The 72,089-nt window shown below is 38.8% G+C and overlaps 3 protein-coding genes, 1 long non-coding RNA gene and 1 other non-coding gene across 5 annotated transcripts; 4 read left to right on the forward strand and 1 right to left on the reverse strand.

Annotated features, from left to right (window-relative positions):
• Nucleotides 1–20,670: 20,670 nt before the first annotated feature.
• On the forward strand, nucleotides 20,671–22,458 carry LOC141627968 (polygalacturonase-like). The gene is made up of 3 exons (XM_074441162.1): nucleotides 20,671–20,868; nucleotides 21,466–21,735; nucleotides 22,225–22,458. Exons 1-3 carry the CDS (start codon nucleotides 20,725–20,727, stop codon nucleotides 22,456–22,458), a joined length of 648 nt encoding a protein of 215 aa, XP_074297263.1. The 5' UTR covers nucleotides 20,671–20,724.
• A 22,739-nt stretch (nucleotides 22,459–45,197) lies between these two features.
• On the forward strand, nucleotides 45,198–47,317 carry LOC141626778 (uncharacterized). Its single transcript, XR_012536358.1, has 3 exons — nucleotides 45,198–45,439; nucleotides 45,752–45,819; nucleotides 45,959–47,317. It is a non-coding gene; the product is annotated as an uncharacterized LOC141626778 (long non-coding RNA).
• A 6,824-nt stretch (nucleotides 47,318–54,141) lies between these two features.
• LOC141627969 (uncharacterized) lies at nucleotides 54,142–55,311 on the forward strand. Its single transcript, XM_074441163.1, has one exon. The coding sequence runs from the start codon at nucleotides 54,142–54,144 to the stop codon at nucleotides 55,309–55,311; it is 1,170 nt and encodes a 389-aa protein (XP_074297264.1).
• Nucleotides 54,712–54,818, reverse strand: LOC141635877 (small nucleolar RNA R71). Its single transcript, XR_012540532.1, has one exon. It is a non-coding gene; the product is annotated as a small nucleolar RNA R71 (small nucleolar RNA).
• Nucleotides 55,312–55,674: 363 nt separating the features above from the next.
• Nucleotides 55,675–65,246, forward strand: LOC141627970 (uncharacterized). Its single transcript, XM_074441165.1, has 2 exons — nucleotides 55,675–55,953; nucleotides 64,800–65,246. The coding sequence occupies exons 1-2, from the start codon at nucleotides 55,675–55,677 to the stop codon at nucleotides 65,244–65,246; spliced, it is 726 nt and encodes a 241-aa protein (XP_074297266.1).
• The last annotated feature ends 6,843 nt before the right edge of the window (nucleotides 65,247–72,089 follow it).

Consider the following 72,089-nt stretch of genomic DNA (forward strand, 5'->3'; position numbering starts at 1 on the left):
CTCGTGATTATGATGGACTAAAGATAGAATTTACAGAAATTTATCGACCAGGAATTCTAACGGTAGAATTAGCTAACAGGTTAGCTAATCAATTTACAGAGAATTGAGTCTTGGGGTCATTTATATAATTCTTGAGGGAGGTCAATTGTATAAATGTTTTTGAGTCTTCGCGTTATGACATTAGTTCATTAGACTTAAAATAAAAACGATGCATGCTTATTATTTTATTCTTCTTTCGCAGTGTAGAACACGCTTATTATAAATAATCTTTACACAACAAATGGTGGAAATAACGCAATCCCAATGCCTAGTGCCACACTAGATCGTTCGTCCTGGCTTAAAATGTTCATGGACCAAATGAACCGGACCACTCGATCAAGAATGATGGGTCCAATTTTGCGGATCGGGAGGCGGCACTACGGAATGTTTGCTATGCACGACGGTAAGCTCGGGTATTTAATGAACCAATACCGGTCAACCCAGGCCCAAATGCAGGAGTCAACGAGTCACTCGCTTATAGTGATTTCGTTATGGAAGCGGGTGCGATAAAGAACGTACTCATCTTTGTAATGGAAACCAATTTGCAGAGACGCTTCATTGCCCAAGGTGCAAACAAGATTTTCACCACGCTCACTAATGAGTTCTCAAAGGCACCGAGAATCATCACATATGAGCATACCTGTCGCTTCTTTGATGCGAAACTCCAGAAGGGCCAACCGGTTAGCCCACACATTCTTCACATGATTGAGAATGTCGAGAAGCTGGAGGCACTGAATTGTAAAATCAGTGAGAGCATTGTCATTGACCGAATGCTTCATTCTCTTCACGATGGTTTTGCCCTCTTCAAGGTGAACTACTACATGAATGACTTGAAAAAGAGTCCTCATGAGCTACACTCCCTTCTCGTACAGACCGAGAAGGATATGAAATTGAGTGGGAGCATGAAGCAGGATGTTCTCATGATTTACAACAAAGGTAAAGGTAAGGGCAAGGCTCATGGCGACCTAGATGTAGGTAAGCCAAAGTTTAAGAAGCCAGGAAACGGTAAGAGTGCGCCTGGTGAGACTAGTGGCTCACAGGGCAAGACAAAGAGCAAGGGCGGTGACATAGAATGCCACCATTGTCACAAGACTGGATATTGGAGGAGGAACTGTCCCGTCTACCGTGAGGACTTCAAGGCAGGCCGCGTCGTTCCTGTTGGTATGTCATCTTATATTCATATGATTGAGATTAACCATGCAAGTTTCGGAACTTGGGTACTAGATACTGGTTGTGGTTCTCATCTGTGTAATCATTTGCGGGGCCTAAAGAACATCATACCTCTCGAAAAGGTGATGTGGACTGCGAGTCGGGAATGGAGCACGAGTAGTCGCCTCGAAGGAACATATGTAATCCAACTCCCTAGTGGTTTTGAGTTATCTTTAAATAATCACATTACTATGTACCCAGTTTATCTAAGAACATTATTTCTGTTTCCGTACTTGCTAAAGACGGTTTTACATTTTCAATAAAGGATAATAGTTGTATTTTCTCTTTTAATGAAATGATTTATGGCAATGCGATTTCCATGAATGGAATTTATATCTTAGATCAAACCACGGAAGTATTACACATGAATAATAAGAAATTAAAGGTTGGTGACAAAGATCAAACCTATCTATGGCATTGTCGAATGGGACACATAAATGAGAAACGCGCAAAGAAACTCGTCGATAATGGGACTATTCCCTCATTCGGATTTTCCGCATATGGCACGTGTGAATCATGTCTCATTGGCAAGATGACTCGAATTTCCTTCAAAGGTGTTGGAATGCGCGCTAGTGACCTATTAGGACTCATACATACGGACGTATGTGGACCTATGTCAATTACCGCTAGAGATGGCTATAGATATTTTATCACTTTCACGGACGATTTGAGTAGATACGGATATGTCTACTTAATGAAGCATAAAAGTGAGTCCTTTGAGAAATTCAAGGAATACCGAATAGGTGTAGAACCAACTGGGTAGAAAGATTAAAGCACTCCGTTCGGATCGGGGTGGCGAATATCTTTCAAATGAGTTTGATCAACACCGAAAGACTCGTGGAATCGCTCTACGCTTAACTCCACCTAGAACACCTCAATTAAATGGTGTGTCCGAACGGAGAAATCGAACCTTACTTGATATGGTTCGATCCATGATGAGTCACACCGTAGTGCCCGATTCATTATGGGGTTATGCTCTTTTGTCACCGCTCTAATACTTAACCAAGTCCGTCTAAAGTCGTGACAAGACTCCATATGAAATGTGGAAGGGAACGGTACCTAACTTGTCCTTTATTCGGGTTTGGGGCTGCGAGGCTTATGTCAAGTGGAGACACGAGGATAAGCTCGGCCCGCGATCGGTCAAGACATACTTTATAGGTTATCCAAAAGGAACATTTGGTCATTACTTCTATTCGACTACCGAACATCGAGTATTTGTTGCGGCTAGTGCGACGTTCTTAGAGAAAGAATTTCTCGAGAACAAGTCGAGTAATAGAACCTTCGAGCTGTCGGAGATTCCAACCAACAACAAGAGAACAGATGGAGGAAGTCAGACCTCAAACGATGATACGGTTAATATTCTTGAGGAACCTAGGAGGTCGGGTAGAGACTCTCATCCTCCGGACAGATACATTGGTATGGTCGAGGAGAATGATGTTTTACTTCTAGAAAGTAATGAACCCGCAACCTATAAAGGTGCTATGGCCTGTTCCGACTCAAAGCTATGGCTCGAAGCCATGCAATCCGAGATGGACTCCATGTATGAGAATAACGTATGGGATCTAGTTGATTTACCTAATAAGGTAAAACCTCTACAGTGCAAATGACTTTACAAAATAAAGCGTTCTGTAGAAGCGCAACCAGATATCTATAAGGCACGACTTGTGGCAAAAGGTTTTACTCAAGTGCAAGGATTGCATTATGATGAGATTTTTGCACCTGTAGTCATGCTACGTTCCATTTGGATAATCTTAGTGATTGCCGCATTTCATGATTATGAGATTTGGCAAATGGATGTGAAAACCGCCTTCTTAAACGGTTATTTGGAGGAAGAGTTGTACATGTTGCAACCCGAAGGTTTCATAGATCCTAAACATCCTAAGAAAGTATGCAAGATTAAGCGTTCCATTTATGGACTTAAGCAAGCTTCTCGGAGTTGGAATCATCGTTTCGACCAAGTGATAAAAGAGTATGGTTTCACTCGATCGGTCGAAGAACCATGCTTATTTATCAAGTCGAGTGGGAGCAAGATTGTATTCTTGATATTGTATGTCGATGATATACTCTTGATTGGGAATGACATTCCTCTCCTTTCTTCGGTTAAAGAATGGTTGAAGAACCATTCCAGATGAAAGATCTGGGTGAGGCACAGCGCATTTTGGGAATCCGTATCTACAGAGATAGATCACTACGGACGTTATCACTTAGTCAGGAGTCTTATCTAGATAAGGTTCTTGAGAGGTTCAGCATGACCAACTCCAAGAAGGGGAACCTTCCTATGACGACTGGGATGCAGTTGAGCAAGTCTCAATCACCCACGACGCCTGAAGGTATTGAGCGCATGAATCGTGTTCCTTATGCTTCTGCAATAGGATCGATCATGTATGCCATGATATGCACACGTCCAGACGTGGCATATGCATTGAGTATGATGAGTCGGTACCAAAAGACTCCGGTGAAACACGCTGGATAGGCAGTCAAAAATATCCTCAAGTACCTACGGAGGACTAAGGATTGGGTATTGACTTATGGAGGCGATACTAAGCTATGCGCAACCCAAGCATTCTGCAGATGCTAGCTTCCAAACGGATCGAGATGATTCAAAATCTCAGTCCGGGTTCGTCTTCACTCTTAATGGTGCTGCGGTCAGCTGGAAGAGTTCCAAACAGAGTGTTGTAGCAGATTCTACTACTGAATCCGAGTACTATGCCGCTTCGGAGGCAGCAAAGGAAGCGATATGGATGCGTCAATTCTTACAAGGCTTTCGGTAGTTCCTAATTCGAATAACCCGATCACCATCTATTGTGACAATAGAGGTGCCATCTTCCAGGCTAAGGAGCCAAAGTCTAGCAACAAATCTAGACATGTACTTCGGAAGGCTCACCTGATCCGTGATTACGTGGAGCAAGAAGAGATAGTGATTGACAAGATTGCGACGGATGATAACATCGCAGATCCTCTCACCAAACCGTTGAATTATGATAAGCATGTAGGGCATGTTAATTCCATGGGAATTAAACATGTTCCTAAGTTGTAGTACTTGATTATGGATTTGATACATTATCTTTTTCATATATTATTTATAACTTCATCGTTTTATATATATAATATTTTGTTTTTCATGTGGATTGTACTGACAACATTGAACGCCACAAAATGAACTGAATTACATTATATTTGCTTTGGTCCGTAATCGCCAATGTGAGCTGATAACTCCGGCTATTATATTGTGCAGTCGATTGATGGCGGGTTTAATGAGCCATAAGTTAAACGGTTGACTAATCGATCACAGATACGAGATTATGACGATGCCTCGTAGGACAACTTTTTGTGACAACGTAATGGAGTCCTAAATGTTTTATAACATTCGGTGCCAGGTCGTGGATAGGACATCCATTGTGTACCTAGAGTCGATTCTTTTGACTATCAACTGTCTCTTGAGATTAAGGCAGTTTTTGGGTGACTTTGGTTTCTTTCTCACGGTCTACCGTAACTGGGCTAAGTAGATTTTTTCTGGGTCATTTCATACTGTGCTTATAATCTGCAAGATTTGAGTTGAGGAAAATATCCAACCTTTATCAGGTATAGTTATTTCTCAGGGCCATTCGAGGAGTTGTAACTGAAATGCATGGCCATGCTCGAATGTTGATTCGTTTATCAGTTAAGTTACTCTCTAGTCGGGAAAACCACTCTTGATACTGATCGCTTGTAATACGACCTTTGTGAATTCGGATTTGCAAATTGTTTTACATTGAGTGGGAGAACATTTATAGGATATGAGAATCGGTTATCGCACATACACTTGTGAGGAAAAGTGGGAGTTTGTTGGAGCTGGTGTCCTCCACAAATTAGTGTGATAACATTTGTAAATCTCTTACAGGTTCACAAGGGTATATTTCGTATATTTAATCAGTTGATCAACGTTTACCTAATAACGGTTGGCTTGCTAGAAAGTTTGATGTTATTATCATACAGATGGCGGTGATCAACTGGTCCCTAAAGGTCACACCTATAGGACGTATTTGAGAAATGTGGTTATAGAAATATAATCACATTGATGCCCAAAATGACTAAAAAGTTAGTCAATGTGTTGATGAAATAATTATTTAATGAAAATTAAATAATATTAAGTTGAGACGAATTAACTGTCAATTCGTAAATTAAATATAATAAGTTATATTTAAATTAAATATATATAAGGTTAGTTTGGACGAATTAATCTGTTAATTCGTAGTTAAATATAATCAGTTGTATTTAATATCAACAAGTTGAATGTGTCATAGTGGTAATAATGAGGGTACACATACCAAGAGGTCATGGGTTTGATCCTCACTAGATGACAATTTAACACACTTTATATATTTTTGGAAAGACCAAAAATAAGGAAATTTTTATTCATTATTTCGGTCATCAATAAAATTTTACAGAAAATTTTAGATTGATTTCTAGCATAATCAAAGGGCATATCTCAGATCGTCTTGGGTGCAACTAATAGGCGAATATCAATTTTGATATTGTTCTTAGGCCATATTTGCTAGGACCAAAGGTTATTTCTGAATCCTTTACTTTTGTTTATGTATTTTATTTTATGACCATTGATCATCTGCATTAAATCGTTATAATCCTTCTAGTTTAAGGGAAGTATACAGACTTATTTCCCACATGTATAACGCGTGATATTTATGTATCAAACATATAGAGTTCAAACTCAACTTATTCAAATGTTTTGATTGTGTCTTACATGTGTTATGTGTCAAACATATCTATAAGAATTTCACCTTTTGTATTTTTAAACAACTATATATAAATGATATTTAAGAGTTTACTTGTAAATAAAATAGGTTAAATTTTTTTAGTTGAAGATATTAAAGAACAATGTAACGTTTTTTCTAATTTTTCATGTCCTTTATAATACTATATTATTTAATAATCATTACTTTTTGATGGGGCATATTCTGCACCCGCTGACCGAGTCAACATATTGAGCAAGGTCAAAGATATCCACAGCAAGTCAACGTCTTAGACAGCCTAACCGACGCAACCTGTCGGCCTGTCACTTGGGTCTCGGCCAGGCAACTAGCCAGCCGGGATACACATCCGCGTACTCACATCCAAGACCCCTCGGCATGGAGTCAACAGGGCCCGCCGGCCTGCCATGGGTCCCTCGGCCGAGGGTAGAACAGTCTTTCCACCTGCTCTGCCACTTGGCCACTTGGCCACTACGTGATAAAAGGTGAAAGTCTATAAATACTCCTCAAACCTCATTGAGGAAAGGATCCGAAAATAATCAGTTAAACACACTAATCTGGTATAAACTCCCTTATCTCTCTACAATATACTTTGTGCCAAGTAACACACAACTTAATCCCTTTTAAGTTTACTGACTTGAGCGTCGGAGTGAGTTCGCTCGGTGCCAAGCCGAGCCCTCAGTTTGTTCATTATTTCAGGAGAGGCCGAAAGGAAGAGTCGAGCAAAGTCACCATTCTACAAGCTTACGTGGTAACAAATCTGCTCCGTAATCACACCCGGAACAATTGGCGCCGTCTGTGGGGATACAATACTAAAAGCTAGTCAAATCCCTTACAAAAAAAAAACACAAAACAAAACCCACCCAACAAGCTAAGAGAATGTCAAAACAGCCAGAATTTGTGAGTGTAGAAACTGAATTCTACCAAGATGACACAGTCCCTAATTAAAATCGGGCCCCCCCACCTACCGAAATCATCCAACCGGCGTATGGGATGCCCATACTACCGTAAACACCGCGTCACGCTGCCAAGTCACTTGTCATGGGACATGTGGTCGATGCAGCCAAACTGAAACTATTCCTGAACCTGATGGGTAATACGCCGATCACCCCCGCCGCAACGACGGTGACGGCAGCACACCCGCAGGTGACCAGGGCCCATAAAGTGACTCTGATCAACTTGACCGGAGCAATACAAGGAGCTGGACATGCGAAGACGCCGGCGGTGCCCGTGGTGTCAGTGGCAGACCAAAGTCTTTCCCCACCTCGCGGGAGGACAGCGTCGCCGCGGCGCCAACGAGGCCACCACCGGAGAAGTGCAGAAAGAAGCCTGACTCTCCAAAGTCGGACAACAAGAAGCCCTTCCCGCCACGGAGAGAGAAGCCGGACTAGGAATGCGAGGAGCCGATCGCCACGTGTCATTCGGCACGTGGTCAGACAGCCCCTCAGTGCCTACGTCCTCGGAGTCTCCGTGCCGACCAAACTGAAGCTGCCGTCCCTATCATACAAAGGGGATAGTGACCCAACCTGACCACGCCGAGGCTTTCGAGTCTTACATGTCGGTATGGGAGCAGCCTGACGAGGTATGGTGCCGAGTCTTCCCAATAACCCTGCATGGGATGGCCCAGAGTTGGTACAAGGGGCTGCCTAATGGTTCGGTATACTGCTACGCCGACCTAAGGGATAACTTCATAGCCCAGTACGCCTGCAACAGGAGAAGGGCCGTGGAGACGTCGGATCTCCTCACTATCCGACAAGGGGAGGACGAGTCTCTACGAAGCTATGTGAAGAGGTTCAACGCAAAAGCTCAGCAGATCCGTGAGCTGAACACCGAACTGGAGGCCTTCGCACTGATGAAAGGCCTCCTGAAAGGAGACCTCAAAAATGAGCTGATCAAGTGCGAGGTCCTCAACCTGGACTCCGCCAGAAGGATGGCGGACCAAGCCGTAAAGGTGAAGGATTACCACAAGACCTGAGTAGGCCACAGTGAAGCTGGGCACCAAGAAAGGAGGAGCCGCCGGGAGAACACTGACGAAGGTCGCCGTGACAGTGATCGGTCACGGCCTGAAAAATCTAACAGAAATGAGCTCGGCGGGCGCCGGGGGGAGTTCGGGACCATACACCCAGAAGAGGTATCACGGTCTCACCCCCCTGGTCAAATCACCGGCCGAGGTCTATGCCCTGAGCAAGAATGAAGGGCAGAAGTGGGCAAGACCCCCCAAGACGAGGGCGGAGGGCGACGCAAACCAATTTTGCGATTACCACGGCCAGCCCGGCCATAAGACCGACGATCGTCGATCCGAAGAACGCCATCGAGGAGCGATCCGGAAGGGAGCCCTCAGCAAGTACGTAGCTGGGGCCCCGGAATTGAGCTCCGACGGGGCGAATAGGAAATCAGTATTCCAGAGGATGGGAGTGATCCAGGTGGTTACCGGAGGAAACGAGAACGGAGGATCGGCTAATGGGCACAAACGGCACCTAAATGAGCTTTACCAAGCCATCAACTTTGTGCCCACCATAGCAATCCCCGCTTCCACCGTCCCCGATATAACCATCGGAAAGAAAGACTACGAAGGAGTCGTAGCCCCTCACAGCGACCCGCTGGTAGTCCACCTGGACATATCCAACCACTTGGTTAAGAGGTGCCTAATTGATACAAGGCGCCTACACAAACATCATGTTCAGGGAATGCTTCCTCAACCTCGGTCTGAAGATTGAGGACCTGAGTCCCTTCACCAACCCACTGTACAACTTCTCTGGGGCCGGCCTGGTACCCCTGGGGTCAATCAGGTTGCCGGTGATGTTCGGCCAAGACGATGCGGCCAAGAATGTTTGGTCCGAGTTCGTGGTCATTGATGGTACGTCTGCCTACAATGTTCTAATAGGCCGGGTTACTTTGAGCGAGGCCGATGTTGTAATGTCCATCCGGGCCCTAACATTGATGTATGTCTCGGACCGGGGGGAGGCACAAAAGCTCGTCTCAAACGACGAGAGGGACGAAATTGTCAATATCCAAATATCTGCCAGAGGGTGTAACATGCAATCCCTCAAAGTGGCGAAGAAATCAGAGAAGGGGAAGAGCCCATCCTTACGACAGGAGGGTGATCCGATGAGCACCAACAACGTCAGCATGGTCGAGGGGGCCGAGACCGAACAAATAGAAATTGACCCAGGACGCAGCGTAACTGTCGGTGTCGGCCTGGAGCCAAAGTTCAGAGCCGGCCTCTTGGACCTGCTGAGAAAGAACAAAGACGTCTTCGCGTACTCAGCCGCCGAGATGCCAGGCGTGAGTCGAGAGGTGATCGTTCACAAGCTGAACGTACTCTCCAACGCCGCCCACAAGCGAAGATGAGGAACTCCTCGACCGAGAAAGATGAGGCCATCAAGGCCGAGGTAGACAAACTATTAGAGGCGGGCTTTATCATGCCTTGTACTTACCCTGAGTGGCTAGCAAACGTTGTAATGGTGAAGAAGTCATCAGGGGGGTGGAGGATGTGTGTTGATTTTACAAATCTTAATAAAGCATGCCCTAAAGATTGTTATCCCTTACCTCGAATAGATAGCTTAATAGACGCAACGGCAGGCTACACTATGCTGAGCCTGCTCGACGCCTTTTCAGGGTACCATCAGGTATTCATGGCCGAAGAAGACATGCCTAAGTGCGCATTCATCACCATACACGGCACATACATGTATAAAATGATGCCGTTCGGTTTGAAAAACGCTGGCGCAACTTACACTAGGCTGGTGGACAAAGTGTTTCAAGATCAAAAAGGGCGAAACATCGAGGCTTACATCGACGATGCTATTGTAAAAAGCAAGTCTGACAGCGAGCACTTGGCCGACTTGAGCGAAACATTTTGTTCACTAAGGAAATACAAGATGAAACTTAACCCAATGAAATGCAACTTCGGTGTCCGGGCAGGTAAGTTCCTCGGCGTGCTTGTCGGTGCCGGGGAATTGATGCCAATCCGGAAAAAGTCCAAGCAATACTGGACCTACCGGAGCCGAGGAATCGAAAAGAGGTTATGATGTTGACCGGGAGGATGGCGGCTCTCGCCCGTTTCATCTCTCGGTCAGCCGACAAGACCACCCCATTCTTCAAAGTGTTGAAGGGGAATAAAGACTTCAGCTGGGGGGAGGAACAGAGCACAACTTTCAAGCAACTGAAAGCTCATCTTCAAACTCTCCCGACCCTGTCCAGGCCGATGCTGGGGGAGACGTTATATCTATACATCAGAGAAGAAGACAAGCAGCAACACCCAATCTACTTTGTCAGCCATACACTGCTACCCGCCGAGAGAAATTACCCACTGATTGAAAAAGCAGCCTTTGCTGTCGTCGTTGCCGCAAGGAAACTGAAAACTTACTTCGACGCACATCCCGTGATGGTCTTAACCGACCAACCCTTGGAGAAAGCATTGGAAAAATTTGAACAATCCGGCAGACTCATCAAATGGGCTGTAGAGCTATCCGGCTTCGGCATTCAATACAAGTCGAGGCCCTCGATAAAGGGGCAGGCACTTGCAGACTTCCTGGCCGAGTACACATATCAAGAAGAACCAAACCCCAGAGTTTGGGAAGTATACACCGACGGGTCCTCCACGGCGAACAGCTCAGGAGCCGGCATCCTTATCATCAGCCCAAACGGGGACGAATTTGAGTATGCCTTGAAGTTTACCTTCTCGGCCTCAAACAACGAATCCGAATACGAGGCGATGATAACTGGAGTCGAGCTAGCTAGAGCTGCCGGAGCAGAGCACATTGTGTTGAAGACAGACTCACTATTGGTTACTAACCAAATCAGAGGAGAGTATGAAGCTCGAGATGACGGGATGGTAAGATACCTGGAAAGGGTAAAAGCTGACACCGCTAAATTGAAATATTTCCAAATCCAATGCATTCCCAGGTCTGAGAACAACCGAGCCGACGCTCTCTCAAAACTTGCCAGTTCAAGCATCAAGAATGTCAGTCGAACCGTGCTGGTAGATATCAGGAATGCTAAAAGCATCACTGAAACCGTCGGCATGGTGGGCGACATCGAAGCCGAGACGACGTGGATGACTCTGATAATGAAATTCAAACTTACAAATGAGTTACCGGAGGACCGCAGTCTCTCCCAGAAGATAAGAAGGATCGCCGCAAGGTACTCGGTGTTCGAAGGAGAACTATACATAAGGTCCGTGATAAGACCACTTTTGAAATGTGTCGGCCCAGCCGACGCAGAGCTCATACTGACAGAAATTCACGAAGGCATCTGTGGACATCACATGGGGGCAAGAACACTAGCCCACAAAGCTCTTCGAGCCGGCTACTTCTGGCCTACCATGCTTGAGGATTCCAGAGCTAAGACCAAGAAGTGTAAAAATTGTCAGATGCATGCTCCGGTGATACATGCTCCTTCCCGAGACCTGCAACCGCTGCTTAGTCCCCTTCCTTTTGCCCAGTGGGGGATGCATTTATTAGGGCCATTTCCGACGGCCTCCGGGGGAAGAAAGTACCTCATCGTCGCCGTTGACTACTTCATCAAATGGGTCGAAGCTGTCGCGGTACCTGCCAAGACCACGGCGGCCGTGAGAAAGGTAATCTGGGAGAACGTCATAACTCATTTTGGGTTACCCCAAGTCATGGTATTTGACCACGGCTGAGAGTTTTGGAGTGACACAGTGATGAACTGGCTAGAAGAACTCGGTATCAAGTTTGCATACTCCTCCGTCTGCCACCCTCAGAGCAACGGGCAAAGGAGGCGCGACTAAAAAACAATCCTAAACGGGCTAAAAAAGAAGGTTGAAGATCTAAAGGGAAGGTGGGCTGATGAACTACCCGGCGTCATGTGGTCCCTTAGAACCACGGAGAAAGAAGCAACGGGATACAGTCCATTCCACCTTGTCTATGGGTCTGAAGCCGTCCTACCAATTGAAGCATCGGTGCCGACGTTCAGAACGCAAACCTTTAACCCAGTCGAAAATGAGGAAGGCCTGAAAGCCTCCCTAGACCTGGTCGAAGAAAGTCGAGACACGGCACGGCTCAACTTAGCCGTTTATCAAAACCGAATGAGAAGAGCATACAACCGTAGGGTCCACAAAAGAGACTTAAGAGTAGGAGATCTAGTCCTAAGAAAGTCAGCCGCCACCAACAAAGGAAACATCCATGGCAAAATGACGGCCAACTAGGAAGGACCCTACAAAGTAGTTGAAGAAATGAGGTCGGGAACATACCGGCTGACAGACATGGAGGGAGTGCCTCTAATGAGCCACTGGAACACCGACAATCTTAGAAAATACTTCGTATAGCGGCGGAGGTGTCCAAGACCGTTGTGGGCACCCCAACGCTTGATTATATCTAATGAAGAATGTTCTAAGTTTTCGATCAAAATGAAGTGTCCCTCCCATAGTCATACCAAGATGTTTACAACAGCAGTCAAAACGTAAACTCGATCACCTCGGCCAAAGCCAGGGATGACGAGGGAAACGCGACTTGCCCCACAGCAGTTGATCCAACATGCTTAGGAACGTATAAGCACGGTTTAGAAACGCAAATCGGACGCCTCGGCCAGGCCGAGAGTGAAAGAGGAAGCGATCAACACGTCTACAGATACGAACGCTGTCGCACCGTAACCCCAATTGCCTCGGCCAGACCGAGAGTGACGGGGACACAACGACCGATACGCTAACATGTTCACAACAGCGGTTGGGAAACGCAAATCTGACAGCCTCGGGCGGTGGAGGAAGCGACCGACACGCCAACATGTTTAAAAACGTCAAGTACAGTTGAGATACGCATTCTAACTGCCTCGGCCAAAGCCGAAGGTAGAAAGGAATAAAAAAAAGCGCTCAATTAATAACGAAAGAAGACAACTCAGACAAAAATGAGAAAAAGACCTCGGCCAAGCCAGAGGCAAAATAAACAAACTCTTATTAAAAATGTTTACAGGTAATACAAGAAAGAAGTCGACGGCCGTCCCCATAAGGATAGCCTAAACACTACCTACCAAGGTTTACAAAAAAAAGAAGGAACGGCAAAAGGGTACAGACATAAGACATGAAGTGCCAAAAGATGGCAGGGAGGAAAGGCTTAATAATTGGCCCCCGAACAGCTGAAGCTATCCGAGATGCCGGGTGAACCTGGTGATGACCGCCCGTCTCCCTATGCTCTGTTCTTTGCTCGCCACCGGCGACATCGCAAGATCGTCTTCGATGGGCGAGCCGAAGCCGACTTGGCGGCTTCAGCTTCAGCTGCCTTTGCCCTCTCAGCTTCCTCCCTGGCCGCCTTCACCTTTTCAGCATGGGCCGTCTTCTCCGCAGCCTCCTCAGTGGCCCTCTTCGCCTCTGCCTCCTTTGCAGCCTCTGCCTCCGCAGCAGCCACCTTATCATCAAGCATGTAATAGTCCTAATATTTTGGTTATTTTCTTTAAGCTTGTTTTATTATTTTAAGTAATTTATTTATTTATTCTATTTTACTGCTTTATTTGGAAAAGTAATTGGAGTCCTATAACATTTGATCAAACCGGAACCTATCTTATCCTTCCTTATTAATAATAATAAGTTGTACCAACCCTAACAAATATTCACTTAAACCCTTATTCCTATTCTCCTGTCTTCTCTGCCTCGCCTACCTCTCATTAAAATAAGGAAGGATAAAGCCAGAACACAATCCAAACAATTGGTCTCCCTTGTGACGGGTTACCATTTGTGGCGGATATTTTGTGAGTTAAAATGATAACAAAATGGGTTAGTGGAGAAAGGGGACCACATGAATAGTGTTGCAGAGAGAGAAAAAGTGGGTACTTTGTGAGGTAAAATGGTATCCGTCACTCAAGAGTGACGGATATGTGCCGTCACAAACAAGAATTTGTGCAATCCAAATTGATATAGCTTGCTTCAATCGTTATCAAATCAAACCACAATTCTATTTGTGAATCATCATCAGCCATTCATCTTTGTAATTTACTATTGCTACTATAAAATATTATAGCCAACCTCCCTTCATTGTGTTCATATAATTTGACGTCTTTGACCAAATTGTTGTCCATTCTTTACCAACGATCATCGATTTGCTATATTATTTTTAGTACGCCAGTTCGTCCTCCTTGGGTTATTGGTTTTTCGGAATATCTTGTGAATGATTTTCGGTTGATTTTACAGTTTAAAGTAACACGATTCTACCGATCCTATTATAATTATTATTGTTTGGGTTTATATGTTTATTTGTTATTTATTTGTGTTATATGTGCTTAATTGATTATTGAGTATGGCCAGCGATAATTGTTACTCGATTATTTATAATACCAATATCATATTTTCTATAATATTAGCGGTAAGATGGCGTAGAACTGATGACTTTGATGGCCTAAGATTATGAGAGTTTAGTTAAGTTGATGGAGGATGGTCAATTTTACCGTAAAAGTGTGTTTGTCGAAGGGTAGTGGTATTATTCAAATGGGAGTAATCTTCGGTGCCAAGAATTTAGCTAGTGCATTAGTGATATTAAGAGAACTTGGGTAAATTTGCTGCTGATGGTGAAGGAGTACTTATATTTTTAAAGGAGCAATGTATGAGGTTGTTAAGATGATGTGGATTGTTATAAATATTGACGTTCGAGCAATTCTATAGTTACTCCGATATATGTTTGGTTGTATTGTGTTTAAATTGTCGTTCCTCCGACCTTGACCCGTAGGTGAGTAGCTTAGAGTCTTGTACTCTAAGTGTTGAGCACGGTTCTTTGAACCTTGACGATATTGAAATTGAGATTGAGATTGGTTACTGGTATTGAGTTATGAGGCCGTTGTGCCATATTGTGTTTATGGTCCAGGGTGACCCTGGTTATTGAGATATAGTATGAGATTGGGATTGACATTGAAATTGATATATTGTTTCGCGGTCTTACCCGTCAGTTCACTCACCCCTTGTCACTGGTCTTAGGGTCGACGATGAGAATACGATATCTGGTTACTATGGAGTATTATATTATGAGGCGGAGTAATGAGTTAGACGGAGTAGTGAGTTGAGTTGAGCATATGTTAATTATTGGGTCGAACTGGGGAACGGGCCTGGTGATTGTCGTGGTGGTTCAGGCGGCGCGTGAGGGGTTTGGGCGAGTGTGAAGGCACGGGTTGTGGGAGTCGGGTTGTTAGGTTGTTCAATGTTTGATTCGTTTTTCTTAATCGTATAATTCGTTTAATCTTTTATTTATCGTATTAGTTATTTAATTTAGTTCCCGAGTCTTTTAAATAATTATAGACGGGTTTTGAGTCGGGTTGATTAAAATGGAAAACTGCTATATCGGGGAAGTTTCCATTTAAGGAAACTTTCCATTTTTAGGAAGTTTCTATTTTAGTAACCTTCTATTTTGGGAACGGGAATAGTTAAGTAATCCCTTATCATTTATTTATCTTTCAGAGGGCGAATTTGCTGTGGAATATTATTGAGCATCTCATCCATTTGACTCAAAGATCTTGAGGTAGGGAAATACACTTGACTTATTATCGTTGATGTTGAATTGTGTTGACTTGTTTGTGTTTCATATGACCAAACTGTGAACGTTGACTTGATTCGTGCTTGTTGATTTATGTTATGATTCATATTCTGGAAGGTGATTGACTGAATTGATCGTATTGAGTATGTTATCACAACATTTGGTAACCGGCATGATTTTATGATTGATCAGTTCAATGATATGTATATTGTGTTGCATTAATTTCTTTTGAGCATTCATATGCATTGGAGATGGAGGATGTTGTGGTGATGTGGTGTGGTGAAGATGATGTTGTGATAAGGCCCGGCGGGTTCTGCAGACTTGCCCTGGTGTCCTCAACAAGGAAATGTGCAGATCGGCTACGGTCGATATATAGTCTCAATGGATCGGTATGGCTGGGTGTTCAGGTTATGAGATATGAGTTGAGGTGGAGATGGAGGTGACGGAGGAGCATGCATATCATATTTTGTTGTTTCATTGTATTCCCTACTCAACCTCGTGGTTGACCCTGTGTATTCGTGAACACCGTGATGATCCAAATATTGGGGAGCGATTTGAGTTTTATGAGATAGGATGGGAGCTTGATGGGCGTGAGACACTGGAGCAGAAGACTTAGTAGCTAGATCATCATTTAGAAGACTTTCACTTTTAATTATGTTAGTTCTTTGTAATTTGATGTAAAAGAGGTTTTGTAATAATTAAGTTAAAGTAATTATATAATTTGCCTTGGAGTTTAATTTGTTATTCACTACCTCGGGAAACCGAGATGGTAACAGTCCGGTTTATTAGGGAATGTCTGGCTAAAGGCTCCTTCATAAATCGGGGTGTTACAAAGCAGCTGTTCAAATTTTTGCCACGGGAAAGAGCCGTCAGAAAAGAGCTCTCTGATTACTTCCCTGGCAGCTTCTTCGGCCTGGTCCCGGTATTGGGCGCACATGTTAGGGATGACGTCGGTTTGGAGCGTCTCAATGTCCTTCTCCCTCCGTCGAGGATGGCCCTCGTGTTCCGATGCGCCTTCGATCGAGCCGATCTGAGACTTCCATTCCTCCCTCTTCTTAACAGTAAAGTCGAAAGCAGGCTGAAACTTGGCCAGCTCCTCCCGCAGCTTAGCGGCGTCAGCCTCCGCAGCCTCAACCTTGGCCCTCTCGGCTAGGACCGCCTTCTCGATCCTCCCCAGCTTTCGCTCAGCGAGGAAATCATTTTCGGCGGCCTGGAAGTCCTTCTTCGCCTTCTCGGCCTCTTGCTTAGAAGCATCAAGCTCAAGCCTAAGTCGTTCAAGTGCAGGAGCCGCCTCAGCCATGACCTTCTCTTACTCCATAAAGTGAGCACCGGCCACGTCAGCCCACTTCGCCAAACATCTTCCTAATCAAGGGCGGGGAAGGCTTCGGGAGGAGGAGACGACGGCATTCTTATCACCCGTCCGCACAGCCGCTTCTCTAATAGCCATTCAGAGGGACCGGTAGACGGCGGCGGTTGATCTACAAAAAAATCGGACAAAGCATCCATGTCAACATTTACGACATACCGGAGAGCTGTCATCGGAACGCCTAATGAACCAAGCTAAATCGAGCCACAGGTTAGATCTGTACCAGGCTTGGCCTTCTTGGCTGGAGGACCCATTCCTTTGCCGGCCTCGGTAGCAGTAGCAGCGGCAGCAGCGGCAGCAGCAGACGTTGTCTCTTTTCTCTTACGTAAGAGATGAGATTCCTCTGCCACGGTGACCTCCTCATCGGTAATATCGACGACCACCACCTTCTCCTTTTGGACTGCAGGGATTGAAGGTTGAACTGAAGTTGACGCCGTCGCCGCCGAAGACGTTGCTTTTGGCTTTCGGCGCGGCACGTTACCGGCGATCTTCCTCTGAGCCGCCCCCGCATCCAAAACCTTCAACTCGCGATCCATAAGGTCGTTTGGGGCCGGTCTGCGATCACGTGTCTCGGCCTTAAGATGCAACTCGACAACTTTCCCGTCCTTGTCAAGTCCTAACCTCTTGAGGGTCTCGGCAGACAGTTCCTGGCCAAAGTAGTCTGCAAAGGAAACGAAGCAAGAGTTAAGTAAAATAAATAAATCAAAGTTCAAAAACAGAAACATTAAAACCAGAGATGGGCCTCACACCGACCCCACTCACCCTGTTCGAGGGCCGGTATGAGGCCGACGTGGCAGAGCAGCTCATCCTGAAGAATGATCTGCGTCGGGGGCATCCATACCTTCGGCGTCCCATCCTTCTCAGCCTCAAACAGCTTCACTGCCCGCCTTTCGTCCTCATTGAGATGGACCCTAAAGGCGTCCATCTTAAGCTTATTCCGGGAGACATATTTCTCACGCTCCCCCCGACTCTCACACCGCAAATTGACGCGGCTTTGGAAGGATCGGGGCAGTGGATAATCCCCTGGAACCTCAACATATACCCACCGCGCCTTCCAGTCCTTGCAGGAAGTAAGCTTAGAGACGGTGATATAACCCGGCTCGGTCTGTATGCTATACCACCCCTTGCCACCTTGGACAATCAGTCGAAGGTGATGAAGCCGGCGGAATAGGTTCACCGTTGGGGCCTCCTTCTTAAAGAGACAGAGCCACACGAAGCCAACTATAGTCCTAATGGCCAACGGATGCAACTGTGCCACAGCGACGTTCATTGCTTTAATTATGGCAGCAACGTATGCATTCAGAGGAAACCGGAGCCCATACTCCAGGTGTCTGATGTATACGCCGATACAACCCGGGGGAGGGCAACAGACGGCCTGACCCTCTTTAGGAATAACAATCCTATACTCCCTGCCGAAGGAGAAATGATGTTCGAAAAATTCAAAACCAGAACAACTGGCGAACTTGTTGGTCCAAGCACGATCAGGTCCGATCTTACAGGCGTCGCCGTGATCCAAGAGATGCGGCCTCTCCTCATCGGAATGAGTCCTTTCCTCATCATCACCATCATCATCAACATCATCACCGTCATCATCACCATCATCATCATCCTCGAAACTCTCCAGAAATTTGGGATCAACCTCAGGAGAAGGAGACCTAAGGCCCCCGGACCTTGTCGGGATGGCGGCCAGTGCCTCCTCTTCATCAGGGCGCGACGGGGAACCCCCCGGCGCAGGATTACTAGGTCCGGCATCAGCAGAAGACATGACAACGAATATTTAACAAGAAAAAAGATTGAAGAATTTGTTTGATTACCTTGGAAGGAAATGTTACACCGAGTAACGCTTCGAGAAATTAGAAAGTGAAAGGAACTCTGCGAAAGAAAAACGAAACGAGAGGAAATTTTTGAGAAAATGAAGTTTGGAAGGCCAAAATGAGGGGGTAACTGCCTTATTTATAGAGCAAAGCCCACTCAATCCGACCAATCAGAGCAAAGCCCATGAAACGTCAACCAATCAACGCCGAGCCACGTGTCAAGCATCCAGCCATGGAATGTCAATCGACAAACAGTTACCAAACTTCTTCAACACGCTCCTTGACAGAATGCCAATCGACGTATATTCTTCAACACGATCCTTGGTATCTACTTGCCAAACGGCCCGCTGTTCAAACAAGCTTGGCAGCACCGGCTGGGGGCAATCAAAAGCACACGGCACTCACAACCTCGGTCTCGGCCAGCGCCATTTTCTTTTCCACATTTGATGCCCTTTACACATCCATGTGGAGGGGGATACTGATACGGCCTAAGCGAGAACCAAGCCGAGGAAGAAGAAGCCGGCGAGAATATTGTACTTGCGCAGAATACGCTCAACACTCATCGAAGGTCCATACCACGGCATAGACTACGCTGGGGCAAATTAATGGGGCATATTCGCACCCCGACCGAGTCAACATATTGAGCAAGGTCAAAGATATCCACAGCAAGTCAACGTCTTAGACAGCCTAACCGACGCAGCCTGTCGGCCTGTCACTTGGGTCTCGGCCAGGCAACTAACTAGCCAGGATACACATCCGCGTACTCACATCCAAGACCCCTCGGCATGGAGTCAACAGGGCCCGCCGGCCTGCCATGGGTCCCTCGGCCGAGGGTAGAACAGTCTTTCCACCTGCTCTGCCACTTGGCCACTACGTGACAAAAGGTGAAAGTCTATAAATACTCCTCAAACCTCATTGAGGAAAGGATCCGAAAATAATCAGTTAAACACACTAATCTGGTATAAACTCCCTTATCTCTCTACAATATACTTTGTGCCAAGTAACACACAACTTAATCCCTTTTAAGTTTACTGACTTGAGCGTCGGAGTGAGTTCGCTCAGTGCCAAGCCGAGCCCTCAGTTTGTTCATTATTTCAGGAGAGGCCGAAAGGAAGAGTCGAGCAAAGTCACCATTCTACAAGCTTACGTGGTAACAAATCTGCTCCGTAATCACACCCGGAACACTTTTGTTTTGATTATTCAAATGCATTCTCGATCACTGTGTACATACATACTCGTTATCACTATTTAAACCTATGGAAATCTCACATGTATTCAATTTTTTGCAATATATTTTTTTTCATTCCCACATAAAAACTTATCTTTTAGTAGTTTTCTTTAAGTTATGGTTTTAAGAAATACAATGACTCTTCCAAATATATTTTTCTTAGGATTTAATGGTTTAAGTTTTATAAGTTTCTCAACTCACTTTAATCATCCCTACAAATAAAAATATTCCAACATGAAAATTATACTCAATTTGAAGCATTTTTCCGCAAAGAACGTAATTATTTACATTTTAGATTTTTTATCAAAATAATTTTTTAATAAATTCAGTATCAAATCACCGTAATTATTTAATGTAATTTTATAATAAAATTTATTAAATTATAATATATTTTGCTGAGATTTATGTAGCATTTATTATGTTTATCTTTAATGTTAAGCTGTAATTAATACTTATATTTAAGGCTGAGTTGACACGTGGCGCATCCAAAACGCTTCAACCCAGTTTTATATATACTCCATTGCTCCTATATAAGATTGCTATACAACTGCTTTAGAATGTCCTAAAAGTGTGCTCCTCACTTCACTCTCAAATCAGAAATTATTATTACATCACACAATGTTTGCTAAAAAATCTCATACAATATGGATTTACTTATAGATTAAAACCTCAGTATCTTAAAATAGGTGTATAATATCATTATCCTTACTAATAAAATCATAAATATTAAAGGGTTTTCTACAATTTATGGTTTTATTAAACTTTACTACATTCATTAATATAAATATGTAGACATATGAAGGTGAAAAGTCATTCTATAATTTCATCATTTTGTTAGTATACATACATGAAATATAGAATGAAAGCCATGTTTTTTGTTTATATATTGCTCTTAGCCACTATTTCCTTCACACCTGGAGAATGTGATACTAAGGTTTTCAATTTGAAAGATTATGGTGCTGTTCAAGGTGGAAATGTCGATATCAGTCAGGTAATTTTATTTTATTTTATAGACATAATGTAAAAAACATTGAAAAAATAAGTAATCATTCTATTGTACGTATGTTAAGGAATGCAATGGTGGATGTTTTCTGGGAATTTTCAAAAGGGTTCTTAGATTTGTCAACTGTATCAAATTGTCTTAAACTGTATCGGTGAATTGTTATCTATTTGAAGTAATTAAAAATCAAAATACAAATTGTAATCTTAGAGCAAAACCCTTAAAAAAACCTTGTTCTTACATCTTTCATTCATTTACGTAAAATAGTGCGTATGTCACGAAGTAAATACATTATGAGCAAATTGACAAACAATCTCACGTTAATCCATTTTATGAGAAAATTCCGTTTTTAAAATATTATATATGAAGGAAAATGAGATAGCATCACTTATGATTGTGTTATCGAATTTTAATACCACCTTTTTACATGTACATACAAGATCGATCTTACTAGTCTCTGTTATATGGAGTTTTACATAGTAGGATCGGTCTTACGCATTAATGCATACAAAAATGTGGTCTTGAAACTTAGTATTACTCGTTGACGCTTTATTATTGCATTTTTTTTAATGAGTAAATAAATGACAGGCTTTGTTGAAAGCATGGGGTGATGCATGCAATTGGAAGGGCGGAAGCAAATTGGAAGTCCCTTCAGCTACTTACTTGGTTAACCCGGTAATATTGAAAGGCCCATGCAGGGGCCCAATTGAGTTCCATAATTCAGGCACTTTAAAGGGCCCACAGGGCCTAAGAGGCGATTCTTTGATCGAATTTCAGTATATTGATGGATTGACTTTAAATGGAGGAGTTTTTGATGGTCAAGGCCCACCAAAACAGGCTGCTCCCGGCCTTCCAACGGTAATCCTCTCGCTCTCAAATGGTCTTACAATAATTTTACACACATTTTTTTCATAGGTTGAATAACGTGTACTCTACAAAGATAACAAGTATATTCGAAGAAATAGTTATTAAACATTACTTTAGTGAGACCAATAACATTGCTGATTTTATGGCCTCTGTTGGACATTCATGTCTAACTATTTCGAGATGGTTTGGAAGTAGATCGATGACTTCAACTTATCTCACTTATCCAAAAAATAAAATTGGTTGGTGTATCCTAAAGGTTCAACCTAGTTTCTTTACTTTATCGGGAAAAATATAAATAAGCAAAATAAAACTAAGAATTGAATAATTATTTTGGGCCCTTTGTTAAAACGGTTTTGTTAAAACAAATTGTATTAAAATCAATTTCAAAATGCCATGTAATTCAAAGCGCAATTATTTACATGGCTTTTTTTTTTTTTTTTACTTAAATGAACTAAGTTATTTACTGTTTATGTTTTTCAGCTGCTAAGATTCACATTTATCACAAATTCGAGAGCACAATTGGTGAAACTAATCAACAGTCAAAGCACTCATTTCCACCTCTTTGGTTGCAAACAAATTGTCATAGACCAAATAAGCATATCATCACCAGAAAACAGTCCAAACACTGACGGAATTAAGATCGGCGAATCAAATGTGTTACGAATTGTATCGTCCAAGCTTGCCTTTCTCATTAGAATAACAAGGTTTATATAGTACAGAATATCCTATAAATTAGGATCATATCAAAACTGATATTGACTAAATCATTGACATATTAACTAAGATATGACGAGATATTATATGGGCTAATATCTCGCCTAATACCCCCCCTCAAACTGGAGCATGGAGGTCGAGAATGCCCAGTTTGCGAAGAAGATAGTGGAATTGGCTAACACCCAAAGGCTTTGTAAAGATGTCCGCAATCTGTTCATTAGTGGGCACATGGTACGGTTTTACAAGGCCTTCGGTGATAGCGTCACGGACAAAGTGACAGTCAATTTCAATGTGCTTCGTTCTTTCGTGGAAAACCGGGTTCTGAGCAAGGTGGATGGCAGATTGATTATCGCAGTACAGACGCATAGGAGTGGAGAGTGTAACATCCAAGGTAGTAAGGAGACCTTTTAGCCATTTTAATTCACAGACAAGTGCGGCCATTGAGCGATACTCAGCTTCACTGGAAGAAAGGGAGACCGTTTGTTGTTTCTTAGTTTTCCAAGAGACCGGAGAGTCACCAAGAAACACAAACCAGCCCGTGACGGATCGACGCGACAAGGAGCAGGTTCCCCAATCAGAATCGCACCATCCGGACACCGTTAGAGCACTGTCAGACCGAAGTAAAACGCCCTGTCCCGGACTTCCTTTAAGATAACGCACTACGCGTAAGGCGGCCTCCATATGAGCCGTACGAGGGTGCTTGAGAAATTGAGAAAGGACATGTACAGCAAAGGACAAATCTGGCCGAGTGACGGCCAAGTACACTAAGCGACCAACCAAGCGGCGATAACGGTCGGGTTCGAGCAAGAAGGAGCTATTATCAGTGCTTAGTTTATGATTAATTTCCATGGGTGTGGAAGCAGGCTTAGCTCCCAAAAGGCCGGTCTCGGTTATAATATCGAGAGTGTATTTCCTTTGGTTCAAATAAATACCATCAACACTTCGAGCAACTTCGAGACCAAGGAAATATTTTAGCGGTCCCAAATCCTTCATGTGAAAACAGCGACTCAAATAGTCCTTAAATGCCGTGATGGAGGGTGAGTCATTGCCAGCGATAACAAGATCGTCGACATAAATAAGAACATGTAAACGTACCTCATCACGTGAATAAGTAAAGAGCGAGTAGTCCGAATAAGAGTGACGGAACCCATATTCACGTAAGGCACCGGCCAACTTGGAAAACCAGCAGCGAGGTGCCTGACGAAGACCATATAACGACTTCTTTAGGCGACACACCTTGCCAACATGCCCACGATGGAACCCGGGGGGGAGTTTCATATATACTTCTTCATTCAAATCCCCATGTAAGAAAGCATTGTGCACATCCATTTGATGCAACTCCCATTTCTTGACAGCAGCTACAGCTAGAAAAGTGCGTATGGTAACCATCTTAACGACGGGAGCAAACGTTTCCCCATAATCGATCCCTTCAATTTGATGATTGCCAAACACAACCAAACGAGCTTTGAGCCTTTCAATAGTGCCATCGGACTTATATTTGATTTTATAGACCCAACGACAACCAAGAGCTTTCTTAGCGGGGGGGAGATCAGACAATTCCCAAGTTCCATTGTTTTCGAGGGCATTAATTTCTTCCTGCATAGCTTTACACCAACCATCATCACGAATGGCAACGTGAAATGATGGAGGTTCGATGCCGGCAGTGACAGCTGCAAGAAAAGAACGATGCCGACTAGAGAATTTATGACAATTAACAAAATTCGCTAAAGCGTAAGGAGTACCTGAAGATGACGGAGGAGATGTCGGTGAGCTAGGTGAAGGTGGACTGTCGGTGCTATTGAGAACATAATCACGCATTCTAGAATTCGGAATTTTGACCCGGTGACCACGGCCCATTTCCGTCATAGCTGGGGCTTCCTGACCAGGCGGCTCAGGGTCCGGTGTGGGCTCTTCGGTCGGGAGAGGACCAGGAGTCGGAGTGGGAGTAGGCGTGGTGGAACCGGTGGTCGTAGGAGATGCTTGCGAGGAGGTGTTCAAGTCATCATCATAAAGAATGTCCGTGGGTTCAAGTGGGGGAATAGGAGTGCTGGAATCATTAAATGGGAATTTGTCCTCATAGAAGTGGACATCACGGGAGACAAGAAAAGTGTCCGTCTCAAGATCATAAACTTTCCAGCCCTTCTTATTATGAGGGTATCCGAGAAAAACGCATCGACGACTGCGAGGCTCAAATTTATCTCCCCGAGTTTTTTGATTGTGAACAAAACAAAGGCACCCAAATACTCGTAAATTGACATAAGAAGGTTGGACCCCAAGCAAAACCTCATAGGGCGTTTTATTAGCCAAAACAGTGGAGGGTGTCCGATTAATTAAATATGCGGCAGTAAGTATACATTCACCCCAAAATTTTGTAGGGAGATTACCTTGAAACAGTAAGGCACGTGCGACATTGAGAATATGACGATGCTTACGTTCGACCCGCCCATTTTGTTGAGGCGTGCCGACGCAAGATGTCTGAAATTGGATACCCTGCTGTAAAAAATAATCCGCCATGTGATTAAATTCATTCCCATTGTCACTGCGAACGACCTTGACCTGTTTAGAAAATTGTGTTTGTACCATGGATAGAAAATTCATGAACATGTCGGTGACCTCTGTTTTAGCAAGCAAGAGATAAACCCAAACGGATCGTGAGTAATCATCCACAATCGTCAAAAAGTATTTAGCACCACAGGACGAGGGAGTGCGATACGGGCCCCAAAGATCGCAATGTATTAAAGAGAAAATATCAGTGGCGGTATTGTTACTTAAAGCAAAGCTATGACGAGACTGTTTAGCAAGGTGACACACATCACACACCGAGCTTTTATTCAAATTAAAAGGACGAACACAGGGAATAAATTGAACTACTTTGTCACCCGGATGACCAAGTCGACGATGCCATAAATCATAAGTCCCCACTGTGCTCACAGTATGCAACACCGAGGGCTTTTCCATCGCACCGAAGAAGTACAGTCCATCTTGCAGCTCACCGACTCCAATCGTCATCCTCGAGGAACGGTCCTGTATAATACAAGAATCCTTAGCAAATTGTAAAATATAATCAGCATCATTCGTTAATTGAGATACAGAGATTAAGTTACACGTCAAATTGGGAACGAATAAAACCCGACGAAGAGTAATTTGATCACTGATGCACACGGTGCCCATTTGTGCGGCTAATATACGCTGCCCATTAGGCAGCCCAACAGGCCGTGGAGGTATCACAGTACAATCCGTCAAGAGTGTCAAGTCACCTGTGACATGGTTAGAAGCTCCGGTATCAATAATCCAAGGCATACACTTACCAGACAAGCGATCCGAGGAAGCAATAGAAGCAGCGGTATGAACAACATTAGCATGAACAAGTGAAGTAGCGCCTGAAGTGCTCGCACCAGACCCACCAGAAGCGCCGCTTGTACCAGTCCCGGCATTAACACCTCTGCTACGGCGGAATTCAGCTAATGTGCGGGGCCGAGAACCCCACCAATCCGGAAACGTGTTTAATTTAAAGAAACAAGACTGAATGTCGTGACCCTTAACGGAGCAGTGGGTGCAAAACAGTTTACGCCGCTCCATTTTTTCTTGCTCACGGAGAGCTTTCAGGTCAGCAGAGACGCGGGAAGCACCCGGCATGGCAAACGCCATAACATCAGACACCTCGGAGGAGGCCGAGGCATCACCCAGAAGCAACCTCTCGGCCTGCAGTACGGCGTGATACCCACGATTGAGAGTGGGTAACGGGTCTAGTTGGAATTGTTGATTACGAAGGGTTCCGTATAAGCTAGGATCAAGACCCATAAAAAATTGATGAAGCCGTTCATTGTCAAGACGCTGAACAGCCTGGGACGAAATTTCACAGGTACATTTACCACATTTACAAGCGAAAGGAGGCTCATGAATAGCGAGAGCATCCCACAGCGATTTTAATTTGCCATAGTATGTAGTGACAGACATACCTTTCAACTGCTTACAATTCCCGAGTTCAGTTTTGAGAGAATGAATGGTCGTACCATCAACAACCGCAAAACGATCCTCCAATTCCTTCCATAAAACAGCTGCTTCCTCGACATATGGAACACTGGCAAGAACCGAGTCATCAATCGAATGTCGCAGCCACTGAACAATGGTACAATTAACAACCTCCCATTGTTCAAGCAATTTTTTGTCAGTAGGTTGTGTGATAGAGCCGTCACAAAAGCCAAACTTGCGACGGGATTTGAGAGACATTCGCATCGAACGACTCCAGTCCTCATAATTAGCACTTGTTAATTTAACATTAGAAATTTGGATGCTTGGCACATCGTGGGAGCCAAGGAAATATGGTGATAGGGGATCGATTTTGAATTCGGTGGAGGAGATTTGTTCGCCGCCACCAGTCGACATGGTGAAAAAAAATGAAGATTTAGGGTTTGAGAGAATTGTGTGACTGGCTCGATACCATGTTACGAATTGTATCGTCCAAGCTTGCCTTTCTCATTAGAATAACAAGGTTTATATAGTACAGAATATCCTATAAATTAGGATCATATCAAAACTGATATTGACTAAATCATTGACATATTAACTAAGATATGACGAGATATTATATGGGCTAATATCTCGCCTAATAAAATGGCATTAATATCTTAAAGACAAACATAGAGTCGGGAGATGATTGTGTAGCCCTTATTCGCGGTAGTAAGGATATTACTGTCAGTGGGGTCACTTGCGGTCCGGGTCATGGTATTAGCATTGGAAGCTTGGGTGAGTCCGAAAATGAACAAGTCGAACACGTTGTGGTAAGACAATGTAGACTTTTTGATACTACAAATGGGTTGAGGATTAAAACCAAGGCTAGTGACATGTCTGGCACAGTAAGTAATATTACGTACCAAGATATCTCATTTCGGAACGTCGATAATCCCATCGTTTTCGACCAAAATTATTGCCCGTCCAGGACTTGTCGACAGGTATGTGAGAAATTTTGATTTTATTCCGTAATTTGTTACTTTCTTTATGTTGTAAAAATTATTTGACTACCATTTAAATTACATTGGTCAATTGTCAATATGCTACTGCTGGATGTTGATGTTGATGTTGTGATTGCTACCCCTCCAATAATTTATTCTATGGATAGTTGTCAGTTTTAATTACAGTCTTATAATTAGAGAAACAAAGTTAGGTGGATGTATTCCAATATTATGTTAATGACTAGTTTTTTTGAAATTAATTTCAGCTCTAGTTTAGTTTAGTTTCATTCACTTCTGTTCAGTTCAGCTGTACTCACTTTAATTTAGTTCAGTTTAGAAAATAGTAGAGCCTAATTAGGGTATATGTTGTAAATATGTGATGGGTTTAGGATAGTTTGGTCATTTTAAAAGGAAAAAAAAATCCATTTTAAAAAGAAAAAAGAAATCCATAAAAAGAAGTAAAAGAAATAGGAAGAATAAAAGTTTTACATAAATAGGAAAGTGGAAAAATATGTGTGGTTGGAGTCCTTGGAGGAAGTACTCCATTTTGATTCATTGTAGTAAAAACACATCACTAGGTATTTTTTTTGAAATCGCTAGAAGTAGAAAAAAATTTATTATAGATTAATTGGATTTTTGGAAAAAATAAACTGACTAGCTTAAGTTTGTTCAAAATTGAATGGATTATATACTACTTCTGTAAAAATAATATAAATATATTGGAAAATGGAAAAGAAACATTGAACTCAACTATGGATCGGAATATTATCTTTTAACATGTAAAGAACATGACATTGTTAAATTTTTATTAACATAAACATGTTTTTACTTGTCATAAATCAATTTAAATATAAATTTTGATATTGTATGTGGAAAACTACTTTTTATATCGTCTTCTCATTGACATATTATCATTGTTTATATATAATTAATTGATATCTTCTTTTCATTCTTTTAAATTAAAGGGTAATTCTCGAGTGCAAATAAAGGACATCAAGTTTATAAACGTACACGGGACATCAAAGATAAACACTGCGGTAGTTTTACAATGCAGCGGAAGCAATCCATGCAAGGGGATCGAGTTGAAGGACATTAATATTGCTTACTACAAATACCAAGCTAGTACGATATCAAATTGCTCTAATGTTCATGGCCAATCTTCCGGTATACAAATACCTAAACCTTGTATCTCAGTATAGCACGATAGATCGACCTATCATTTCGACTTGTTCTTTGTGTCAATTGATCATATACGAGTTATCTAGTAACACCCGAGTAAGTAACTTGGTAATATGTTTTCAGATGATTAATCACAAACAAAAGGTTATTTATATTCTGGATTACCTTTTTTTTTTACCTAAGCAATAGATTGGATATAATTAATTACGGTAATGATAAATACAGCCCTTAGGGCTGTATTTAAGAACTAAATTACTTCCCAAAATGGAATTAAATTAGGAATTTAAGACACAATTACGCGTAAATTGATGTCATTAATGCTTGATTTAAGGTTTTCATTCCTTTTCTGGCACTTAAAATACAGCCCTTAGAGCTGTATTTATCATTTTCCAATTAACTATATGGACATCAATTTAATCTCCATTAAATTAGTTTTTTTTTTAACTAATTGCAGGAAAGCCAATCAAAAATCCCCCTTACTCTTATGAGAGTAAAATTCTCAATAATTTTCCTTCCAAAAAGGAATCTGGTTAAGTAAGGAAACAAGAATTCAATTTTATTAAATAACTAGTATTGGTGCCCGGCTTCGCCCAGGCTACCTCTACTTACCATTAATTTTTTTTTTTTTATTAAATAAAATTACTTAAACTTGCATAACCCATAAATTTATCATTAATATATTTTTATAACATATCCTAAAATTACGATGAGATAAATTTTGAGACAAATTCACTATTCCCGCTATTAATATTTTACTCTTATTAATGGAACAATAGTAATAACATTTCACTACTTGCCCGTAATCATTGTTACTTTCACTACTCCCGCCGTAATCATTGTTACTGTTACTACTATCGCATTAATATTGATAATTTCACTACTCCCGCCGTAATTATTGTTACTTTCGCTATTGCCGCATTAATATTGATTATTTCACTACTCCCGTTATTTCTACCACTCTCACTAATCTCGTTGATAATATTGTTACTTTTACTATTCAAATGAGTAATTACTATCATATAACTATATGTCTATATCTAATGTTACTACAATTCTTTTCTTTACTGACGAAATAATTTTTACTATTTAGGCATGCAATTTTAAGAGGATTATATATTTTTATAAATATATTACATATATACATTAAATCAAATCGAAAGAATTGTGCAATTTTATATATTATGCATTGTAACTTGAATTATTTATAACCTACTTATTATATTTTTGTATGTTAAATAATTAACATCTCTATACATCTAATAAACTATAAAGTTTAATAAAATTGCATAGATTTAAAATTTAATATATAATTTTATGATGATAATAATTAATACTATAAGTGTGCATGTTTATACTAATTAATTATTTTATTTTAAGGAAATTGACCATCTTCTAGTCTTCTATAAATATTTAGGAAAATGACATGGCATCTTCTTTCTTTTAGTTTCTTTGAAATTGACCATCTTAATTAATTATTTTATTTTAGGGAAATTGACAATCTTAATTAATTATTTTATTTTAAGGAAATTGACCATGTTTAGGAAAATTACCAAGCTTCTATATAATTTAATTTTAACCCAAACTATGTAATATTTGCATTGAGATCCCTTAATCGGGTCTATCACATGGTGCTATTGATTTAAAACTATATAGTATAATTAATTTGTATAACTTTCTTTAATTACATTGAAGTCCCTTGGTTTCTGGATTTAATACTCTCTTCGACCCAGAAGAAAGGTAACATGGTGAAAAATGGGTTATTTAAGAAAACTAGTTGTTTCTCCGCGCGCGTTGTGCGCGGAGATCCAAGACGCGTTTTGTTCTATTGTCGAAGCTATCCTGTTTACGTCTAATGTTAACTGCGACTTCCTTAAAGTAGTGTGTTGTTGAGAATAAGTAATTTTTAATTTGTGTAGCATTAAATTGCTTCTATACCGCTCCAGCAATAGCATTAAAGCCTATTGCGTCTATTACTTGTATTATCCAGGATATTGAGTCTATTGCGTCTCACTTTCACTGTTGCTCTCTTAGTTTCTGTCCTAGGGGAGTAAATAGGATAGCTCATAATCTTGCTCATGAAGTTCTGTTGTAAGCTATGTTATTTGTTGCTGTCAAAAAAAAAAAAAAAATTGCTTCTATAAGTTCTTTTATTTTAAGGCAAGAAAATGTTAAGAGCCACATACTTTGTCATGAAACTTGCGTCTGCGAGACTCCTACATTTTTCAATAGCATGAACACTTATAATCTACATTATCCTTTATAATCGCTATGTAACACAATTTATCGACCACAACGAGCAATAAATGGGTATATAATGATTAACTCATACTTGATCCTTGAAAATGCTACTTGTATTACAAACTTATTTTCTCTACGAAGAATAAATGATGAATCTTATATAACATTATACTCTGGAATTCAAGGGAACCAAATAAAGTTCATGTAAGATACAAAAGTTTAATTAATTTACACGATCAAGGTCGTTTTGGCTGTCGAGCTTTCTTACTCTAATATATTTATATTTAAAGACATCATACACATCATTCTTCTTCAAGAATGATGAGCTCCCCTTTTCCATAATAATCTTCAAATATCAAGTGCTGGTACCTGAAGAACTATATTGAGCAATGTTACTCAGTCGGTACCAAAGCCATTAGAATAACATAACTGTAACAAAATGCATAATGCGTAAATAAGGTCCCAAACTCGCCAACTTATATGAGACGGTCCTACCTCGCTATTCTTACCAATCTTTTCTGATACAAGACTGGCTCATTATTCCCTAAATTGCGGAAACTTCATCTGGCCCGATTATCATTCTGACAACTCCTAGAAATCTGCATATTTCAAACTTCAGAAGATTCACAAGCCTCTCAAACAGACAGCCTTGCACATGTCAGTAGATAGTGTAGATACATGACAATTTTACCCATTCAAGATATTTCAAGAAATAAGAGATAAGCAAGCAACAAATTAAGGACTAACTACGCTAAACGAATAAATGTTTCGCTGCATCAAAATTTCGCAGCTTTTCTTATATACGGCGGAAAAAAAAAGAGAAATGTCAAGACGATAAATTAAAGAGTAAAGCACATACAAAGTGGCTTCAACTTCATGTTTACAGATCCAGCCTCCACAATCTGAATGATTGAACGGGAAAGGACCAAGTATAAATTTTAATGGCCAATGAGAGGTCGGTCAATCCACCAGTATCCATTCGAGTGCCTGTGCAATCAACCACCTGCTTTGTGAGGGTCAAAATATCTACATAGAGGAAATGGGTCACCGACTCACTACCCATTTATCTGCATCGGCACAAACCCTAGCAATTGACCAAGTAACAAGAGCTTATGCTCATCCCTGGTCGACTGAAAGAGCATAAACAATTGGTTAGCAAAACTACCAAACAAAGAGTCAAAACCGGACCCCTATACATATCTGGGTTAAATGTCATGGGGCCTGCCAGCCTGGGCCACATTCTGGGTGAGCCAGCAGCGGTACGAGCCATAGGGAAAGGCTTCATCAGGCAAACACGCAGGAATGGGTATGGTTTAGAACGGGGTACCAGCACACTATACCATGGGTTGAGGGTCCCCATTTCAGTACATTTTGTCAAAACTATATGGAAGACACCAAGGCCATTAGCACTATACTATTATGCATTTTATCGAAACTAAGCACCCAAACTCATTGAAAGTATCCGAAGAACTTTTCATTACTTCCGTAAGCTTCAATTCCAAGTCTTGCTTTTCAGATATAAGAGTAGAAACTCGAGCTTGATCTTCTACTACGATTGCTGCTCTTGTTGCCTCAACTTTAACTCTCTCTGTAACAAAGTCACCATGAGAGCAAAAATACAACAAGCGGGCAATCCGATTAAATGCTTACTCAAGTTACCTCGAAATCCAATTTTAGGTTATTTAACTCTTTTTCCCATATATGAATTTGATCGAGTGAACCCATAGAGGCCATACTGCCAGCAGAATCATTGATTGCTTGCTGCTTAATGGAATTGAGTTATGCTCTTAATGCGCCTGTGTATTCCTTAGCCTATTACAAGACAACAATAAGTCAAAAGGCACAAAGCTCAATAAATCAAACAAAAAAAACATACACAAGTGAAAGTCTGCCTCATGCTCTCACGTACAAAAATTGTGAAACGTACAATTTATAAGGGTTTGATAGAATGTGATAATGAGTAGTCGGTTAATAAACAACGGTCTCACAAAAAGTACTGCGTGATACCACCTCTTTTGAGAACTTATGACCAAAATAGACATCACAATTGCTTACTCTGTACTGCTCTTCCTCAGCCTTCTCAAAGATTTCACTGAAGTTTGTTCCTGCAATTGCAATTCCAATCCAGTGAAAAGGCAAGCAAAAAATTAAAGTACCATACGAAATATAACATGAAAACTTAAAAGATGGTTTGTCATGTAAGACACATTAAGTCATTAACCATATAATTATATAAGTAATGATTATACGAAGTATATCTGGGTTCCTAGCCGATTCCCCATAGTTAGTTTCAGCAGCCCAATCAGATCCCCTGATATCTAATGTCACATTCTGAGTGTCTCCAATTATAGAGGTTCTTGATCACACAACAAACCGAACACGGGGGTTGATGCCATGATAACATCTAAACGGGCAAATAGTTTTAGCGCCTCTTCCACTACACTATGTGGTTAATTTTTTCTTGTATATCTCGAACTATAGAATCGTTCCTATTCATCTTGGGCAGACACAGCACACCTAAGATATCCCCTCAAATAGTGAACATTGGTCAAGGCTAAGTAAGCAACCCCAAAAAAAAAAAAGCCAACGGACTACGCCAACATATTATATAATGCCCATTGAACAACAATGAGCCCCGTGCGCAACATTTTAAAAGCTTGTAACAAAACCGCTCTTCGGAGACAGACCAACTGGTGCAATGCTCACCCCATACAACAGCAAGTGTGGACACATTAATTTATAAGTACGACACCACTTAATAACACATGTTATAAATATTAGCATACCACAACACAAACAACTAAGGGTATTGGAAAGGGCAGAATGCAAACATACATCATTTAAAAAGGGCAGAATGTAACAAAACCCCTCCTTATATATGAATATAATCAAGTAAGGACATCCTCACCCTCCCTCCAATTCTCTTTTTTTGTCCCTTCATCCCTCTAAATCTGAACAAAACCAAGCAGGGAGACACGATCTTTCCCTTTCTCTGTCCATCTCCTTCCCTCGCCCCTTAATCAAACAAAGTCAAGCATAGACTAATTCTGCTTCCGTCCGTCCGTCCCGCTTAAACTTAACAAAATAAAAATAAAGTAGAGACTATCTCTTTGTAACACAATTACCTCTGTACCCACCCCTCTCCTACCCTTCATCCCCCCAACTGCGCTCATCTATCCACCCCCTCCCTCTCAATCTCAACAAATTAAGCACGTACATCGGTACATACGCTCTCTTTTTCTTCTTCACTTGGACTCGTAATTAATTAAGGAAACTCGTTCTAGGGCCGTAGTATTGGGAGGAGCCCAGAGTTAGCCTCAAGTTCTGCAATTCTCAAACCCAAAGATCTGTAGCCAAAAAGAACACAATAAATATAACAATCCATCAAATAACAATCTTTTGACACTTGTTTACGCGTATCATCGTAGCTACTTAAGGTTACCAAGGAACGAACCAAGACATCAGCCAAAACCCGCATATAAACCAACTAATTGAATGCAATCGCCAAAACCTATAATCGAAACTAATTAAGCTCAGATAGCTTAGGGTTGTACTAATAGAGGTCAAACCAGGATTTGACTCAAATATTTTGTAACACCCCGGCCCAAACCGGGTCGGGAGCGGTTACTTATGATAGCTCACCAGGCTGTGTACATGGCCCACAGATCAACACGGGTCCTTTATAGAGCATTTTGTCCTCACTCATGCGCATCCCGGAAACCTTCCCAGGAGGTCACCCATCCTAAGACTACTCCCAGTCAAGCACGCTTAACTTTGGAGTTCTTTTTGCATGGATGACCATAAAAGAAAGTACACTTTGTTGATATGAGTAGTACTTCCAATCCCTTTAAGCACTAGTCATTTAAGCCTATCACTGGACCTCTTCAATTACCGTGGGGTGTTACATATTTCCACCATTTTCAGACCTTCAAATACACCGATCAATTAAATGACATCTTTTTTCATATATTGAATGCAATTGATGAAACGTATAATCGTATAGCTTAGGGTTGTACTACCAGCAACCCTTCCCTCTCTTTACCACCACCATTCACGCCTTCTCATTGCTATAAGAAGTTTGTAATTAGAAGCAATACAAGCAAATCAAGATGAATTCATTAATCTTATTGACCATCCCTACTCTGAATACAGCTCCAGACAATTGCTAATCACTCCAAACCCCTGAAATTACCATGGATAACCTGAGTTCAATTTATTAGCAGCGTGGGAGGGTGCTTCCTTTTTTTGTTTGCATTGCATGCAATATGCCTGCCCATTTCGTTTCTGATCCTCATTCCTCACACATACAGTCATCATTTAGTACTACTACTACTTAATTAACTCATTACTCATCTGGGTGGTATCTATTCTTTCTCTGAATTCTAAGTTGATTCTACTTTAATTCTGCATACCTTTAGCGTTTCAACTCAACTAGGTAAGTATTCCATCTCAGATTTACCATCTATTCACTAAAAAGGATCTCATCTTTTCAAATGTTTTCCATACCTTTTTCTAATTTTTGTTGAGGTACATCCTATCCTTTTCCAATTCAATATAGAGTGCTTCATTTTTATTTTGTTGTAATTTGAATATTTGATTGGTATTGACTGGAATTGTATATTTGTATTATGACAAAATCAGTATGTGAAAAAGCATCGTACTGAACATTCAAAGTATATAGACAATAATATTTCCAGAAGAAAGTGAACTAACCTTCAAATAAATCGATCAGTGATGGTCAAGTTCAAATTAAGGTGATTACAACAATTGACCAAAAGGATAGTGGTGACAAAGACTAAGAAAATTTATGGAGGAAACAAATTGAGAAAATATAATTCTGTAGCCGACGCACCTGGTCTTGGTGGTGTGAGAGTGAACAACAATAGTAGTCGAACACATGCTACTCGAATACGGCATGCGCGCTCAGATGTGCACACTGAAAATGTGAACCAGATGAGATATTGAACCTGAGTAAAAAAAACAACTTATCCAATTGCAAAATTAAGGCATTGAAAAACACTGAACAAATACGATCCAACGGCTAAAGGGAAGAACTGACATAGGGGTCATTTATCATTTGGCATATTAGTTTTGGTTGAACTCGTTCATGTGACGGTCAGAGTTCTGGATATTGCAAGGTAATTATTTATTCTACAAAAAGCATGGTTAACATCAACAAAAGTATTTTGCAGCTTCTGATTAATGGCCTAAATAAAAACAGTGTTAATCAAGTTTCCAATACCCCAAAAATTATAATACTCCGCCTCTCTTTCCCTCCATCAATGACAAAAGCAACATTGTAATCATCATCTTCACCAACAACTCGATAATGGTGTGCTTATACTTATGTTTCTTCATCTATTTACAGCCAACTCAGTAAGTTTACCCTTTTCCTTTCACCATGTTCCATAGGTGAATAATAATGAACAGAGTTACTTTATTCCACTGTTTCAAAGACGAATAATAGTGGGTTTTTGACTCAGACAAAGGGCCATATACCTTATATTTTTATGGACCTTGAATAGTCTGAATTCGAACTGTGCAGTCTGTGGCACTTAATGATGTTCACCACTAAAGTAAGTAGCAGAACAAACAATCTGCGAAATTGCAAATAACATCCTTCTTAGGTTACTCTACGCCACTGAACCAAACATTCACATTTAAAGAACAGAGAAACCAGTTAAGTAATAGTATGATTACCTGAATTTAATAAATGATCATGGTAACAGCTTGCTTAGTTGACCCATCACAAGTGACACCCTTGTGGATTATGACGCTCAGATGATACAACCTACAAATGAGTATCAAAAGTAAGAAAAATCTCAAACAATACATAATCCAGTCCTAGGATAACCTCTTTTAAGATTCATATTTTCTACTATTGATCACCAATTTGGAAAACCCTATTAATGAATGTCTGTTAGTATAACAAAATAAGCATAAACGGGCCGAAATTAGAAGCCAATCAAATTGACCAACTCAAAAAAAGTTCAAGCTAACTTTCAACAGAACAATTCACTATCTATGTAATCCCAAATTAATCGTCATAAAAAACTAGAATCAACGTAGAACAGATCACTAAACTTTTGATTTTAAGTCCAGGGTGAGTAACTTAATTAAATAAATAAGAAAACGTTTAATTTCAATCTACAAAAGGCATAATTAGCTATAAGTAACCTTTACAAAATGACCAATTAGTATCCCCTAATTTACTTATTCAAAGCCTATTATAATTAAGCCTAAACAGATCAATAAGATGTGGGTTTTAAACACAAATAGATCTGAACGAAAAGACAAAGCAATGTGCTCACATAGTAACACCGCAGTCGGCATCCCCGAGTAATGATCTGCAACCCTAAAGCAGATTTGGCTGGAGGATGAATCCTGACCTGCAACCCAGTAAAGCGACAACGACAAGATCAGAACAGGGAAAAAAGAAGTGTGAGTGTAAACTAAAACTGAAAGTGTGATACAACCGCCAACGCTCCACCGTCACTTGTCACTTTCAGTCACCATTGATGCCATCATTTTCTGCTCCGACGTTCTATACACAGAGAAATCAATGATGAATACAACATAATAAGACCAAATCAAAGCAACCCGTATAAATGACGATTGCATTTTCTCAACTCGTATTAAAACAACCTGTATCAAAACAACCAACAATCAAATGATGGAGGAAACGAATTAAGAATTGGAAAGGGAAATAGAGAAGGGGCCATGGTTCAATTAATGCAATCAATGGTTCTTATACATTAACAATAAGCTAAGAAATGGTATCAGTGAACCAAAAAAACCCAAAAAACAACTCTAAAACTGAATAAACCACCTATAAAATCCTAAAATCAATCATCTAAAATAGAAAACATCCAATCAAGAAACACTATAATTAAATAAAATCACCTTGGAATGTCCAGGACGGCATGACGAAGGGGAAACGACAACCATTGTAATCGATTATCAATTGTTTTTTCACCCAGATATCATCAACCAATTGATGGACCCCGCACCGATAGCATACCAAAATACCGATGGGTAATTGAAGGGAGCACCTGGGAAGCTTGGAAAAGGAAAATAAGGACATATTAAGAGATAGAGAAATGGAGAATGAATGAATGTCGGAAAATAATGAAGAGAAGACTAAAGGGAAATAATGAGTGGCTGAGAAAGGGAGAGAGTAAGGAGAATGAAAGAGTAGAGACTAACCAGCTCTAGGAAAGGAGGAGGAGGAGAGATGAAGAGAAGCAAGAGAGAATCAATAATATAAGAAGAATAAAGAGCAACAGTGCATATATTGTATCTCACGTGAGAAGCATGAAGTTTACTGGCCTACTGTTCATAAGCTACCAATTTTCACAAGTTTAGACATTTATAAGGGTTGTAGAGAGGTAAAAAGGAGGGGTAAAGATGGAAAGATTAGTGAGTGGGCCACATGGGTAGTGGATATAATTAAATGGGTTTAGGTGAGTTAAATAAGGAGTTAGTGGGTGGGCCACATGATGGCATTTGTGTAAATATGAGGAGGGTATAAGGATTATATTGTCCAAAAACATGCCATTTATAGTATGTTTCATTTTGTATGGTTCATCCATTTTAGGTAACTGTTACCTTTGGTCTGGGTCGGAGGGAGTATATAGTATTGATTATCTTTCAACTAAAATATTACTCCGTATCTTGTAATTATTATAATCTTTTTTTAACTAAATTATAATATTTTAATTAAAATAAAACAAAACTGCTATAAATCTAAAAATGTGTATGTATATGAAAAACTTATAAATTGATATTATTAGTTTCGTATAAAAAGACTTATCACATACGTAACTAGGTTTGTGACCCGTGAGATTCACGGGTTTATCTGTTTTAGTTTTGTTATTTTTATCGTATTGTTTATATTTGTCTGAGCAATTAGTTTATCCATTTAAAAAATATAGTCTTGAAATACATAAATGTTTAGTTGGTTAATGCCTTATTTCTTTGACAATTTTGGTTTATTTTCAAAACTTTATATTGTATTTTATTTGTTATTTTGATTTATACTAAAAACATGTGATTTTAAAAAAAGTTACCTTTCATTGAGTTCAATTCATGACACCATGTACAAAAAATTAAATGCTTAAGGTTGCTTTTTTATTAGATTGTATAAATTTTTTACTAAATTTTCTATGTAAAAGTTTGAACGTCGTTTTGTCTTCCGGAAAATAAAGTTAGTAAGTAAAGAAGAAACGACAAATTAATGCATAATGTTGAATTATTTCTCTCTTTTTTTTTTTTCCTTCTTTTTTTGAGAATAATAAATCTCACAATGTAAAGAGCTTAAAACATATAGAATTATAAGGTTTTTTATCTTCTCAATATATTAATTGTCATAAATCATATAGTAGCATAGTTATGAACTTTAATAAATGCTAGTCTTACTATATCATCTATAACAATTTGTCAAAAATTCTAAATTTTATATTTTTGCATAAATGATAAAATGAGTTAAATAATAGCCTACTACAAATATCATTGCAATCTCTTATGTGTTATAAGACATATTGATATAGGATTCATTTACACCCTTTTCCTCTTTATTTTCATACCATCCGACTCAATTTGAGTCGGTTTTATATGTCCTTATTTGCATTTTTTGTGCCCCGAGTCCCTTGACTATGATATTGTGCCCTCCTTGTAGGAATTGAGGCGGGAACGGAAGAATTGATGCAAGAAGATGATTTTATAGAACTAAGTATGAAAAGAGGAGGAAATTGAGCTGAGTTGTAGTCCCAGCCAGTAGGCCGGCAGTCGGTCAACCGGCTGGGACCCCCAAATGTATACAATTCAACAATTTTTGGTGAAGTTACAGAAGACTCCCAGCCGGTCATAAGACCGGCAGCCGGCTACCCGGCTGGGAGGACAAAAGATATGAAGAAATGTTGCAAAATTACAGGAACTTCCCAGCCGGTCATAAGACCGGCAGCCGGCAGCCGGCTGCCCAGCTAGGAGTACCCATAAAGGCTTGGAAGTCAAGAGGAAGTCAATGTAGTCCCAGCCGGTCAGGCATCGGCGGCCGGCCACCCGGTTGAGACCACCTGATGATTTGAAAATGCAATTAATCTTCCAGAAGACTCCCAGCCGGTCATAGGACCGGCAGCCGGTTGCCCGGCTGGGAGTGCATCTCCGCGTTTTAAAGCCCATTTGTAATCTGACCCTAATCGTAGTGCAACCTATAAATACCTCCACCCTTAACCATTTGTACACACAACCCTAGACTTTATAATTTTTCCTTACCAAGTTTGAATCTCTCCTAATTAGTTTACTAATCTTTCCCTAATTAGAACAAGTTCTTCAATAATTATATCATATTTAGTGCTAGAAATTGGGTTGTAAGAAAATTGAAGGTTTCTCCTTTTTTATTTTCAATCCAAGTTCCTTTCTTTGCTATTGAATTGGTATAACTTCTCTCCTTGGTTTCATTTGTTTACATTTGCTTCTCTCTTAAGTTTTGTTTTATTGTTTATGTTAAAATTCTTCTCTTTGTTGTTTGATTGTTGATTTTCATTCTCTCTCTTGTTCATCTTTTCCTTGCTAACCGTTGTTGTTTACACCCAAAGATTGAGTCTTTGATTCTCTTGTGTTAAAGATTGAATCTTTGAGTTTCTTGTGTTAAAGTTTGTGTCTTTTGGTTCAATTCTTGTTCATCTTAGATTAATTTGTCCTTTCTCATAACTTTTGTTGGTTTATTGCATGATTAATAGTGGAATTTATTCTCCCACCATGTTTATGCCTAAATAATCCATCTTTACTAATTTATTTTGTCTTAATAACCATGATTAGTGAGTACTCCTTTAACTAGGACTCGATTATCCCCGACATGAGTTTCCTACTTGGTTAAGACTCATTTAATTGGTCATTTTAGGTGGTGGAAAAGGAAAATTAAGGGGATTGAATTGAGTTCTTGACTTGTTGGAATTATCTTTTTGTCCTTGACCCTTGACCATTGGTGAGAATCAATTAGGTGGAGGATGGTGTGATTTTGGCATGTCTTTTGTTAACCTTGGTTGAGACCGAAAGGGAGAACCTTGGGAGAGCACCCCTAATTTTGGGTTTGAAATCGACCCTCGAGAGAGGGAGTTGGATGACTCGGATTTGAGACGGGAGATTAATGAACCTAGTCTAGTTTAAGCAACCTTGAGATAATGCATGATTTTGGGGGAGTAGAAACTCGGATTTAGGTACCCGACCTTCGAACCCGAGAGGGGGTTGGAAAGGTTTGCTGGTGTCCACTCACGAGACCGAAAGGAAGTGTTTGGCGAATTAGAGCTGTCATCCTCTTTAACACTACCTAATCGACCACTTAGCGGGAACTTAACCTTGTAGGAGCAATTGTCGGAGGAGAAGTCGGGTCCTAGGCTTTTCTTAATATTGATTACATAATTTTCATTCACTTGTTTAATTTCCATTTCTAGTTCATTTGCATTTATTTTATTTAGTTTAGTTGTTTAGTCAAAAAACCATTTCCTTTTATTGTTGACTTAGCTAAGCTTAAGGATTAAAACGATTAGTAATCTTCCTAGCTCCTTGTGGGATCGACCCTCAATTTTGCACAACGACAACCGTGCACTTGCGAGGTATAATTTGAAATCATCAAGTTTTTGGCGCCGTTGCCGGGGAGCAAAGGCTAGATATTAATAGTTTTCGTTCTAGTTTATATTAAGTCTCTTGTGTTACTGTAGACACCTCAAAATGTCTACCTAGCCTTACGGGTACCCGATGATAAGGCTAAAACTAAATGACTAAATGAAAATTGACATTGTTATAGTTAAAGGCTCTTTACACTTACTTCCCCATAAACTATTTAAAATGGCCTAAAACTACCCTTTAACTCTTTTATTTTCCCTTAGTCCATTTTGTTAATTAATGGCATAAAACCATTAGTAAAATATCCATTTCATTCTTTCCAACTTTGATATCCCATTTTATAGCCAAACCTTGCTAATCGTTTTCTGTTAATGGACCCAAATAAATAAGGCAGCCCACCTTATAATTAATACACAAAATATTTTACCAAACAGTCAAGGTGTATGGCATTTCCGGATAGAAATAGTCTGACAAACCATTTATCCCATGTCAAAATAACAGTCCTAGTGATAATTATCCACATGCAAAGGGATAAAACCAAATTTGTTTATTCCTATGAAGATCAAAATATTACCACCAAAGTGATACGTATTGCGTGCAACTACATTAGCACACCGAACGAAAAGCTAAGTAGAATTAGGAGACAAACTCTTATCTTGCTAGTTTTCAATAACCCCAAACTCCACACACTATAAATATACTCCATGGAAATCATAATACAGGGAGGACAAAAATAAAATATTTTCAGGAGGAATCAACAAGGACGTGATCATAATACCAGACCCAAATTCAAATACTTCCGTCATATATCATCCGTTTCAAATATTCTATCCCAATTTCAAATCAAACTACATACATAAATTGTCGCAGTTTTCATATAAGCGCATAAGAGCCAATAATTTACGACAAAATCGATTATTATTAATAGTCAACATCCACATAAGCCTATGGGTACCAGATTCAAATAAGTTTTTCTTTACTCTTTCTTTTTATCTAATTCTTTTATTGTCTTTTATTTATATTTATTTTCTCTAGTTATTATATTGACTAACCTAGTTTATTTCTCTTTGTATATAATTTGTATCTTTTTCGTATTCTATTATTAATTTCGTCAAATATACAATATTACAATTAAATAGTAGAGGCCGTCAGTTTGATGGGCGATCCGGGTGCCTAACACTTTCCCTGGTCGTACCTTTACCCCCGAATCCGCAATCTTTGGTTCAGACCGGAGTGACGGATCAGTCCCCATACCAGGGATCAAAAGGGGTCTTTTTCGTTAACCTTATTTTTGTATGTTTTTGTTTATAAAACCTACTGGCGACTCCATATTTATATATATTTCGAAAAAAGAGATTTTTTCAGGGATCACACAGTGGCGACTCCGCTGGAGACTTAATTATAGGGTAAGACTTTAATTTTGTTTATAATCTTATATATTTGACCTTTTAATTAGAGTTTTTTGTCAAAAACTACCTAATATTTACCTCATTTTCATAAATACTACCTAAAGTTTTTAATTTTGCGAGAAACTACCTAAATTTTCTTGATTATTGTCGAACACTACCAAATTGAAAAATTCGATCAAATTAGACAAAATTCTAACTCGAAAACATTATTTTTGGCATTCAACATACATTATTTACTATATTTAACCACCGCCAATTGTTTAGATTAGCTACTAACACATTTATTTTAATTTTTTTTTACTACAATTTTGACTAGTTTGGCCGAGATTGTGGTTAATTTGGATAAAATTATGATTAATTTGTTTGGCATTTTGACTTATTTGTCGGAAGTTTAGTTAATTTGGAAAAAAAATTGTCGAATTTGCTCATTAATTTCAATTTGGTAGTTTTCGACAAAAGTAAAAAAATATTAGGTAGTTTCTCGCAAAATTTAAAACTTTAGGTAGTATTTATAAAAATAAGGTAAATATTAGGTAATTTTTGACAAAAAAACTCTTTTAATTATGGATCGGGTCTATTTGCATGTCACAATTAGTGTCCTTCTGTTAAATCATACTTTGCGTCAAAAACATAATCCAGTTGGTCGTGGGCTCGTGGCATGCATGCACTGTGCACATTATCTTCGAAGGAGCAAAATTATAACAAACACAAAAATCAAGGCTAACTGTCTAATTTTTCATGGTCTTTGAATTTTAGTTGCAGGGTTGATTGATATTGATTTCTTACGTACTCGTCTGTATTATGCTCGTGTTCTAACTTTTTTTTTTTCCTTTTTCAGCAACTCTCCTATAGCACTGTCTTATAGTATAAGACTGATCCAATAAAAAAAGAAAAGCCCAAGCAAAAACATTGAGATATTAAGTTTTTGATTTTATTTTGATAAATTTATACTTTATAATGAAAACTAACCTATTTAAATATGTAAGTTGTTAATTTAAAATATTAGGTTATTAAAATAAAAGTATTATTTCATATTTTTATTAAATAATTTTGTTGGGCCTTATGCTATTGGGTTAGTCTTACCTAAATATAGGTCTTATAGAATAATTTGTGTTCCTTTTTTTCGTTTTTGTTCGTTTTTATTGTCTCTGTTTCTTATATTAGACAAAAAAGACATAGGCTTTCCGTAAGCCAGTATTATGTCATCTTAAGCTATCCTATTCACCCTCGGTAAAGTATGTTGTATACTTAGAAGGTCCATTCGACCGACTAGGCCTTACACGTATTTTCCACCTCATGACGTCGTGTTTTGGCAACTCGCTTGGTCCATATGACTGGGTGAGCACAAAAGCGAGAGATACCCTCATGGTGTTTTAATGTTGTGAGTACCCAATTTCCTACCCACAAACCTAACCATAGCTCCCGTAAAACCTTTGATTAGGACAATTTATATATATTAACATTGATTGTTTGAAATTGTATCCTAGACTCATTAGGTATCTAAAATAATTCCATACGTATCCACGAGTGGTAAATTCTTTTTTTTAAAGAGAACATTGATACGTTGTTGAGTCCTATTTTTGTGTCGCAATTTTGTGTGTCATAATCATTATCACTAATTCATGGACCACAAATTCTTGTTTGTGACGGCACATCTTGAGTGACGGATACCATTTTACCTCACAAAGTACCCACTTTTTCTCTCTCTGCATCACTATTCATGTGGTCCCCTTTCTCCACTAACCCATTTTGTTACCATTTTATCTCACAAAATATCCGCCACAAATGGTAACCCGTCACAAGGGAGACCAATTGTTCATGGACATAGTAGTAGAATAGGCATGCATTAACCAGTGGCGGATACATAATTTTTTTTTGCGGGGTCCCCTTTAGTTAAGCGATTTGAAAAAAAATCGTCAAAATCGGACCCCCGAGCACAAAGTTATGGTCTTTTGAAGTTTTTCGTTTATAAACGTCATTTTTTGTTTCTAATTTGATCGTTATTGGTTATTAATTATTATTGTTGTTATTAATTATCGTTTAATAATATACAAAAATCAATGTTGTCAAAATACGTAAAGAAGGCGTGATGTAATAAAAAAAAGGTAATCGTAAAATGGGTCACCGTCACTCATTTTCGAATTACCGATAAAAAGTAATGTTAGAAAGACATTTAGAGAGGGGCTTAGTTGAAAAGTTAAATGAATATTAAGGACGAGACTAATAATGTGGGGACAGTTTTTAGCAATTTTGATAAGAAAATAGAAATATTCAACTCTACAAATTACTGTCTAGTACATATTGATACTCCGTAATTGATAAGAGTAGCACGTATATCTAAGACCCTTCTAAATGTATGAACATTGGAAAATACTCTCCAATGAACAGTAGAGCAGTGTTCTCCGTGCTTGGCATGTGATGAACAGTCTTCCTTCTCTCTACCACTCATCATTCCTCTTTATTCTTCCCCTGCTAACCTTAATTTGTTTACTCTTTCATTCTCATCGCCTCTCTCTGCTAACCAAAAATTATTGGTCTTTCATTTTCCTTCTCCTTCAATTGCGATCGGAACAAACTCAGGTGAACAAACTCGATTTCTCCAGCTTAATTTATTTCTATCAATTCTATTGCAAGTTTTATTGTCCACAATTAAACATCGGAAACTATCTATATTATTCCCGATCAATGGGTATTCTTTTAGTGGGATCATAGGTTGGTCTGAATATGGATGTTCATTGATTCACTCACAAACCCATTACTCATATTGTATTTGGTGTTGCTTGTATGGTAAGTTGGGTGTTTTTTGTTCTTATTTTTAATGTGCTCACTTTAATTTGGTTTTACATTGTAATCCCTATTGATTGGTGGTAGTGACTAGCTATCGGGGGTCAGGGTTGCAGGTGACGACATCCACGGTGGTTGAAAGGGTTGAGCGACGGTGGAGAGTTTGGTAATTGCTGGTCAGTTTTATGCTACTATTATTACTGTATTTCTAGGTCTTAGAAATGTGTCGTTTAGTTATTTCTGAAGTAGCGACATGTTTGTGCTTATGTTTTCCTGTGGGCTTGTAGTTGACATTCTGTGCTTATGTTGTTGCAGTTCAAAACCGAGGCTGTTGTGCTTAAATAATGGCTTTCAGATGATGTCGTTATTAGTTAAGTGGCCTTTTTATGTTTTTTGTTTGTTGCTTCATTGGAAGTTCATGATTGGATAGGGTCTTCTTTAAGGGGTGATTTGCCAGTAGCAAAACTGTTATGGGGAAAATCATTTTCTAATTTCTTTATTACATGTGTGGGATCATACTACTGTTGCTTCTCATTATAGTTTACATAGTGCCAGTTTCTTAGTGTCTCAGTTCTGCTTGGGACTAAAAAAAAGAGATAAAGTTGTCTAATTCCTTGATTATTTGTGTTAAATCATACTAATGTTGTTTCTGATCATAGTTTATGTAGTGCCAGTGTCTCAGAGTTGCTTCAGTGTTGCTTCGAACTAAACATATAGGTAATGTAGTTGTGTATTTGGTTGCTGGATTCTAATCGTGTCGCAAGGTAGATTGTCAATTGTCACTTTTTTAATTAATTGGATTAGTGGTTAATGGTTTGACGAGTCCTTCTTTCGGAAGGTAGGCTGCCATTAGACAAATGGTGGTTGGGAAATTAAAGGGCATACGCCATGTTCAGCTCCTCGTCCTTTGCCGATGGGGATATGGTATGTGGTGGCAAATTGTTGATGAGGTATGTGGTTTACGGGTGCTAAAACGGTGGCACAAAAATTAAAGGGCAAGCGTCTTTCAAGAGCACATCGTCATTTACCAATAGGCATAGTAAGAACATGGCCCAATGGTCGGGTACTTTTACAGTTTGGATTGCTGTGTTTCTGATGTGAGACCGTCTCGGATAATCTTTTATGTTCCGCGATAGTTATTTTTTGGCTTATTAACAGAATTCCAGCTTACCTAAACCAGAATACACGATCCATAAGGTTACCAAAAGACTTTCATAGTTCAAACACTTCTAGAATCTCTGACAATGAATCGTTTATGTTTTGTGGCACTGAGCTTCTTACTTCCAAAATGTGCAGCGAAATTAAACTTTCCTACTTTTTGCTGAAAGAATAAATCTTATATAGAAATTAAAGTGCTGCAAAGATTCATTTGATGGACTGTTTTATTTAATTTTTTTGTAGAAATGGAGCTATTTGATGATTATACATTCCGAATAGTGCTCTTTAGAGTAATTTCTCAACTTGTGCTGGTATTAGTGTCGTTCGACTTGGTTGAATACAATTGATGAGAATGTGAGTTATGGTTGATTGCTGGAATTTGTGCTCATGCCTCATAAGTTTTCTGTAGCAACTCAAAATTAGAAGAAAGTTGGAATTTGCTATCAAAGATTAAGAATTTAAGAGCAATAAGACAAAGTGCTTTGAGCTATCGTGAGATTGCAAACCATGCATGTTGTGGAGTTCAGTGTCCGCTATATTGAAGAGTTTTTCTTCCTCTTCCCTCATGAAGGGTCCGAATATTAGTTTAACTATCCGCTTGTATGAACAAAGCAGTGCGGATCGGTATGGAAGTCGTTTCATTTAGCAACAATTCAAATCATACAAGAGATAATAAAAAAACATGGTGTTTGATGAAATTAACCCGTATGCTTTGTCTTTGATGACTCATGTTCTTGGGAATTATGTGATTCAAAAGACATTCTCACTTCCAATTTTGTTCAGTACTTGATAATTCATTTCTGATTAGGCAATCTGTCGTGCTACTGCATATATCTCTGTAACCTAATGGTATAGTTTTTCACCTTTTTAGCGTTGTAGAGCTTGTCACTGTGTGTATGTTAATGTTCACTATTTGTCCATGTTTTTTTTTTGGTAATTCAATGGGTAGATGATTTTTTGTAAAAGTAGAGGTTTTTTTAATCCATTCGATGAAGGATGAGTGGTTGAAACTTATAAGTTTGTTTTGTGTGTGCTGTATTATGCACTATTCAGTCGAACTTTGTCCATACGATCGCCATTCCTGATCGATCGGTGAGTCGAGAGAGCATACCCTGAAGATCAAAGAGTGGGAGGCCAGGATGCTGCAAGAGGAAATTGCCACGAGCCAGGGCATAACGATTAGAGGATGGACACTAGCTGAACCTCCTTCAAATTATGAGGGCCCTTTTGAGTTTCAGATTTATTATTTATAATGGTTCCTCTGCTTCTCGTAATGTTCTCGAGGAGATTATATGGTTCAAGGACGTTGAAGTATCACAGGTAGTTTGGTGACTGTTAGTGAGGTTTGGTAATTTCTAGAATCAGTTTTGATTATTTCTTCCTCGAGTTTTGATAAAGTCTGGAATTAATTTTGATTCATAATTTTTATAGTGAATTGTTAGGCAATCATTATGTAAACAAATATTATGTATAAATAACATTTCTAAGTTATATGCAAGCTAAATATTTTCTGAATGATGGAGACGGTCCTTGGGACTCCGCGCGCATCGCGCGCGGAGGAACAACTAGTCTTTAGATAAATTCATGACTGATAAGTAAATAAAGTAGTGTTTGTTGGTTGACAAGTGGTCAATCAGGAGTCCTATTTATAACTTTAGGGTGTCCTATCATCTATAAGCAACAAGTTATACAGATTTTTTCTAATCTTAGGGGGTGTCCATGGACCCCTATTGTTATAACGTGCGTCCGCCATTGGCATTAACATATGTTTGCACCAACCAGTAACTTTGTTAATCAAATTCTAGAGTTTTAGGCATGGGTAGTTCGCAGATTGTACGTAGCCTTTGTTAGTATTTGGGTCTCATAAGTCGTATAAAAAGGATGCATATAATTTCTTGTCTGACATGTTTGTCACAACTCGCGGTCCATGTTAAGTGTCCATAGATGTCTTTTTTTTCTAGTTTTCTTAAAATAATTAGTCTCACATAGGCTAAAAAATTGTGCACCTTAATTAATAGGAAAGATTTCGACATCTCTATAGTCCTGCACATATGTGAAAATAGATAAAACACTAGATACTTGCATATAAATCTCGTATGTTATATTTCCTTTTTTATTATCTTTTTGATACAAAATTTCTTAAAAATAAATAGGTTTTTTTTTTTTCGATTTATTAAAAAAAAACATTTTTTTTCTTCTTTCTTTGACAAATTTCCATTCTTAAAAAAACTCATTTGTGATCCATTGTAGAAATCCATGTAAATTGTCGTCACACGTTGAGTCTTACCGTCAATTTCGAAAACAATTCTCTCAAATTTTCCCAATCTAGATTTTCAAAATGCTTTAACAGTTTCTAAGTCAAGCCTTGAATAATATTGCGAATATATCCTCTTACTACGAGAATGAATGAGCTTAATTGCAACAATTGGTCTCCCTTGTGACGGGTTACCATTTGTGGCGGATATTTTGTGAGATAAAATGGTAACAAAATGGGTTAGTGGAGAAAGGGGACACATGAATAGTGTTGCAGAGAGAGAAGAAGTGGGTACTTTGTGAGGTAAAATGGTATCCGTCACTCAAGAGTGACGGATATGTGCCGTCACAAACAAGAATTTGTGTAATTGCAAAGACATCGTTTTTTGCAGATGAGCAACATTTACTCCACGTACCCATTAATTAGTGGGTCAACTCTGAAGAGGGTATGTCTCTTTGATCACAAAATAGTTTGTCATAAGGAGGTCCTGTCTTTCCAACAATTTCTAAGGGGTGGTAGATCACTTACTGTTCAAATTTGATAATTTTTGGTAGACACTTTATTTCTTAAGTTAAATAATATAATATGAAATTCAAATATCTATTTAATATAGGACCATTCAAGTCCTCTCTGAGTTACATAAATAAATAAATACGAGCATATATCATTTTTATTAATAACTTGTTCTACTTTTTACTCTTAACTAGTAGAATAGACTTGAAATACTTTAGGGCGTATCTCTTTAGTGTAGATCAATCGGCCTCTTAGAGTCAGCCTGAACGAGGGCGTGCATATGACCACCTTTTCCATCTCCTGTGGTGTGATAATTCCTTAATCGCCGTGTCTCTAGGTGACCTCTAGATTTGGAGACTACATCTTTCTACCCGTTTCGTCGATTTACCAAATAAGCACAAATTGCTTTTTACCTGATTTGTCAATATCTCATATCTCAATGACTACTAGATGAGCACAATCTCATATGACCAACCATTTTATCAAATATTCTCAACCATTCCCGTTGATGCAAGAAAATTAGTTCAAAAATGTTCAAACCAAATTCATAGTACACCCGTGCCCAACCATATCAAATAAGACACGGGAGCGCGCACTCCGTGCTATTTAATAGGTGACCACTAGTCCCTTAAAATGAACTCAAGATGTGAGTCAAAATATCAATACAAGCTCAAAAATACTCACACCAAAGACTCTCATAAGTCAACCAAAATTCCAGACAAAGATGCAATCAAATCCAACGACAAAAGTCTCAAAAAGTCAAAGACAAAAAAAATATGATCTCTAATAGATACAACTCTAGTGACAAAAGTCTCACAAAAAAAAAGTCAAAGACAAAAAAGTTATAATCTCAAATGGATACAATATAAAAAGTCTTAAAGCTCTCAAAATTTCACAAGACAAAACAATTCCAGTCAAATTGCAATCAAATTGCAGAGTAGTCATTTTTTTCCCTTTCTCAGACGAGTTAATCCACAATTACATTGTCTCCATTCCTTTTGGGACGACCCTTTCACTCATTTAGGTGAGTGAGAGAGGCACACAGATCTCCAGTGTCTTCTAACGCTATGGAACCTTCTAATCCATTCCATTTATCACCCTCGTTTAGCATCTAAGATTTCAGGGATGTACACTAGGTTTATACGGCCACAAAAGTATTTTGTTTCTATGGTATTAGTTTTGCGTAATTAGCAGAGCTTGTTACTGTAAAGAGGGCAGAACTCATCAAATATAACTCAAATTAAGAGGTCAAGTAAAAATGATACATTCATTCTCCACACCAGAGAAATTGTTAGAATTTAAGTTACTTCCAAAATAATAGTGTCTAGTCTTTCTACTTGGATCACATTTGGGTCAGACCCCATATTTTTCAAAATATTTTCAAAAAATAAAAATAAAAAAATTTTCTCTCTCATTTTGAATGTTTTCAAAAACTTTTTCTATCTCATTTCAAATGTTTTCAAAAAATAACATTTTTTTGCATCATATCTAGGACATGCATTTGCATTTTATGTGTCATATATTTGTCACTAACTGCTCCAGTCGACTACTTTGTCATTCATCTTCCAGATTCGTCCAAAGTGGGGGCTTCTCATAAAGTCTCATTTTTCTCGTAATAAAATTTTGTCAGTTTCAAAATTAATCAATTCTCCAGCTCTTTTAGTGAAATAAAATTTTCCGATCCTCAAATCAGCTTCTTTTTCAAAATAAAATTTTGAAATCCTTTGGTCGGCAGGCCCTGACATGCATTTTGAGTTCTTAAAATAAAATTTTCTGAACTTGCCTTTTTGCGAAATAAAATTTTGCAATTTCAAATCACTTGGTCGGCAGGCCCTGACATGCATTTTAAGTTCTTAAAATAAAATTTTCTGAACTTGCCCTTTTTGCGAAATAAAATTTTGCAATTTTCAAACTTATCGGTCGGCGGTCCCTGACACGCATCTAGGTTTGTAAAATAAAATTTTACGATCTTACCCATCCTTTTTCAAAATAAAATTTTCTGAACTTACCTTTTTTGTGAAATAAAATTTTGCAATTTTCAAATCCTCTGGTCGGTAGGCCCTGACATGCACCTGAGTTCTTAAAATAAAAATTTTTGAACTTAGCCTTTTGCGAAATAAAATTTTGCAAATCCTAGTTTGTAAAATCAAATTTTATATTCTAATCCCTTTTCAAAATAAAATTTTGAATCCTCGGTCGGGGGGCCCTGACACGCATTCGAGCTTGTGAAATCAAATTTTGCAGGTTCACTCTTAAGTGAAACAAAGTTTTGCTTAACTGATTCTGCACAAATAAACAAAGTTTCGCTCTACCGATCCGGATCGCTAAAAAGTTTGGCTATTCCAGATTCTGGACAAAGAAAAACAAAGTTTTGCTTTACTGATTCCGCACCGCCGTGAAAACAAAGTTTTGCCATGCCAGTTTCCAGATTGGTGAAACAAAGTTTTACCAACTCCATTCCGGTTTGACAAAACAAAGTTTTGTCATGCCAGTTCCAGACCAGCCGAACAAAGTTTGGCTATACCAGTTCCAGACTGGTGAAAGAAAATTTCATTATGCCAGTTTCAGACCAACAAAACAAAGTTTCGTTGCACCAGTTCCAGCTTCATTCCAGATTAGTAAAACAAAGTTTTGCTAAGCCAGTTCAAGATTCTAGCTACTACAGACAGGTAATGTAAGAGGCCCAGGTACGTTTCTTATCCTTTATCTGTCCCGACCGGATTACTTTGACCTTCGTCTTACTCAGACTCGGTCAAAGTGGGGGCTTCTGTAGACACCTCAAAATGTCTACCTAGCCTTACGGGTACGCGATGATGAGGCTAAAACTAAATAACTAAATGAAAATTGACAATGTTATAGTTAAAGGCTCTTTACACTTACTTCCCCATAAACTATTTAAAATGGCCTAAAACTACCCTTTAACTCTTTTATTTTCCCTTAGCCCACTTTGTTAATTAATGACATAAAACCATTAGTAAATATCCATTTCATTCTTTCCAACCAGTGGCGGAGCCAGGAATGTAAGTTAGCGGGGGCGAAAATTTTCAGCGGGGGCGAAACGGCAATATTATAAGGGGACCTAAAAAAAATTCGAAAATTTGAACTAAAAATTTCGAATTTTTCAAACGCCAGCGGATAGAAAATTGTGTATAATTAATACACAAAATATTTTACCAAACAGTCAAGGTGTATGGCATTTCCGGATAGAAATAGTCTGACAAACCATGTATCCCATGTCAAAATACACAAATTCTCATTTGTGACATGCAATATCCGTCACTTTGAAGTGACGGATACCATTTTACCTCACAAAGTACCCACTTTTTCTCTCTCTGCAACACTGTTCATGTGGTCCCCTTTCTCCACTAACCCATTTTGTTACCATTTTTACTCACAAATTATCCGCCACAAATGGTAACCCGTCACAAGAGAGACCAATTGGTCAAAATAACAGTCCTAGTGATAATTATCCACGTGCAAAGGGATAAAACCAAATTTGTTTATTCCTATGAAGATCAAAATATTACCACCAAAGTGATACGTATTGCGTGCAACTACATTAGCACACCGAACGAAAAGCTAAGTAGAATTAGGAGACAAACTCTTATCTTGCTAGTTTTCAATAACCCAAATTCTAATTGAAGACATGACATATCTGTTACAAGCTGAAGACGGATACCATTTTACCTCACAATGTACCCATTTTATCTCTCTCTGCAACACTATTCACGTGTTTTCCTTTCTCCACTAACCCATTTTGTTACCATTTTATCTCACAAAATATCCGTCACAAATGGTAACCCGTCACAAGGGAGACCAATTGTTTCAATAACCCCAAACTCCACACACTATAAATATACTCCATGGAAATCATAATACAGGGAGGACAAAAATAAAATATTTTCAGGAGGAATCACCAAGGACGTGATCATAATACCAGACCCAAATTCAAATACTTCCATTATATATCATCCGTCTCAAATATTCTATTCCAATTTCAAATCAAACTACATACATAAATTGTCGCAGTTTTCATATAAGCGCATAAGAGCCAATAATTTACGACAAAGTCGATTATTATTAATAGTCAACATCCACATAGGCCTGAGGGTACCAGATTCAAATAAGTTTTTCTTTACTCTTTCTTTTTATCTAATTATTTTATTGTCTTTTGTTTATTTTCTCTATTTATTATATTGACTAACCTAGTTTATTTCTCTTTGTATATAATTTGTATCTTTTTCGTATTCTTTTATTAATTTCGTCAAATATACAATATTACAATTAAATAGTAGAGGCCGTCAGTTTGATGGGCGATCCGAGTGCCTAACACCTTCCCTGGTCGTACCTTTACCCCCGAATCCGCAATCTTTGGTTCAGACCGGAGTGACGGATCAGTCCCCATACCAGGGATCAAAAGGGGCCTTTTTCGTTAACCTTATTTTTGTATGTTTTTTTTTTATAAAACCTACTGGCGACTCCATATTTATATATATTTCGAAAAAAGAGATTTTTTTAGGGATCTCACAGTTACTAATCCTTATCTTGAGTGTGTAGGAATTTTTGCATGAGTATGAGAAATCGAAGAGGTCAACCTATACATCCGATTGACCACGAGATCGAAGCTACCGCAAGAAGACTTAATTCACTCCGAAGAAGGGGATTGATAGAAACTCCTAATTTCGAAGAACATTTAGTAGTGGAAGACGTTCTAGAAGAACATGGTACTTTTGAGTCTTTTGAGAATCCATTTGGAATTCCCGAAGAAGCAACAATGGTCGCGGTTCCTATGAGGGATAATTTCGTTCCGAAAAAGGTGGTGAACCCAAGTATTGTCAAGCCGCCTATTCAAGCCAACAACTTTGATGTGAAGGCTACTTTGTTGCAACTAGTCCAAGGAAACCAATTCGGAGGGGGAGCCACCGAAAACCCCAATGAACATCTTAATGAATTCTTGGATAGTTGTGACATGTTTAAAGCAAATGGAGTATCAAAGGATGCACTCCGCCTTAGGCTCTTTCCCTACTCCTTGAGGGGGAGTGCTAAGGAATGGTTGAAGAGTTGTGAGCCCGATTTACTTAGAACTTGGGATGATGTCTCCAAGGCCTTCTTAAACAAGTACTTCCCACCACAAAGGACCGCAAGAATCAAGAGTGAGCTTCAAGACTTCACCCAACATGATGATGAGACCCTTTACGAGGCATGGGAAAGCTATAAGGGACTCCAAAGGTTCTGTCCTCACCACGGGATCGGAGATGATGAGTTGATCAACAACTTTTATGAGGGGTTGAGCAATGAGATGAAAATGAACCTAGATTCCGGCTCGAGAAAGGGGGCATTGGACAAAATTGATCACAAGACGGCCAAGGAGCTTATTGAGGAAATGGCTTCCCGAACTTTTCATTGGAATAATGATACGCACAAAAGGAAGGGAAAGTCAACCGTCGAGTCGACTAACAATGTTGAGGTCAAAGGGTTAATAGAAGAGCTCAAGCAACAAGTTGCCTTGATGAGTTCAAGAAACACCTCTAGCAACTCTTCATCTACTCGGAACCAAGTATATTGTTGTGAGATTTGTGGAGATCAAGGACATCCACCAAATGAGTGTCCTTTGATGATGGGAGAGGGTAATTGTATGGAGCAAGTGAATGAAGTGTGGGAATCAAGTCCGGCAAAGCAAGCATTCAACAACAATCAATACCACCCCGGAATGAGAGCCCACCCAAATTTTTTCTGTGGCTAACAAAATGTCCAAAACCCCACTTTCCAACAAAAATAACAATTTACACCATACTTCCAAGCCCAAAAGCAAAATACAACATTTAACCAAGGACCACCGGGTTTCCAAGGGAGATCCTTCCAACCGAGACAACAATTCCAACCACTCAATCAACCAAACAACCCACCATTTCAACAAAATTCTCAACCATTCCAACAAAACTCTCAACCCCTTCAACAACCCACCCAACCTAAATCAAATTTGGAGCTCATGATGGAGCAATTTATGAGTACTCAAACCCAATTCATTGCTCATTCTAACCAAAAACAAGAGGAGACAACATCTTCTATCAACCAATTGATAACTCAGGTGCAAGCCTCCCAAAGAATGACGGATAATCAAATCTCCCAATTGGCTTCTCAAGTGAGTCAATTGCAAGCCTCAAATGGAAAGTTTCCGGGTAAAACCGAGGAGAATCCAAAAACCATAAATGTTATACATTTGAGGAGTGGTAGAGAGTTGGAGGATCGGGTATTCATCAAGAAAAGAAAAAGTAGTAAACCGGATGTTGTGGTTGAACCACCAAAGGTGGTTGAAGAAAAAGAGGTTGAAGATGATCTAGTAGAAGTTGTTGTGGAAACTCCAAAGGCAGTTGTGTTGGAGCTGGTGTCCTCCACAAATTAGTGTCATAACATTTGTAAATCTCTTACAGGTTCACAAGGATATACTTCGTATATTTAATCAGTTGATTAACGTTTACCTAATAACGGTTGGCTTGCTAGAAAGTTTGACGTTATTATCATACAGATGACGGTGATCAACTGGTCCCTAAAGGTCACACCTATAGGACGTGTTTGAGAAATGTGGTTATAGAAATATAATTACATCGATGCCCAAAATGACTAAAAAGTTAGTCATCGTGTTGATGAGATAATTATTTAATGAAAATTAAATAATATTAAGTTGAGACGAATTAACTATCAATTCGTAAAATAAATATAATAAGTTATATTTAATTAAATATATATAATGTTAGCTTGGACGAATTAATCTGTTAATTGTAATTAAATATAATCAGTTGTATTTAATATCAACAAGTTGAATGTGTCATAGTGGTAATAGTGAGGGTACACAAGCCAAGAGGTCATGGGTTCGATCCTCACTAGATGACAATTCAACACATATTATATATTTTTGGAAAGACCAATATAAGGAAAATACACTCCTTATTTTCGGTCTGTTTGGCCGAAAATTAAGAGGTTATTTCTTTCCTAATTGATTCCAGATTTCGGTCTATATAAAAAGAAAGGTAGAGAATTATTTCTAACCTAATACTTTTTTCTGACTTTGCCTCCTCTTTCTCATCACAAAACACAAAGACAATAAAATTTTACAGAAAATTTTAGATTGATTTCTAGCATAATCAAAGGGTATATCTCAGATCGTCTTGGGTGTAACTAATAGGCGAATATCAGTTTTGATATTGTTCTTAGGCCAATTTTGCTAGGACCTGAGGTTAATTCTAAATCCTTTTACTTTTGTTTATGTATTTTATTTTATGACCTTAGATCATCTTTATTAAATCGTTATAATCCTTCATGTTAAAGGGAAGTATACAGATTATTTCCCACAAGTGGTATCAGAGCTCTAAGCTACGATTTTAATCTTGATGATTTTCATAAAAATTGTATGTAAACATAACCTGATTTTTGAAAAAAATTAGGGTTTCTTTTTGTGATTCGAAAATTTTATTGTGCCGTTTTTTTCTTTTGTTTGATGATATATAACCAATTTCTATAGATCATACCATTGTTTTAATTGGTTAACATTATCATATGAAGAATTTGGTAGATTCTGATTTAATGCAGATTAAGTTAAATTACATATAGTATCATCATGTCATTGATATAAGAATTCGTTTTTGCTATATAGTTTTAGCATATACGATTAATCATGTTTGTTAATGTATTTGCTAAATCATGTCCTAATAGCAACTTAAACTTTTTCATCATATCTTTGAATTAGGGCATAAGTGCCGCAAAAGAGAAAAAAAAGGGGAAGGGCGTTTTTTTTAGGGTTTACCGTATAATAAAAAAAAAAAAATTGTTTTGTTTTTTTTGGTAAACCGAGAGAAAAGAAAAAAAAAGGAAATTTTTTTTATTTGCCTTTTTGCCGAAATAGAAAGGGAAAAAAATTATGGAAAGTTTTTCCTATTTTCCAAATTAGAATAGAAAAAGGGTTTTTTTTTTAAAAATTTTCAGCCGTGCAACTGAAACATAAAAAAAAAAAATCTGTTTTTTTTTTGCCGTAACCAATTTAAAAAAAAAAAAAATTTGGATTTTATTTTTTTTATTTTGGCCAATTAGTTATTGTGAATCGGTTCACAATTTAATGATACCGAGTTATTTTAAAGCAGTTTAAAATTTTGACGGATAGAATTCATATTACAAGTTTAATATGGATTAAGTATGAATTAATGTGATTAAATTGCGGAATTGTCACTTAATTTAATTTAAATAGGTGGTTTGGATAAATTAATCAACATAATTAATGTATTGTATTATGTATGTTTAATTTATTTTAGTTAATGCTTTTATTTTTGTTGAATGAATCGAATGAATGAATTTTATTTACGTATTTAATTTTTGCAATCAGTTGTATTATGTAATACTTAGTGTGGCCTTAGTCAATCATGTTTTCGTAATGAAGGAAACATGATTTTTATGTAATTATGAGATCTCGAATCTCCTTTATTTTAGTTTTGGGTTTTTGAAATTAGAATGTAATTAATAGGTCAATTATGTAATTTTATTTATTGTAATTTCAAAGAAGACTAAAAAGATGAAGATTCAAGCTCACTCCCGCTACATGGATCAAGATGGAACATCAAGACAAGCTTCTCGGGTCCAAGGATGGATTCCAAACTTGTATTTATTGTTCATTTTGATAGGATAGGCCACACTAGGACTTTTACTTTTTTTTTTACGTTTTTCATTTTATTGCTTTTCATTCACATGCTAGTAATTGCATCATATTCCGCCTAAAACCAAACCACCTACTACTAAAATGCATGAAAATTGACTCATATAGTTGTATGTTAGTTTTCATGGACATGCAGATGTCACAGTCTATAAGCCATCACTTTAGTTTAAATCATTCTCGCATGCTAGATTATAGTTCACTTAAAATGAATTAAAAATAGTTGATGGGATCTTCCTCTAAAACGGAAATTGAGATTAGTCTTTATAAGGGCAAACATCTATGAGTCCCTTCTTCGTCGGTAGGCCTAATATGACCCCTTCTACGTTGGGTAAGTAGTTGTGTTGACTTAGTTTACCTCAACATCATAGTCCGAAGAGTTTCTCGTGATTATGATGGACTAAAGATAGAATTTACAGAAATTTATCGACCAGGAATTCTAACGGTTGAATTAGCTAACAAGTTAGCTTATCAATTTACAGAGAATTGAGTCTTGGGGTCATTTATATAATTCTTGAGGGAGGTCAATTGTATAAAAGTTTTTGAGTCTTCGCGTTATGACATTAGTTCATTAGACTTAAAATAAAAACGATGCATGCTTATTATTTTATTCTTCTTTCGATGTAGAACACGCTTATTATCAATAATATCATTTACAACAAATGGCTGGAAATAACGCAATCCCAATGCCTAGTGCCACACTAGATCGATCATCCTGGCTAAAAGTATTCATGGACCAAATGAATCGACCCACGCGATCAAGAATGATTGGTCCAACTTTGCGACCGGGAGGCGGCACTACGGAATGCCGCCATTGCGACGGTAAGCTCGGGTATTTAATCGAGCCAATACCGGTCAAACCAGAGCCAAATGCAGGAGCCAACGAGTCACTCGCTTATAGTGATTTCGTTATGGAAGCGGGTGCGATAAAGAACGTACTCATCTTTGCAATGGAAACCAATTTGCAGAGACGCTTCATTGCCCAAGGTGCAAACAAGATTTTCACCACGCTCACTAATGAGTTCTCAAAGGCACCGAGAATCATCACATATGAGCATACCTGTCGCTTCTTTGATGCGAAACTCCAGAAGGGCCAACCGGTTAGCCCACACATTCTTCACATGATTGAGAATGTCGAAAACTGAGTCACCGAATTGTAGAATCGGTGAGAGCATTGTCATTGACCGAATGCTTCATTCTCTTCACGATGGTTTTGCCCTTTTCAGGGCGAACTACTACATGAATGACTTGAAAAAGAGTCCTCATGAGCTGCACTCCCTTCTCGTACAGACCGAGAAGGATATGAAATTGAGTGGGAGCATGAAGCAGGATGTTCTCACGATTCACAACAAGAGTAAAGGTAAGGGCAAGGCTCATGGCGACCTAACTGTAGGTAAGCCAAAGTTTAAGAAGCCAGGAAACGGTAAGAGTGCGCCTGGTGAGACTAGTGGCTCACAGAGCAAGACAAAGAGCAAGGGCGGTGACATAGAGTGCCACCATTGTCACAAGACTGGACATTGGAGGAGGAACTGTCCCGTCTACCGTGAACACATCAAGGCAGGCCGCGTCGTTCCTGTTGGTATGTCATCTTATATTCATATGATTGAGATTAACCATGCAAGTTTCGGAACTTGGGTACTAGATACTGGTTGTGGTTCTCATCTGTGTAATCATTTGCAGGGCCTAAAGAACATCATACCTCTCGAAAAAGGTGATGTGGACCTGCGAGTCGGGAATGGAGCACGAGTAGCTGCTGCCTCGAAGGGAACATATGTAATCCAACTCCCTAGTGGTTTTGAGTTATCTTTAAATATCTGTTTCTATGTACCCAGTTTATTCTAAGAACATTATTTCTGTTTCCGTACTTGCTAAAGACGGTTTTACATTTTCAATAAAGGATAATAGTTGTATTTTCTCTTTTAATGAAATGATTTATGGCAAAGCAGTTTCCATGAATGGAATTTATATCTTAGATCAAACCACGGAAGTATTACACATGAATAATAAGAAATTAAAGGTTGGTGACAAAGATCAAACCTATCTATGACATTGTCGAATGGGACACATAAATGAGAAACGCGTAAAGAAACTCGTCGATAATGGGACTATTCCCTCATTCGGATTTTCTGCATATGGCACGTGTGAATCATGTCTCATTGGCAAGATGACTCGAATTTCCTTCAAAGGTGTTGGAATGCGCGCTAGTGACCTATTAGGACTCATACATACGGACATATGTTGACCTATGTCAATTACCGCTAGAGATGGCTATAGATATTTTATCACTTTCATGGACGATTTGAGTAGATACGGATATGTCTACTTAATGAAGCATAAAAGTGAGTCCTTTGAGAAATTCAAGGAATACCAAAATAGGGTACAGAACCAACTAGGTAGAAAGATTAAAGCACTCCGTTCAGATCGTGGTGGCGAATATCTTTCAAATGAGTTTGATCAACACCTGAAAGACTGTGGAATCGCTCTACAGTTAACTCCACCTGGAACACCTCAATTAAATGGTGTGTCCGAATGGAGAAATCGAACCTTACTTGATATGGTTCGATCCATGATGAGTCACACCGTAGTGCCTGATTCATTATGGGGTTATGCTCTTTTGTCAGCTGCTCTTATACTTAACTGAAGTCCGTCTAAAGCTGTCGACATGACTCCATATGAAATGTGGAAGGGAACGGTACCTAACTTGTCCTTTATTCGGGCTTGGGGTTGCGAGGCTTATGTCAAGTCAAGTGGAGACACGAGGATAAGCTCGGCCCGCGATCGGTCAAGACATACTTTATAGGTTATCCAAAAGGAACATTTGGTCATTACTTCTATTCGCCTACCGAACATCGAGTATTTGTTGCGGCTAGTGCGACGTTCTTAGAGAAATAATTTTTCGAGAACAAGTCGAGTAATAGAACCTTCGAGCTGTCGGAGATTCCAGAACCAACAACCGAGGAACAGATGGAGGAAGTCGTACTCCAACCCAGATGATACGGTTAATATTCCTGAGGAACCTAGGAGGTTGGGTAGAGACTCTCATCCTCCGGACAGATACATTGGTATGGTCGAGGAGAATGATGTTTTACTTCTTGAAAGTAATGAACCCGCAACCTATAAAGGTGTTATGGCCTGTTTCGACTCAAAGTTATGGCTCAAAGCCATGCAATCCGAGATGGACTCCATGTATGAGAATAACGTATGGGATCTAGTTGATTTACCTAATAAGGTAAAACCTCTACAGTGCAAATGGCTTTACAAAATAAAGCGTTCTGTAGACGCGCAACCAGATATCTATAAGGCACGACTTGTGGCAAAAGGTTTCACTCAAGTGCAAGGATTGCATTATGATGAGATTTTTGCACCTGTAGTCATGCTACATTCCATTCGGATAATCTTAGCGATTGCCGCATTTCATGATTATGAGATTTGGCAAATGGATGTGAAAACCGCCTTCTTAAACGGTTATTTGGAGGAAGAGTTGTACACGGTGCAACTTGAAGGTTTCATAGATCCTAAACATCCTAAGAAAGTATGCAAGCTTAAGCGTTCCATTTATGGACTTAAGCAAGCTTCTCGGAGTTGGAATCATCGTTTCGACCAAGTGATAAAAGAGTATGGTTTCACTCGATCGGTCGAAGAACCATGCTTATATATCAAGTCGAGTGGGAGCAAGATTGAATTCTTGATATTGTATGTCGATGACATACTCTTGATTGGGAATGACATTCCTCTCCTATCTTCGGTTAAAGAATGGTTGAAAAACCATTTCCAGATGAAAGATCTGGGTGAGGCACAGCGTATTTTGGGAATCCGTATCTACCGAGATAGATCACGACGGACGTTATCACTTAGTCAGGAGTCTTATCTAGATAAGGTTCTTGAGAGGTTCAGCATGACCAACTCCAAGAAGGGGAACCTTCCTATGACGACCGGGATGCGGTTGAGCAAGTCTCGATCACCCACGACGCTGAAGGTATTGAGCGCATGAGTCGTGTTCCTTATGCTTCCGCAATAGGATCGATCATGTATGCCATGATATGCACACGTCCCGACGTGTCATATGCATTGAGTATGACGAGTCGGTACCAAAAGACTCCAGGTGAAACACATCGGATAGCGATCAAAAATATCCTCAAGTACCTACTGAGGACTAAGGATTGGGTATTGACTTATGGAGGCGATACTAAGCTATGCTTGAACCTGATTCTGCAGATGCTAGCTTCCAAACGGATCGAGATGATTCAAAATCTCAAATCCGGGTTCGTCTTCACTCTTAATGGTGTTTGCGGTCACCGGAAGAGTTCTAAACAGTGTTGTAGCAGATTCTACTATCAATCCGAGTACTATGCCGCTCGGAGGCGGAAAGGAAGCGATATGGATGCGTCAATTCTTACAAGGGCTTTCGGTAGTTCCTAGTTCGAATGACCCGATCACCATCTATTGTGACAATAGAGGTGTCATCTTCCAGGCTAAGGAGCCAAAGTCTAGCAACAAATCTAGACATGTACTTCGGAAGGCTCACCTGATCCGTGATTACGTGGAGCAAGAAGAGATAGTGATTGACAAGATTGCGACGGATGATAACATCGCAAATCCTCTCACCAAACCGTTGAATTATGATAAGCATGTAGGGCATGTTAATTCCATGGGAATTAAACATGTTCCTAAGTTGTAGTACTTGATTATGGATTTGATACATTATCTTTTTCATATATTATTTATAACTTCATCGTTTTATATATATAATATTTTGTTTTTCATGTGGATTGTACTGACAACATTGAATGCCACAAAGTGAACTGAATTACATTATATTTGTTTTGGTCCGTAATCGCCAATGTGAGTGATAACTCCGGCTATTATATTGTGCGAGGCGATTGATGGTGGGTTCAACGAGCCATAAGTTAAACGGTTGACTAATCGATCACAGATACGAGATTATGACGATACCTCGTAGGACAACTTTTTGTGACAACTTAATGGAGTCCTAAATGTTTTATAACATTCGGTGCCAGGTCGTGGATAGGACATCCATTGTGTACCTAGAGTCGATTCTTTTGACCATCAACTGTCTCTTGAGATTAAGGTAGTCTTTGGGTGACTTTGGTTTCTTTCTCACGGTCTACCGTAACTGGGGCCAAGTAGATTTTTTCTGGGTCATTTCATACTGTGCTTACGTCTGCAGGATTCGAGTTGAGGAAAATATACATCCCTTATCAGGTATAGTTATTTCTCAGGGCCACTCGAGGAGTTGTAACTGAAATGCATGGCCATGCTCGAATGTTGATTTGTTTATTAGTTAAGTTACTCTCTAGTCGGGAAAACCACTCTTGATACTGATCGCTTGTAAAATACAACCTTTGTGAATTCGGATTTGCAAATTGTTTTACATTGAGTGGGAGAAATTTTAAAGGATATGGGAATCGGTTATCGCACATACACTTGTGAGGACAAGTGGGAGTTTGTTGGAGCTGGTGTCCTCCACAAATTAGTGTGATAACATTTGTAAATCTCTTACAGGTTCACAAGGGTATACTTCGTATATTTAATCAGTTGATTAACGTTTACCTAATAACGGTTGGCTTGCTAGAAAGTTTGACGTTATTATCATACAGATGGCGGTGATCAACTGGTCCCTAAAGGTCACACCTATTGGACGTGTTTGAGAAATGTGGTTATAGAAATATAATTACATTGATGCCCCGAATGACTAAAAAGTTAGTCAATGTGTTGATGAGATAATTATTTAATGAAAATTAAATAATATTAAGTTGAGACGAATTAACTATCAATTCGTAAAATAAATATAATAAGTTATATTTAATTAAATATATATAATGTTAGCTTGGACGAATTAATCTGTTAATTGTAATTAAATATAATCAGTTGTATTTAATATCAACAAGTTGAATGTGTCATAGTGGTAATAGTGAGGGTACACAAGCCAAGAGGTCATGGGTTCGATCCTCACTAGATGACAATTCAACACATATTATATATTTTTGGAAAGACCAATATAAGGAAAATACACTCCTTATTTTCGGTCTGTTTGGTCGAAAATTAGGTGGTTATTTCTTTCCTAATTGATTCCAGATTTCGGTCTATATAAAAAGAAAGGTAGAGAATTATTTCTAACCTAATACTTTTTTCTGACCTTGCCTCCTCTTTTTCATCACAAAACACAAAGACAATAAAATTTTACAGAAAATTTTAGATTGATTTCTAGCATAATCAAAGGGTATATCTCAGATCGTCTTGGGTGCAACTAATAGGCGAATATCAGTTTTGATATTGTTCTTAGGCCAATTTTGCTAGGACCTGAGGTTAATTCTAAATCCTTTTACTTTTGTTTATGTATTTTATTTTATGACCTTAAATCATCTTTATTAAATCGTTATAATCCTTCATGTTAAAGGGAAGTATACAGATTATTTCCCACAAGTTGATGAATCCACAAAAATTGTTGAAGAGCCCAAGCCTAAGCAACAACTTGTGAGAACATATGTTCCACCAATTCATTTTTCACAAAGGTTGGCAAGGGCAAACTTGAGCAAAAATATGGGAAATTCATGGACATGATGAAGGGAATTAACATTACCATGCCCTTCATTGATGCCATCAAGGAGATACTAACCTATGGTAAATTCTTAAAGGAGTTGATTTCCAACAAGAATGCCATGCAACCATCTACGGTGAATTTGTCTAAGGAATGTAGTGCCATCCTAATGAATGAGGTACCCCAAAAGCTTGAAGTTCCGAGGAGTTTTTCCATACCTTGCAAAATTTGGACCGTGCATATTGAGAGAGCCTTGTGTGACTTGGGGGCAAGCATTAGTCTTATGCCTCTCAAGATTTTCAAGAAATTGAAGGATTATGAGCTCGTGCCAATAAGAGTTTCATTACAACTTGCGGATAGGTCGGTAAGATACCAAATTGGTCTTGTGGAAGATATTCCACTCAAAGTGGGAAAACTTTAATTTCCTTGTGATTTCTATGTGATGGATATTCCCGAAGACTCAAACATTCCCATCATATTAGGGCGCCCTTGCCTTGCCATGGGGGGTGCCATGATTGATGTGAAAAATGGGAAGCTTTCTCTTCAAGTTGGTGAAGAAAAGGTGGAGTTCTCTTTGAACAAAGCTATGAAGGAGCCTTCGGAAGAGAAGTCTTGTTACATGATTGATATGGTAGAAGAATGGGTTGACATGAAAGATTTGAAGAAGATAAGGGTTTGCAAGGATTCCTTGAGGGCAAGGTAAAGGGTTGCAAGGAGCATCGGGAATATGCTTTGGCCATGGAAGCAACAATTGAAGAAGACCCTAATAAGGAATTTGAGAGCTTGAGAAGGGATGGTAAAAAAGAGGAGAGATCCACGCCTCCTCAAGTGGAGTTGAAACCTCTTCCCTCAACTCTTAAACATGCTTTTCTTGGCCCTAATGACACATACCCTATTATTGTCAATAGTGCACTCAATGACACCGAACTTCAAAAATTACTTGATGTTGTGCGAAAATTTAAGGATGTCATTGGGTACTCAATTGATGATATTAAGGGGATTAGCCCTTCCTTTTGCACTCACCGCATTCACTTGGAGGATGAGGGTGTATCTTCTATTGAGCCTCAACGCCGCCTTAACCCAGCAATGAAAGAAGTGGTAAGGAAGGAGGTGTTGAAGCTCTATGATGCAAGTATCATTTACCCTATCTCCGATTGTGCATGGGTGAGCCGGTGCATGTTGTACCAAAGAAGGGCGGGGTCACGGTGGTCACCAATGACAAGAATGAGCTAATCCCAACGAGAATCACAACGGGTTGGAGAATGTGTATAGACTATAGACGCCTCAACAAGGCGACTAGGAAAGACCATTTCCCCCTTCCTTTACTTGACCAAATGTTGGAAAGACTTGCCCAACACTCTCACTTTTGCTACCTAGATGGGTTTTCGGGGTTTTTCAAAATCCCGATTCACCTTAATGACCAAGAAAAGACCACTTTCACGTGCACGTTTGACACCTTTACTTATAGGCGCATGCCCTTTGGGCTATGCAATGCGCCGACCACATTCCAAAGATGTTTGCTAGCTATATTTTCCGAATATGTTGAGGATATAATGGAGGTGTTTATGGACGATTTTTCCGTTTTAGGCACCTCATTTGATGGATGTTTAGCTAATTTGAGTAAGGTCTTAAAAAGGTGTCAAGAAACCGATCTAGTCTTGAATTGGGAGAAATGTCACTTTATGGTCATATCCGGGGTTGTTTTGGGTCATGTTGTGTCAAGTAAAGGCTTAGAGGTGGATCAAACCAAGATTGAAGTGATTAAAACCTTGACCCCTCCCACAAATGTCAAAGGAGTTAGAAGTTTTCTAGGGCATGCCGGTTTCTACCGGAGATTTATCAAGGATTTTTCTTTGATTGCCCGACCCTTAACATTGTTACTCGGGAAAGATGTGTTCTTTGAATTTACTAATGAATGTTTGAATGCTTTTAATAGGTTGAAAGAATCTCTCATTACCGCTCCAATATGCAACCTCCCACTTGGGGAGAACCTTTTGAGTTGATGTGTGATGCTAGTGATGTACCGGTGGGAGCGGTGCTTGGACAAAGAAAGAATGACAAACTTCATGCCATATATTATGCAAGCAAAACCTTGGATGAAGCTCAAGCAAACTACACCACCACCGAAAAGGAGCTTCTAGTGGTCATTTATGCTATGAACAAGTTCCATTCTTACTTGGTGGGCTCTAAAGTAATAGTACATACCGATCATACCGCATTGGGCATTTGCTAATCAAGAAGGAATCAAAACCCCGCTTTATTCGGTGGATACTTTTGATTCAAGAGTTTGATATTGAAATAAGAGACAAGAAGGGTGTGGAGAATGTAGTAGCCGACCATCTCTCTCGGCTATTCCATGAGAATGTGAAGGATGGGCTACCGATTGATGACTCCTTGCCGGATGATCAATTGTTCGCGCTTGGTCTAATGGATGTCCCTTGGTACGCAGATTATGTCAACTACTTGGTATCCGGGGTCATCCCACATGACTATGACTCCCATAAGAGGAAGAAGTTCTTTCACGATCTTAAGCAATACTTTTGGGAGGAACCATGCCTTTACAAGTCTTGTGCGGATGGGATAATTAGAAGGTGCATTCCAAATGAAGAGGTAAAGCCAATAATCTCTCATTTCCATGACATGCCGAGTGGAGGGCACGGTAGTTCAAGAAAAACTGCCGCAAGGGTGCTCCAATGCGGTTTCTATTAGCCTACCTTATTTCAAGATGTGGCAAGCTATGTCAAGGGATGTGACAAATGCCAACGAAGTGGAAACATTTCAAGGAGGCATGAGATGCCCGCAAACTACATTCTTGAAGTAGAGCTATTTGATGTATGGGGGATTGATTATCAAGGTCCTTTTCCCTCATCCCATGGGAATGAGTACATCCTTGTCGCGGTTGATTATGTGAGCAAATGGGTTGAAGCTATTCCAACGAAAACTTGTGATGCAAAATCGGTGACAAAACTCATGGAGACAATCATATTTCCAAGATTTGGGGTTCCAAGAATTGTGATTAGTGATCGTGGAACGCATTTTCGGGAAAGGACATTGGATGCTCTTCTAAGGAAACATGGGGTGCAACATAGGCGTAGTCTTGCCTACCACCCACAAGCTAACTGTAACACCCCTAATTTATCCGTCATTTTTTTATATTTAATTTCCTGTCTAATGATTAATAATTAACGGATAAATCGGGAGGGTTACGAGCACGAGGTAAATCGTGCCAGTGATTACAGTCCAAGGGTAAATTTACACTGGAGGTAAAATATAACTAAAATTAACAAAATAATTTAAGACGATAATTACATATTTTCGTACTTAAAAACTCGAAATTACATAATTAAACCGAAAAGTCCATTTGAAATCTATCCTCCGGAAGCGTAAAATATAACAAAAGTTTAGTGACATGACCAAAATTGTAGCAAGCTAATAGTCGTAGAAACGTTACTCTCCATTCCCCTCCAGCCAAGCCATTATCCAAGCAAAATCATTGAACCTGTACACCAAAATTTAGCACTGCTCCCCACTATGGCGAGAAATACCATATGGTTCATAACAGACCCACCAAAATTATAAATAGTTGGGTGGACACACAAAAACCGGAAAATATCAACCAACCGTGGTTGAGCAAGGAAAACCAAGTCTCGTTACAAATATTTTGTATATATAGCAAACTAGTATACATGTAACTAAAATGTTTAATACCAACAACTTAAAATTTTAAACCACTTTACCATTTCTAAATCACTTTTAAAAATAAATATTCCACCAATCCTTTATCATGATATCAGGGTAGAGGAAAATAGAAGGTTTGGTCAATCAAGTTTCGAACCAAGGATGACCTCCCCAACTATGTAATTACCTGGCCAAAGTCCCGAGCGTGCACGCCCCTCAAAGAGCTTACCTCAAAGAGGAGGATCAGAAGGCGGGGTCTCGATCAACTAACCTCCAGTGGACACCTGTATAGGAGTTCCTGTCCATGGAAACATCATACCCCTCTACCTCATGAAATCCATCAAAAGAATAAAATTCGATTTCCAAACTTAAACCATTTCACATATCCATTAAATCCAAAGTTATCTAAAAATATAAATAAACAATTGTTTTTTTTCAAAACCATTCTCACAATCATTTTTACCAAACACTTTAAATTATCAAAAGATAACTCCATTAGTAAAAGACCCGCTTCACAAACCACTTTAAAATATCAAAAGACGGTTCTATTTGTAAATGACCCGCTTCAAACCATTTAAACATCCTTCTTTGTCAAATATTATATCAATACATATAAATGGAAAATAATCTCATAAGCCCTTTTGTATAGTTTTAAAATGACAAGCATTTTCCTTACCTGGTCGGAAATGGATATTCCGCAAAAGTGACCTTTAGAACTCCTCGGCTACAAACTCAAGCTCTACACACCATTCATATATATTACATATCAATACACATAAGCTAAACAATCCAACCTATATAACAAACTCATGACTTCTAAACCATTTATGAACCCAACCTCCATTTTCCAGAATGTTTGCATACAATCTTTAAGAAATAAATTAATCAAAAGATTTGGCTTTAAGGTCTCATGTTTATATTATAGTCATATCAAACTTACCCAGCATCAACTTTTCATAAATTTTCCTACTAAATAGCAAAGCATAAATAGATAAATCACAAACTAATGCAAACTACTTTCAGCACAATTCAATTTCTGTCCAATTCTACCAAAACATCTGCACAAACCAAACCGTATATTGAAATGCTCCCAATTTTTTTATACAAGTTCTACACTTCAATATCTAAAATTCCGTCCCTAATAGTCATTCCCCAATTCTGCATCGATTATTAATTAAAAATCCTGCAAAGTTACAGCAATTACCTCGACACTAAAAATTCAATCAAACATGTTCTTACTTCATACAATAAATCAAATTTCGTCCTAATCAATCACTAATAAAAAATCAACAATTAAAAACCAGAAATATAAGACTAACTAGATTTTGTGCCCGTGCGTTGCGCGGGTTTCAAATTTGATTCTCCTTTAATTGTTGTGTAACTTTTTTACCATTTTAAACGGTGTTCACAATTATAAATATTAATTAACATCCATATAATATTTTACCAATAGTAGTTGTTGCCCAAGATAGCTCATTGTCTTGTTGGTTAATATTAATGATTTTACCCTTTAGGTTTAAAAAAAATGCAAATACTTCGTATGAGTTTTAGTGGGTAAAAAACTCAAAATAAATATAAATAATGTATATTTGAAACCAATCCAAACACTATAACATTATTTTATTATATATATATATATATATATATATATAGTGAAGTTCAAATGAGTCCACCTAAAATGGTGAGTCCCTAAGTCCTAATCTACGCCATTGATCTTCTAAGATTAATGGTTGAGATTTGAACCTTCTAAACAATTTCTAAATTGAAACTCTAATGTTTTAAAAGTGAAACTTTAATCTGTAAATGTAATTTTAATTCTTTACAAACGTAACTTTAATTTTTGAAAGTCATTTTATATATAAAAATTTAAATTTTTGTACTTTTAAATATAACTTTAATATTTTACAACTGAAACTTTAATATAAAAAAATGTAACTTTAATTTTTTAGGCAGTTTTTAATATAAAAAATTGATTTTATGAAATAATGTAATTAAGACAAATATTTTTTTAAATTTAATTAAAATTTGTCTGAAATCTTAATAGTATACGAGTGAAACTTTAATGCTTTAAAGTGAAACTTCAATTTTTTTGGGGCTTTTTTTAATATAAAAATTTAAATTTATGTAATAATGTAATTGTGACTGTTATTTATTTAATTTCACTAATTTATTTAATTTAACAAATAAAACTTTAACGCTAAAAATTGCAACTTTAACACTAGTAATGTAAAAATGATTTATATTGATTTAATTTCACTAATTTATAAATGTAATAATACGAGTAAAACTTTAATGCTAAAAAATGGAACTATATTTTTTTTAGGCCATTTATAATTTTAATGGTTTATGTAACTTTAGTCCTCGTTTTTGAAACGTTATTCGCTTAGGAATGAAACTTTAACACGGTGAAACTTTATACTAAATTTTGTCCGTTAGAATTGTAATTTTAGTCCTTATCAATGTAACTTCAGCCATATCGATGAAACTTTACTCTCAACCACCCGGCCGATAACTAATACCAACCACCACTGCCTTTGTCACCCAATTGTCCACCAATCTAAAAAAACAGAGGGAATATGCGGTAGAACCAATACCACACGACTGACAACCAATCTGGGAAAAATAAAAAAAAATACTGACCGTTAATCTGACAAAAAAAAAAGAAAAAGAAAAGAGAAGCCACAGCGATGACATCACCACCACCATCACGGCAAACGACCCACCACCAACAACCACTTTAGATCTGAAAAAGAAAAAAAAAGAAGAGAGAGAAGGGAGAGGAGGCGGCAGCAACAAACGCCACCAACACCTCAACAACCCACCGTAAACTGAAAAAAAAACGGAAAAGGGAGAGACGGCTGCCACAACCGCCACCAACACCCCACATGACCCACCACAACGCCACAACCACGGCCGTAATAGAAAAAAAAATCTGGAAAAAAAATTGAGAATAAAAGATTTCAGCGGTGGTTGAGGAGGAGACGAGGATGGACGACATAGGCAGCACACAATGCGACATGCTTTAATAGGATCTGGAAAAAAAAAGGAAGAGAGGCGGCAGATGAGGAGTAGTGGCGTCAGGTGGTTGCCAAGGGAGACACGGGAAAAGAGAGTGACCCCATAGTAAGATCTGGGAAAAAAAAGATTAGTGGTGGTGTCGGGGTGGTGGGCGAAGGCGGTGGCTGCTGTGGAGTTGAAGAGAGAAGGTGGGGAGGAAGAGGGAGAAGTGAGAATTGAGTTTGTGAGGATTGAAATGGGAAATTAGGGTTTTGTTGTGTTTTTATATGAGCTCTTTATTTTGAGATTTAATCTGAACCCTTGATTTTATTTAAATCTAATGGACGGAATTAGGACTTATGGACTCACCTAAAGAAGGTGGACTCATTTGATCCTAATTCTATATATATATATATATATATATATATATATATATATATATATATATATATATATATATATATATATATATATATATATATATATATATATATATATATATATATATATATATAGATTCGGGATCCTATGAGAACCATCAAGATAATGAGAACTATGAGAACTATTCACAAATTTCCTCGGATCTAAT

The sequence above is a fragment of the Silene latifolia genome, chromosome Y (genome assembly GCF_048544455.1).
Source record: "Silene latifolia isolate original U9 population chromosome Y, ASM4854445v1, whole genome shotgun sequence".
NCBI classification, from domain to species: domain Eukaryota; kingdom Viridiplantae; phylum Streptophyta; class Magnoliopsida; order Caryophyllales; family Caryophyllaceae; genus Silene; species Silene latifolia.

Excerpts from the sequence above, each read along its gene's own strand:
- LOC141627968 (XM_074441162.1), top strand. The coding sequence starts at position 20,725 with ATGAAATATAGAATGAAAGCCATGTTTTTTGTTTATATATTGCTCTTA. Across the intron at positions 20,869-21,465 it reads GAAATGTCGATATCAGTCAG|GCTTTGTTGAAAGCATGGGG; the intron begins GTAATTTTATTT and ends AATAAATGACAG. Across the intron at positions 21,736-22,224 it reads CTGCTCCCGGCCTTCCAACG|CTGCTAAGATTCACATTTAT; the intron begins GTAATCCTCTCG and ends TATGTTTTTCAG.
- LOC141627969 (XM_074441163.1), top strand. The coding sequence starts at position 54,142 with ATGAGAAATCGAAGAGGTCAACCTATACATCCGATTGACCACGAGATC.
- LOC141627970 (XM_074441165.1), top strand. The coding sequence starts at position 55,675 with ATGACGGATAATCAAATCTCCCAATTGGCTTCTCAAGTGAGTCAATTG. Across the intron at positions 55,954-64,799 it reads AGGCAGTTGTGTTGGAGCTG|GTTGGCAAGGGCAAACTTGA; the intron begins GTGTCCTCCACA and ends TTTTTCACAAAG.